Source organism: Cydia splendana, chromosome 11, assembly GCF_910591565.1.
Source record: "Cydia splendana chromosome 11, ilCydSple1.2, whole genome shotgun sequence".
Taxonomy (NCBI): Eukaryota; Metazoa; Arthropoda; class Insecta; order Lepidoptera; family Tortricidae; genus Cydia; species Cydia splendana.
Genome location: NC_085970.1, coordinates 4,034,262 through 4,106,350, shown reverse-complemented (window position 1 = coordinate 4,106,350; position 72,089 = coordinate 4,034,262). Strand labels below are relative to the sequence as shown.

General features: G+C 39.5%; 1 long non-coding RNA gene and 1 pseudogene across 1 annotated transcript; both read right to left on the bottom strand.

Moving 5' to 3' along the window:
* Positions 1–25,294: 25,294 nt before the first annotated feature.
* Positions 25,295–35,689, bottom strand: LOC134795100 (uncharacterized; annotated as a pseudogene).
* Positions 32,105–34,055, bottom strand: LOC134795003 (uncharacterized). The gene is made up of 3 exons (XR_010144752.1): positions 33,658–34,055; positions 32,595–32,811; positions 32,105–32,219 (listed from the first exon to the last, which is right to left on the bottom strand). It is a non-coding gene; the product is annotated as an uncharacterized LOC134795003 (long non-coding RNA).
* Positions 35,690–72,089: the final 36,400 nt, after the last annotated feature.

Here is a 72,089-nt window from a genome sequence, read left to right as displayed (position 1 = left end):
GCTTAGCATTTTTAAAGTATTTGTATATTTCATTTTTTTATTTGATAAAACCTAATCAGTTTACATAGCAGTGGGGCCCCATTTTTTAATTTGCCCCAGGGCCCTTGGTTACCTAGCTACGCCACTGGCTGTTGCCTCGAAATTGCGGGGACAGTGCGCGTCTGTCTTCCAGAAAGAAATGGCTCTCAACATAATGGACCAGGGTGACCTCAAGCCCTCCCACCTGTGGCCCAAAGACGTGCTGCGGAAGGCAAAACAGGAGGGTACTGAGAAACTTAGCATTAAAGGCCCTACCAACCCAGTGCTGAACTTACGCATGATGAATCACGGTAGGTATGCTGGGTTGATTCACGATATAAGCCTGGATAAATTTTACGTGCATTATTTCACTGCGGCTCAAATGTTGGTCTTTAAAAAGTACCTACTGCGCCTCCACGTACACAAAGTTAAGTGTGGACGCTACCAGAGGCGTAGTAAAAAAAAATGATGGTCCAGGTAACCATAGGTCGGGTTACATATTCTTATACGAGGCGGTGTTTACGACAGACTTAAAAAAAAGGAAACCTACCGGCGTGCCAAATGTTGTCTGAAAAGCACGACACTAACACAACTGTGTATTGGTTGAATGAGTGAAGAAGGGCCGGGGCACCCGTGCCTAATGAAGTAGTCATAGATAATTCGGCGGCACTAAAGAGTGCCGTCACAAAAGTATTTGCGGGCACGGACGTTAGTACCTACAGAAACCAGTGTCTTAATTATTTAAAAAGCCCTGGGGGCCCTTTGCCGAAATGTTACATTTGGCTTGATGTCGCGCATTTTATAAGCGCGGCATGCAAGTGGTCCTTCTGGGCTGATAAAACAAAGAAAAGACTAACATATTTCTACATCAAGTGTTTGGGGGCTCTCTTAAACGCAGAGGAGCTCCAGGAATACGAGGAAATACTAGAAAGCGTTTTGGTGGTGGCGCTATCCCCGGCAGAAAAGGATAGCTTCCAAAACGCTCTTCCCATGGAAGAGAAGCTATCCTTTTTAGGAAGGGTAATATCTGGGGATAACGCCATCATCCCAATTGACGATGACGTCGCTGACGAAACAGACCATTTTTTGGAACTTGATCCGGCGGACAATCATGGGGAGGGGTCTGCCTTGCACAGTTGGGTCAATGCTGTAATGTAAGACAAAACGCAATAAAAACGATACAAGACGACCCAGAAGTCTCATCATCATCATCATTTCAGCCCATACACGTCCCACTGCTGGGCACAGGCCTCCTCTCATGCGCGAGAGGGCTTGGGCTATAGTCCCCGCGCTAGCCCAATGCGGATTGGGGATTTCACACCCAGAATTCTAAATACTTAAAAAAAATTCGTACACAAGTTATGCGTCGGATCCTAACGATTTGATATACTGAACTAACGATTATCTATCGATTCTAATTGATAGAAACCATAAAATCGATATTGGGGCGGTAGCGTGAAGTTGACCGCCCCACAAAATTGAAAAAAAAAAAATACTTAGAATCGGATCCTAACGATTTAATATACTGAACTAACGTGAGCTAACGATTGTTTATCGATTCTAATTGATAAAAACTGTATTCGAGCGCCAAACTACCTCGGCAGAAATGAGTGCCTTTCATCCCTTGGTTAACAATCTACTATTATCTGCCCGGCGGCGGGATGCGCGCGGGTCCAAAACTAAAGCTCACGGACTGTGGTATTTGTTATTGGAATAGGATTAACTGGTGGGGAGCGCTTTTGGGTATATAATTATATAAAGTCTGGCTACTGAAATATTACACAAATTTTTGGCGGGAAATTCAAAAAATCTTGGGCTGGTCACACTTTGTGTAGTAGGAATTATAGTTTTGATACTAGAAAACATTTTTGATTTTCTGTGCACACGTAAGGTACCTAAGGAAATAAGTTAAATATACGTTTACGTGCACTCAAAGTCAGTTCACATAATTTCTACCACTATTTAAAGTACAGTCAACGACAAACACATATGTTTACGTTCCAATGTTTACATTTTATTGATATTTTCCAGAACTTCTAGTTTATCCGTTTCTTTACACACTTGTCCTGTTTATGAGATTCAGGCTTAATAAATTGACGAACATAATCATAGTAATAGGCAAATGTTAGAACTAGTACATAAAGTATCAAAATATTAATAGAGCACCAACCTACCAAATTGTTTACGACTTGTAAACATTGCAGTTTTTCGTTATACAACGCTTCACGTCGACTTCGAACATTGTCGTAATTATTTACGAGCTTAAATAATTGTTTGCGGACCTCACTCGGTATATAATAGATAGTGATTATTAATATTAATGAAAATAAACGCCTTATAAACTGCGAATAATTTGAATGAATGACATAAATTGACAGCAGACTTTTAACTTTTTTTTTAAATCATAGACAATTAGTGATACAACAAGGAAATATCTGTCAACAAAATTTGGCTAGCCAGACTCTAGCAGCTGTCATTTTATCGTCAGTCACTTGACGACACGACATCAACACTCGACAGTGCTTAGTACTGTCCATATTACTATTTTAGACCGCAAGTACATGAAGTAGGTACATCAGTGTTCAGTTTAAGTGTTAATTTTAAGTGCATAACCTATAAAACATTGTTCACAGTAATTCGTGTAAGTATAACACATTATACCGAACACTTGTAACGCGTTACTACAACCTATAAGCGTCTAATCATAAATATTTATTTGTGTGTCTAAAAGTGGGTCAACATTTTAGTTAAAGAGGGATAAACCTTATTTCGGCCTTTACAACGGTTTTTTTTTCAAAAGTATTAATTCGCGATTATTTTTTTTTTACAAACATTCAAGTTATTTTTAAAGACCCTTTTAATGATATTGAACACGTTGGTGGTTTCTGTTTTTTTTTGTGACAGTTACGTGTATGGAGTACCCCTCTTAAAATACCTACATTTCTTACTATTTTATAATTTCAAATTTATATGCCCTTTTCAGCACTCTAAAGGCCAAGCAAACCAGCGGAGCGCAGCGCAGATCACCGAGGAGGATTTACGCCGCGCAGCGCACACCGGCGAGGTAAAATCCCCCGCGATACTGCGAGCGCCCACCGGGGAGCACTTCGGCGCAGGCCGGGGGATGCCGCCTCGATGCCGCGGAGTCGGAGTAACAATCCTCCGTGATGCGAGCATTGCATATACTGGTTTCATCTAAATTCTAAGTTATAAATTTGTTCTGGTATATCACTCAGTCCTAGTTGTTAACAGAAAGTGTAGTTTAAGAAAGTTTGTTAACTGTTAACAGAACAACTAGGACTCAGAGATATACCAGAACAAATTTATAACTTAGAATTTAGATGAAACCAGTATATGCAATGATCCCGTCAAGTGGATTTAAATTAACGGAGTCGGAAAAATCTAAATATTGACGTTAAAATTCCTAACGTGTTTTCCACTATGACCCGGGATCTATTATTTTATTATGCCGACATGTCTTATTGATAAAGGCTTCTTTTAAATATGTAGAATGCAATCTTATGAGGACCTGAACTGAAGGCCGAATTGCTGTAGAAGTGGGAAGCCATTCGGGAAGCTAATAAGGTCAATGAAATGTAGTCTATTGTGTGTGAAAAATGCTAGGGCTGCCAATACCAGGTATTAATTTTCGCTGAATAGATTTAGTTTTAATGGAAAACGCATTTTACTTGTTTCCCCTAATTATAGGGCCTATAATTTTGAGTCTTAAATGAGCAAGGTTTTGGTATTTCCGGCAGCATTATGAGCTTTCACTTCACTTGACACCGTTTTAACTCTTCAGCGAGTTTGATAGCACCAAATGAAAGGGCTTTGTGAGAAAATCACAAATACATATATAATAAGATACTGTAACATTTTCAATACTTGGTCTTACAAATTATTAGAAAACGTTCAAAAATTTCACAATCCACAGTTGACTTTCAAGTGCTCTAAATTGAAAATGGCTGAATGGATTAGTCTAAAATACATACAAAGTGACTGAAAATTTTATAGTCAGACCAAGCTAATTTTGCACAGACTTGGTTAGCTAATGCCAAATTTATTTGATACGTGACGTTTATAGTGGCTCTCCACACTTTGTAGCTGTTGATGCAGAGAAGGCATAGCCCGATTCTCTCGATTTAATTGTGACAAGAATGGCATATTTTGGAAACAATTTAAAACAAGCTGTTGTGCTTTTGTTGTACTGTTAAATTTAATGTGATGTGGCTAATGTTAAATAGGCACAACAAAAAATATAGTTACACTCTGGCTGGCACACCCACTTTGTAAGTAAAGCTGGTCAAGCAAATCTTGTCAGTAAAAAAAGGTGCGAAATTCAAATTTTCTATGGGACGATATCCCTTCGCGCCTACATTTTGGCGCCTTTTTCTACTGACAAGATCTGCTTGACCAACTATAGAAAAGGCGCGAGATTCAATTTTCTTATGGGAATTCAACCTTTGGTCTCAACATTTCTTTAAATATCAGTACTCTCGTCTATGACCGCGGTAGTCTATTACCGCTTATAATTCCTCGTACCTATGTATAAAATTTCCTTTGACGGTTGTGCCATAGATTACACTAGTGCCAAGTAGATTTCATACATATTACTTGGCTTAGAGACACAATTCACTAATTATGCTAAAAAATAAGCCAGATGCTAAATGGAAAATTTTGATGCCAAAGAGTGTGAACATATGCCAGATCTGGCATCAATTATGCCAAGTTGACAACACTGGGTAGGTGGGTAAAGTTGGTAACCGAAAATTTTATCTCTAGTCCATTACCAGATTTCTATTGATGATTCACCGTATTTACAGAACATTACAAGGGGAAGTGCCGTCAACGCAGAACCACCCGGCGGTTTGCAGTGACCGTCCACACACACCGTCTGCGCCCATCAGCATACCCAGTTCCAGTGAAAGAGATGGAGAAAGGCGACGCATGGAGTTGGCGGAAGCTGTGTTTGATAGATATATGATTCAACAGTGGTGACGCAAATACGACCTGGCGTATTTGCGTCACCACTGCAGCAGATCTCAGAGCCTCATTCACTCCCCTTGTGGTCTCCTGTGATGGCGCTGTCGGAACGGAATATGAATCCTTCATAAAAAGAACATCCCTTAAGCTCCGTGAAAAATGGTCCAAACCATACTCACAAATAATCAACTGGATCAAAGTCAAAATACAAATATCAATCATCAGAGCGGTCTCTCTAAGAATTAGAGGAACGAGAAGAAGGATAGAAAGATTTGGATCTGAAGACGGCTGTGGAATACCCATCCTTGAAGATTAGATTTCTCTTCTTTCTACCGTACAACTGTTTTTAAATACGTTTAAAATTGTATTATTTAATGTAATAAATGTGTAGATAGATTCAACAGCGGTGATTTTTTTTTACTTATGAATTTGAGGCATATCATGATTTTTGGCCCATCTTTGTAAAAAAAAACACATATTTTACTTAACTGGATGGCATATAGCCGGAGAGCTGGCTACGTCATATATGACAACAATGAGAGCATGGTCTAATAAAACATGGTCTTCCATTCCCAGAGTGACACGCGATTACGTCACAATAACATTGCCACTTTATTTCAACATAACATGTTACATGGGTACATTATACCTATGGTTAATAAGTTAAAATATTTCTTTATAATTTTATAATTTTCATTTAGATGTATTTTAGCTTAAATTTTACAATAACACGTCATTTTTAATTACTCGTTAGCAATATCTTCCGATTCACGAAAGAAATTTCAGACTTTCGGGTAATTCTGTTTATACTACTGGCAACACAGGATAGCGCTGTGGACATTTGACAATTCGGATCTAGATAACTTCATGCCCTGACCGTCATCCTTGTCGAACGCGTGTTAATTGTTATTTCCTTCTCGCTCAGTGTCAGCAGTCGCAGTGTTTTCCAAACTTTTCACGTCGTAAGCTTGGTAATTAATGTGTAACTGTGAATTAGTTTTTTAAACGTTTGTCTTGTATAGATAAATAAAGTTTAATTTAATACATTAGATTTGTTTTATTTTACTATGTTTCTACATGAATAACTTAAAATTAATGCCGTTAAAATAATTTTCACCGTTGGTTAAAATTCTCCCACATTTCAAAGTTTGAGAACCTGTAAACAGCATGATGACGTAGGCGCGTGTCAGTTAGGTCATACGCGAATCTCGGAATGGAGTACCAGGCGGAGTATATTATTATACCATGAATGAGAGCAAGAGAAACCCGTCTAGTTAGTTTGCTATGCTATGCTTATTTCTAGATCAGGCCCCAATTTCACCACGAAAACAGGTGCGACAATTGTAAAATCACTGTTGCTGACGTCACAGGCATCCATGGGCTACGGTTGCCACTTACCATCGGGCAGGCCGTATTCCTGTTTGCCACCATCATTGTATTATTTAAAAAAACTTTATTATATCGGAAAAAAACAGATATTTCTTTTGCGAAGTTTCTGATAATTGTCAAGATTTAGAAGAATTGTAGGTAATTCTTGACAGGTAATGAGGTATATGTCGGAATTTCGTGACAATTGTAGTGTTTCTTGTGACAATTGTCATAAACTTAGCAAGAGAAAAATCTGTTTTTTTCCGATATAATAAAGTTTTTTTTAATAAAACAATGATGGCGGCAAACAGGAATACGGCCCGCCCGATGGTAAGCGGTAACCGTAGCCCATGGATGCCTGTGACGTCAGCAACAGTGATGTTTTACAATTGTCGCACCTGTCACCGTGGTGAAATTGGAGCCAGGACACCTGGCACATTTAAATGGGTGGAGGTCAAAGAATGCAAACCACTTTAAGAATACAAATCCTCGAGGCCTGGGTTTGATGCAGTATTAGAAATTATATAAATAATTAGGTTATTATATTTCCAGAAGTTTCTGTTGGGGGGAAGTAGTGCCAAATGGCTCGCCTCCTGTTTTGGATTCCGCAATAATACGCAATGTTTTTTGTAACAATGTGAAAATATAGGCCCTGTCCTCTATAAATAAGTATTTTTCTCAACTCAAAAAAAAATCTCGTCTGTTATTCTGACCTCCACCCATTAAAAGCTGCCAGGTTCCCGAATCTAGTCTTAAGGACAGTATAGCAATCTAACTAGACGGGTTTGGTTGCTCTCATTAGGTATTGTCATTCCTGACTTAGCCATAGGGATTGCAATCCGGTCCGGCGGACCCGATAATCCGGCCGGATCCGGCAGTTTTTAGGAGCTACCGGATCCGGTTAAAATCACCGGATCCGGACCGGATCCGGGAAAATAGAAAAAAAGACCACACGCAGCACCCACTGCGCGTTTTAGGTGAGATAAAGGCGACTGATAGAAGAAAAAAGTTAAACAGAATAAAGAACGAATGAAAAAATCAAAATTTAGTAAAATAAAAAGATGTTTAATATGACTATGATTGAGAACAGAAGAGGATTTCCTCTTCTTTCATATTGGTGGCACGAATCGGCACGATACGACTATTACTTACTTAAATAATTAGAAGTAAAAATTAAAGGATGGAGATGTCATGGAAGGCATTTGTAACTTCCGGACTGGTCTAGTGGGTAGTGACCTAGTGACCATTCAGTGACCCCGCCTGTGAATCCTGGTCCTGGGTTTGAATACCGGTAAGGGCATTTATTTGTGTGATGAACACAGATATCTGTTCCTGAGTTATTGGTGTTTTCTATGTAGGTATATAAGCATGTACATATATCGTCACCTAGTAGTACTATCTAGAGCTAGCTAGTCCCATATTACAAGCTTTGCTTGGTTTGGGGCTACTAGTAGGTCGATCTGTATAAGATTGTCTGCAAATATTTATTCATGAATTATTTATTTATTTGTGATATAGGCTATAAAACTATTTTCACGGATAAAAAATGAAAGCAAGATAATATTGGAGCGAATTTCATACAATTTTGGTTAAAAGTAAAATATCTTGTTGCTAGAATGGATGTCAATGTCAGCGTTACAAATAATTCCATCAAAGAACAGTTACGAAAACTTGTCCTTTCAAGGAGTTCCATTTCCCATCCCACAATTATCCCATTAACAGGCTTTGGAATCTAATCAAATTTATAATTTGATTGTAAACGTAAATTTGTGCAGAATGGGAATGATTAAATATAATAAAATTAATAAATGACTTAGATTGCAAATTTTAGTTTTAAATTGAGATTGAATATGTGACACTTTTTAATACTTAGTTTTATTTTATTGTTAAAAAGTTATTTCTTATTAACTTCAAATTGTTGTTTTATGAATACATTTGTAAAAATACCCTTTGTTTCTCATATAACGCCTAAAACTTGAAAATATGTCATTTAATTAACTTTAATATCCTTATGCCTAACCGGATCCGGTCCGGCCGGATCCGGCCGGATTGGGGCCAAAATCCGGCCGGATCCAGATTGAAAATCAATCCGGTTTGCAATCCCTACTTAGCCAGCTCTTAGACTGAAACAGTATAAGAGATAAGTTCCCCTTTGTGCATGTTAAATCAGTACAAAATACATATGAATTAAATAATAATATTATTATTTTACCTTTGTTTGTTTTGCCATTATTAACTTTGTTTTACTTAAACATATAAAAATGAATTGAAACCCGAGGACTACAATATACTCGGTGCCAAAATAATATCAGTTTTTCCATGTGAGACTCCAGAAACTTAAAAAGCCATGTGAAAGCCATTCCCACTCATAAGTCGCTTACAGGAAAATACGTTTCTGCAAAAGGAAAGCTAGTTGATAAAGTGCGAAACCTTTTGTTCATTTCTGGACAAAAACGAAGGAGTTCTGCTGCTAAAAATGACATAACTGAAGAATTAAATGAAACTAAAAGTTTAGGTTTGTGATAAATTCTTATTTAATATATTCTACTTAGGTATCTCTCGGAACACTCCAAGACTCCAAAAAAATGCAATGACTACAATATTTGTCGACAAATTGGGCCAGTTCACAGCGATTTTCAATGCTGAAAACTACTCTGAAACTAAAGAAGAGTATTCACATTAAAAAGTATCCAAAGCTAATGGCATTCTTGAAAAAATCATCAGCCGGTCACAAACCTAAGAAAGAGAATAAGTAATGAGTAAATACCCACATACATACCGGTCGAAATCATAGCCCTTCTTTTGCGTTGCCGTAGTCGGGTTAAAACGATGTATTTTTTAAGCAAGTAAGTGCAGCGTTCTTCGTTGTCTAAAATTTTGGTTTGGCACCAACTTCAAAAAATAAGTAATTACCGGATGGTTATTACATATTAATAACTTATTAATTTTCTTATTATTAGGTATTAATTTCTTTTTGGCAGTAATTTGCTTTACTACGATATAGGGACTGGACAAAGATAGGAGTGTGGTATTTAAAAATAATACACACCTTCAACAGCTCTGGTATACCTACTTAACTTATGTATTTTGGTAATTTTGTATATTTAATCCTTTTCCCTAAACTAAGACCATTTCATCCAAATCGATCTTTCCAACATGATTGCGTAACAAACACACAATCTTACATTTGTAATATTATATTGAAGTATATTATTAGTAGGATATTGAAATAATAATAATGGGTGCTGGGCCAAGGGCCAGTGTGTTAAGCAGATGATTTACGGAAACATGTGTAGAAATGTGAAGAATGTGAATGTAGTAGTAATCAACACTGTGTCATGAAGCCATCTTGACATTGAGTGGTGTTGCCAGTCTACTTATAATTACCGGGTTCTTACATCCCCTTTCCTTTCAAGCAACTACAACCATGACAAGTTCTACTGCTAAAAATTACATAACTGGGAGTGTAGAAGAATTAAGTGAAACTGAAAGTTTAAATTTGTGATAAATTCTTATTAAATATATTATTTTATTACTTACATTAGTTAAGAAAAAAAATGCAATGACTACAGTATTTTGTATTATTTGTATTGTATCCATGACAGGATGATTTATAAAATGTGGTGTGTCTTTTCAGATGATGATGACGTTTTATGGTTGAATAATAATAACGAGCCTTGGGAAGATGTCATTAGCAAATGGAAGAACACATTCAGACTGAGAAGGAGTGCACCAATTCATCTACAGTCCATGATTTTCTAGAAAACAAAACATTTATATCAACGCAACGGGCGAACGTAACTTTTTAAAATTATAATTAATTATCACTTATCTATGACGACTATGACCTATTCATTAAGACCTCAATAAGCCCAACTACCTTTATCCAATTCTGTTACCTTTGTCGTGCTTGTTATGTTGCAGATTCTGTAGCATGAGATTAAGATAACAATGATGTTGCTGTATTACTGCAGTCGTTGAACTAACAGACATTTCGAGACGATGAAATTTTTGAAAGTATAATTATTTCTTATATTTATATTATTATTATTACTGAAGACCGTCATAACAGCATATTAAATATTATTTTAAGTACTCTGACATTAACAAACTCCAAATACTTGTTAGTTGAATACCCTGAAATAGATTTGCCGAATCAATGTATCGATCGATTAAGGTTTTGGAATATGTTAACAAAAATAAAACAAGATTTTGGCGGATTTGGTCAAGGGACTATCTTACACAGCTTCAAAATCGCCCTAAATGGCAACATGGTCAGTCTAATGTAAAAGAAGGCGATCATGTAATTTTTAGGACGGACAATATTGCTCCTTTCAAAATGCCTATGGGAAGAGTCGTTAAGACAATCCCTGGACCTGATGCTAGGGTCAGAGTCAGAGTTGAAGATGAATAGTAAAATCTATACTAGATCACTTCAAAAAATCTGTCCATTACGGGCGAAACTGGGAAAATCAATGGAACAGAACAAAACACTTTAAAGCAAGACTCGCCATGGTTTCTAAACTGACAATATTGAGTCACAAAAAATATGATCTGGTCAGGCAACATTTTTACCACCATGCAGTATCGCCAAGCGAAAAATTTATCACAAGGGAGACGATTCAATATCCAAGAAAAAGTGTTGGCTTTGTCGATTTAAGTAAAAAGTCCGAAACGTTACAACTTGTTAATATAAATATTTAGGCTGCCGTCGACAAAATCTTTAAAAAACTTATTATCTGATTAAAAATAATGCCTATCATTAATAATTGAATGTTCAATAATTTAAAAGAAGAAAAATACATGCGAGCAAGCAAACAATGGCGAAAGGAATGCTTAGAAGTAGACGGGCCGCAAATTATACCCCTATATGAGATTCCACATCTTCTTAAGGGTTTGAGAAATAACCTTTTACTATGTGAGTGGCAATAAATCATTATTCTATTCTATTCCAAGTGTCGGGGAAAAGTATGACCTCGCGGATTATGCCCCATTGGTATCACAAGCCATCTGCGCTATAACTATGGGCTTCAGTACATCCATGGACGAGGTCGTTATTGCTCACACGTCGGTACCAAGTCGTTTCAATTACTTCCCACATCGCAATATCATATTATAAAAAAAATCTGCAAAAAGTAGATTGCTTACGAAAAATAATGTGTCAAATAAATCCTAACAATTTTCAAAAAATGAATGTGTGTCTCGCTACAGATTTTTTATAAATTCTGTAGCAGCAGCAATTCATAACAACAACGTGTTGGGAGCTACAGAAAAGGAAGAACTGTGTGCCACAATGAAAACACGCCCATTCTCCATCATTGTTGGAATGGTTGTGTTTCCAAGTGGGAGTGCCTAAAAGGACGGTATTGGCGGCGCGTAGACTCTATTTACGCTGCGTAGCGCAGGCGTACCAACTTAGCGACGCTAAATCTTTGTCATCTTTCATATAAGCCATGTTAGCGGTAGCACGATGTTCCTACGCAGAAGTCGATGGACATATTAATTAACGCCATTGAGAGGACTTCTTACGACATTGGAAAAATGCACGAGAGTAATTCTGATGACAATTTTGTAGTCGATGACGAAATCTCCGGCGATGAAGACTGAACAAGCCACTGATTGGCATTCTTGGTCCTCCAAAATTTATAAATCGGCAGAAGAAACAGGCGCAAAGTCCAAAAACGGTTCCGTTATAAACGGATGTTATAATCCGCAATTTGCGAGCCGATTGAGGAAGCAATTGCTACCATTTCTTCCCATGTGGACGGGAATAATGAGGGAACATTTTGGCCGAGGTTAAATGATTGCGACATCGTCCACGGTGGAAAGCGAGTTTAACCATCTTAAAAATCGAGTATTTTGCAATAAATTACCGATGCGCATAGACAGGTTCGTTCTAGAACATATCGAATACTTGGAAGGTAAAGCTTCATTCAAATGAGACCGAGTTACCGTCAAGCAGCTGCGAACCTCGCCAACCGCGCCCACTTGAACCGTGTCCGGCAATGCCATGTCCCGGTGATAACTTAAAAATAACAGGGCGTCATATTATAAACCCCAACAATTAAAAAAAAATTAATGTGAAGCCAAAAGCCCTTGGAAATTATTCTGTAGACATGACAAAGGATGTGGTATAAGAAGGGAACATTGGCACATCATCTATATTAGTAAATCTAAGCAATGGGGACATAATTCAGAACTTGGATGCATTATTCGAGCCGATCAGCACAAATGCGAGAGCATTACACGCGTGTCTTGCTTGGTGCAGTACCTTCTTCGCGGCGGTGGTCGTACTGTCTTTAAAAACATTCTCAGCCGAGATGATTACGAGAATTGGAAATGCACGTTTCATAGTTTGGAAAGTACAAGTGCACGATTCGGTGAACGGCGAGAGGGTGGCAACAATACTGATGCCCAAAGACGAGTTGAGCATTTTCATCTGATGAAGGCGTACCATCTACCGTGGGGCAGCGAAGAGTGGGAGAAGTCCATCTGTTGAGCAGAAGTCGATGGACATATTAATTAACGCCATTGAGAGGATTTATTACGACATTGTGGAAATGCACGAGAGTCATTCTGATGACGATTTTATAGTCTATGACGAAATCTCCGGCGATGAAGACTGAACTGCACTGATTGGCATTCTTGGTCCTCCAGAATTTATAAATCGGCAGAAGAAATAGGCGCAAAGTCCAAAAACGGTTCCGTTGTCAACGAATGTTATAATCCGCAATTTGTGAGCCGATTGAGGAAGCAATTGCTACCATTTCTTCCCATGTGGACGGGAATAACGAGGGAACATTTTGGCCGAGGTTAAATGATTGCGACATCGTCCACGGTGGAAAGCGAGATTAACCATCTTAAAAAAATCGAGTATTTTGCAATAAATTACCGATGCGCATAGACAGGCTCGTTCTCGAACATATCGAAGGTAAAGCTTCATTCAAATGAGACCAAGTTACCGCCAAGCAGCTGCGAACCTCGTCAACCCCGCCCACTTGGACCGTGTCCGGCACAGCCATGTCCTGGTGATAATTTAAAAATAACAGAGCGTCATATTATATTTATACCCCAACAATTTTCAAAAAATTTTGTTGAGCAGATTTGCTTTTCCTTTATACCTATTGTTGTGTGTGTGAAAATGGTCGGCAAAAGCTGATATTGTGAGATACTTATGCGGCGTGAGATAAATTTTCAGCGGAGGCTTCTTTGCCAAATTTCCCAAGGATGAACTGCGGTAAGTCAACAAGTTCCTAAATACAACTAGGGAATAAATCAAATAACTTTATTAAACATTTCGATTTGTTAGCCGCGTAAGCTGAAGGCCGACTGAGAAGCCGCTTCGAATCCTTCACTCCGTAATGCCGTAAGGGATTCAAATAGGAGGAGCAAGCACGTACTGCTCGCTCATAGAGTTGGTTTAGACTTTCTAGGGTGACATCATAGACCTTAGTGATTATATGCTCTTTGAAATTAATGTGCGTCTAGCTACACACATTTTTTGTAATTCTGTGTCAGAAACCCTTTACATGTATAGACTTAATATAATATAAATTAAATCTACTATTTTGTTGAGCACAAGAAATATTTTATTTCCGACGACATCAATCCTTCGCCGCACTCCTACGCGAGCACTGCGCCTACATCCTGCTCATCATTCTGTAGCAGCAGCAATTAAATTGGCTCAAAGTTCTGGAGAATTAAAAGGTGAAACGGCAACTGCCAACTTTATTCAAATTGTTGACAATGTGTTTTATGGGCTTAATTAATAGCAAAACCAAATTCGACAAAATTCCACACAAGTGTGCCTTAACAAAAAAAGTCCAATCTAAATAGAAATGCAATTAGAGAAGGGCGAAAAATATTCTAAAGTCACATAAATAAACTAAATAAAATAAACTAAAATCACAAAGGATGGGCAAATAACAAAACAGATCCGCAGATAAGTTCTTGATTAAAAATAAATTAAATCAAGATGTTATTGAAATTGTATTGCTCGATTCAGACAAAATGTGGGTCAAATAGAAACTTACTTCTCACTATTTTTAGAAGCAATGTTGTCAATTCTTTTATAAAACTGCCTACAGAAAAAAACTGTGAAGATCACGGGCGTAGCCAGGTTTTAGTATCGGGGGGGGGGGGTTCAAGAAAATGAAACTACTAAAAGTACATAAAATAACCCTTACACAAGAAAAATATTAGAGACTAGCTGTGCCCGCGGTTCCGCCCGCGTGGAATTCTGTCTGTGTCAGTAAGCGGCTAATTTCTAATCCTAATTTCTCTCCCTCTCCCCTGGAGGCGGAACCTGAAGTAAAGTTGACAGATGGATATGCTAGAGGACAGTAGACCAGATAAAATATTTTAGGTACCACTAAATAAAACTACACTCCAAAATCAATAGTTTTTTTCGCCCTTATTATAATTTTACACGTGATTTTAACGACAGAGTAGGTGTATATCGGACGATACAGTAAGGTATACGCACGCGAGCGAAAGCGAAGCGGCCTGCCTGGCTAGAGCGCCACTCACTTCAGACTCCTGAGGAAGAGCGCGTGCCGTTTGTAACCTCAATGCGTTGCGAGACTTTCGCGAATGATTCGATTTTTTTCGGGAAGGCATGGAAATGTGTATAAAATGCGAGTCCCAAATCGTTTGACTCCGCAAACGACCAGTGCCGGATTAAGATATTTTGATACCCTAAGCATTTCTAGACCATGGTGCCCCCTCGCCCTAGGGTCATCAACATTACATTGAATTTTTTTGGTAAATTGAGTGACGTTCATTGCCGCATTACAGCTGAGAATGGAAATCAGTCATATCATTTTATCACGAAAATTGACAGTGCCGTAGCAGTAACATTGCAACAGAGTACCTAATGCTGCTGTAGTCGCCATATCTTAGAATGTAATTGAAAACGCGAGCGGAGCGAGCGCGAAAATTTTTCGATATAAAAACGCAATTTGATAGACAGTTGTACATTTTTACTTTTTAGTATGGAAATCAGTCACATAATTTTATCACGAAAATTGACAGTAGTATTGACGTAGCAACAGTAGGGTGGTTCACGTTTGTATGGGAAAAATTCAAACTCTAGTTAGAAGAAGCGGCACCCCCTCATTTTGTTACACTTGTTATGTTGACAAAATACGCCAAGTTTTGTAATCTTATCTCAACTACAAGGGGGTGCTCAAACACTTTGAAATTTTTCAAAGTTGTATGAAATCCAAAAAAATCAAGTTATTATTTTTTAGATTTTTATGTAAGTAGTGGTTTTCACATTATTTGAAAGTGTGATTTAAAAGTTATTAAGTAAAAAAATATTTTTATTTCTATTTTTTATGATTTTTTTAGGTGAAATTCAAAAAATCTTACTTTTGAAAAATTATAAAAAATAGAAATAAAAATGTTTTTCTACTTAAAAACTTATAAATCACATGTGCAAATAGTGTGAAACCAGATACTTAAATAAAATTCTGAATAATAAATACTTTTTTTTTGGTATTCATACAACTTTGAAAATTTTCAAAGTGGTTGAGCACCCCCTTGTAGTTGAGATAAAATTACGAAACTTGGTGTATTTTATCAGCATAATAAGTGTAACAAAATAAGGGGGTGCCCCGTAGGAAAATAAAAAAAAATGTTTTTTGGGCCACCCTAAGCAACAGAGTAATGCTGCTGCAGTCGCCACCCGAAAGTCACCTTTGTCATATCCTAGAAAGTAATTGGAAACGCGAGCGAAGCGAGCGCGAACATTTTTCGATATAAAAAACGCAATTTGATAGACAGTTGTACATCTTTACTTTTAGTATGGAAATCAGTCACATCATTTTATCACGAAAATTGACAGTGCTGCAGCAGTAACGTAGCAACAGAGTAGTGCTGCTGCAGTCGCCACCCGAATGTCACCTTTGTCATATCTTAGAAAGTAATTGATGCGATCCGATAATCGACGATGGCGGAGAAATCCAAAATCCAAACCACCGTATACTATAGGTAATAGTTAGTAATCAATGAAATATGCCGCACGCCTGTTCTTATTTTAATTCTATGAATGTTAATATTCTGAACTTTTCGGGGGGGGGGTTTGAACGCCCGTGGTGAAGATGATGATGAACAATTTATTGAAACCAATTTAGTAATCACAGATCAACCGTAGTAAGGAATTCATCACCATTAGCTGAGGATATGCCGTCTGTCCTGATCCCAGTGGTATCCAAAATTAAATTTACTATTGGAAATATAAATATTATCTAAGATGCTGTACATTGGCTGTAATACATTTGATCTGTGGTCCACCTCTTTGCCTATGGCTCCCAGCCCACGCAGCTGTGTAATGTAAGATTGTCATCTTCCTCGCATTGTCCCGGCATTTTAGCCACGGCTCGTGGGAGCCTGAGGCCTTTAGTGTTAGCAAACAAAACGAAACTCAGGGAAACAAAGAAAAAGATGGGTTGACGACATCATAGCAATTGCAGGAAAGACTTGGGAGAATAATGGGGAAATATAACATAGAAAAAGTCAATTTTATAAATTTATAACGGATGTGCGAGAAATAAAGCTTAAATAATAATAGCTTATACAAACTTATTTTAAATATTTCCTATCTCATACAAAGAAAAGGATATAGAATCAGTGTTGTGTAGCCGAAGAAAACTGAGCACTTCCATGGAGTGAAGAAACCTGAGGTCTAAGTTGGACAACTCCAGCCAATAGTTATAAGCTTAAGTACTTCTAGCTTACTACAAGGACAGCCTGAAACACCACCAGTGGTATACAACTGCGACCGACTTTTGACAGCACTCTGTATTTTACTTGTTAGCATAGTTTTATTTTAGTATAGCATAGTTTTATTTTAATTTAACACAACATTCTTTCTCAACCCGCCCCTAAATTCCATTCCCTATCGCCCCCTTTATTCGAAGCACAGTCCATTCTCTCGCTATTGAACAAATTGATTTTATAAAAACCAATATTTGGAAACCCCATCAATATGGGCAATATGCAAGACAACTAAAAAATACGAAGAGCTGAAATAATGTCTCTAACAACAGAAACACACAAAATAGATGAAAAAACGAATTATTCCAAAGAACACCACCGTTCTCAAAAAAATACGAAACAACAGAAAACCTTAACCTATACCAATCATAAGTTAACGAGCACTCGATTTACAATTGATAACCTCCAAGATTTTTGTGCCATGGTTTTCAAGATTATTTCCATTCCATGGATTATTTCAATTAAAATTTAACTTCCTCCACAGCGAAATAATATAATCCAAAATTGATTTAAAACAACTTGCTCCAAAATGATCTCTAGTTTGGATGCGACAAATTGACAATGACATTTTAATTTTTTTTGCTTAAATGCTTTTATAGTGTCTACAGACGACTGCACCTATCAAAATATCTCTTTCCCATGAGTAAGAGCGAGAAAGCGATATCTCTTTGTCGCTCTTACTTATCGGTGCGTCGCACAATGACCTTAGTGCGGTGCGATAGTGTGTTACGGCCTTAACGGACGTACGGTGGACCACCTTACTCACGGTCGAACGTGCCCCGGACCGCACCTAAAAAATAACACTTTCAGAGTCTGTGCTGTCAAAATCGCCGCAGAGTTATTTTGGCCAAACTCTAGAATCTTTTTTGTACACTTAATGGCCCCAGTACACAATGGGCCATTGCCGGCCACTCCAAGGGACGCAGCCATGCGGTAGAATGAGATAGCAATATCACTTGCTCCCTCTAACGCATAAATGCGTCCCTTGGAATGGCCGGCGATGGCCCATTGTGTTCTGGGGCCTTTAGAAAGGGTTAGAATCAGAAACCCCACTCATGCCTCTTATTCGGCACGTTTTCCTCTTTCCCCCTTAAGTCCCCTCCAAACTCGTGTGCGAATAGCGGCGCGAAGCCGCGAACGCGAGTGTGGAGTCAAGATCGTAGATCTGCGAAATCGACTCGCTTCGCGCACGAGTGTGGAGGGGACTTTACTTGAATTAAAATAGTGTAGTCTGGCTAATGAAAGTTGAACCTGAATAAACGAGGCAATTTCAAAAAATCTGTAGCAGGCGGTTCTTTAATTACTAGAATTACATAATTTTATACTTTTCATGATTTCTAGAATATGAAAATTAGACTAAAACATTTATTTACATACAATATATATAACAGAACAGAACAGAACAGTGACCGAAGAGCTGGCGGCTACCTCGCACAACGTATCAGCATTGCGATACAGCGAGGAAATGCCGCCAGCATCCTTGGTACAATGCCTCAAGGGCCTATTTTAGATTTAAGCTAGTTATTAATTTCGTTTAGTAGTACCACTGTATATATATTGTATGAAAATTATAAAAAAATGATATTATGCAATATACTTTTAATCATAGAGCCGAGATATAGATTTTTTGAAAGACGCGTTTTTTCAGGTTCAACTTTCACTAGCCAGACTAATCATGATCATAATCATTTGTCAAGCCCCCTCCAGACTATGCGCTTGAATCGCGGGAAAAGCCGCGAACGCGAATGTGGAGCGCCGCTATTCGCACATGAGTGTGGAGGGGGCTTAATGTATAATTAAATTATAGTTGGTCAAGCAGATCCTGTCAGTAGAAAAAGGCGGCAAATTTGAAAAATGTAGGTGCGAAGGCATATTGTCTCATAGAAAATTTGAATTTCGCGCCCTTTTCTACTGACAAGATTTGCTTGACCATCTATAGTTTTTTGGTTGCTCTTTTGAGAGCAAAAGCTCCCCTTGTATAAAATCTTGCATTATCAAGATTAAAGGCCGTAACACACTAGCGGTGCGGTGCGATAGTGTGTTACTACTTTAAATACAGTTCAATATCTCGTTGTGCATGACATTGCTGTACATTAAGTAACTATGAACACGTTTGACGTCATAGTTGTCATGTCACTGTCAGTGATATGGACCTCCGCCGGTTTGTTGTTTGTAGGGTGGATGGATACTCTACCGAACGTGGATATATGGCAAGAGGGTGCTGTCACAGTGACACTTCGTAAGGTTTGACAGCACGTTGTATTTACAAAGGATGTTATGACAGGTGCGTTTATAGAGTATGCTACATCTTTCCCTTTTCGACGAAAATAAGTTTTCAATTACTTAAGTTTTAGAATATTATACAATTAGCAATACAAGTTGTTTACATGATAGTAAACAACTTGGTTTTTCTCTTCCCCTTAAAACGAAGACATTCGCTATCTATTAAGCTAGTGAGACTTAAGATAATATCCTTACAAACTATACTAATTACACGCAACCAGTGGGGAGACACTCCTGACTTCGGTCGAACTCGGCTCCGTTCGGCTCGGCATTGCTCCGAGCAATTATTAGGGTTGGCACCACTTGACTTCCTTGTGCGTGCACGACCACAGATAAGATAATCACTTGAATTTTGACAACCCTAAATAGCCGAAAGGGATAGTGCTATATATTAGAAAGGGATAGCATGATTCGACCCTGAATCGCTGTCAAACTTCGGGTTTGTAGGAAGTGTCCTTTCTGTACGGTAGTACTACTAGCAAAAAGCAGAGCTTTGTAAGGGCTCGCTGAGGTTTTCTACCTTAACGTACCGAACCGGTTGCTGTCCGGTACGCCTGTCTGTTACAGCTTTTACTTTGTCCTTTAAAAACGTGTCCAGACGACAAAATCAAATTACCAATATCATCCACACGTAATATACAATTTCATAAGTGCATTACATCCTACACGGTCGCCCAGTACTTTTTGTAAGGAACCCAACTGGCTTTCCTACATAATGTTGGGTCAGCGAGCCAATGTTCTTGAATTTATTTTTGCGTCCACTCCACACAATTGATCGAAAAACTATCCCGTCTGGACACCTACTGGCGGTAATCACGCTGCTCCGCACATAAACTAACACACACAGTTCCACTAGGTACAGCCAGGGTCCAGCATCAGCTCTATCTTGGGTACTGCTCTTCCAAGTTCTCATTAAGACGTGTCAGATGACCAAAACAGTGTGTGCCTATGTTGCACCAAACCTGAGTTCCACTAGGTACTGCCAGGGTTCAGCATGAGTTCTATCTTGGGTACTGTTCTCCCAAGTGCTCATCATGACGAGTCGGATGTCCAAAATAGCGTGTGTCTATGTTGCATCAAACCTGATCGAGTTCCACTAGGTTCAGCCAGGGTTCAGCATCAGCTCTATCTTGGATACTACTTTCCTAAGTTCTCATCAAGACGAGTTGCATGACCAAAACAGCGTGTGCCTATGTTGTATAAAACCCGAGCTCCATTAGGCACTGTCAGGGTTCAGCATCAGCTATCTTGGGTACTGAAAGTACTGATCTACCCAGTGATCATCATGACGAGTCGGATATCCAAAACAGCGTATGTCTATGTATGTTGCATCAAACCCGAGCTCCACTAGGTACTGCCAGGGTTCGGCATCGGCTCTATCTTGGGTACTACTCTCCTAAGTGCTCATCAAGATGAGTCGGGTGACCAAACCATAATGTGCCTTTGTTACACCAAACCTGAATTCCACTAGGTACTGCCAGGGTACTGGGTCATTTTGCTGAACTGCACGCCGACGTTTCGATTGGCGTGCAGTTCCCATACAAGTTGCAGTCGGGTTGTAGTCCGTCTGTATCGGCCCTAAGTCACTGAAGTTTGTATTAATTATGCTTATCTTTATTTATAATTTTAGCAGTTCCAAGCAATAGTAACACTAAAGGCGCCATTCATTAATTACGTAAGACAATTTTTGCCAGCTTTTGGCCCCCTCCCGCCCCTATGTAAGAAATAATAAGAATAGGCTGACCCCGTCCAGCCACCAATATAATTTATTTTCAAAAAAATATTTTTATGAATGTTTATTTGTACCTGTACAAAGGTACTTGAGCTCGTTTAAGCTAACTCTGCACCGTGTTTGATAGCATAGAGTGTGGAAGTATTATTTTAAACGTCATAATTTCATAGAAATTAAAAAAAATATCGCATCTTTGTGATCTTACTTAAGAACTATGAAAACCCCCTCCCACCCCCTTGTAAGAAAAAATAAGATATGTTCGACCCCCCTCCACCCCAAAATCGTCTTACGTAATAAATGAATGGCGCCAAAACTGTATCTCGAACTGAAAATACCCGATTTAAGTTTGCTAACACAACATGACTGATCATCACATCGTCAGCGTCACAAAACATACGAGTAAATTGACCTCCGCAGTAAATATACAGCAAGATTGATTGTTCTAGTAGGTATTCACAAAAACTTAATTGCTAAAATGGGAATCAAACCAAGTGAAGCGAGGTGGGTTGAATCCAAAATTGTACCCACTTTGGTATTCATCGTTGTTAATGGCGTAAGCGCTATCGACATTATTGAACTTGAAAACACCACATAGGTATCGTATTGTCTGAATACCCACAACACAAGCCTTCTTAAGTATTTATTATTTACTAACGCCATCTGTTAGAGAAAGAAATAATTAACATTAGCACGAATGTTAATTCATCATTTTGCCAACAGATGGCGCTAGTAGTAATACAAAGTGTTATTACTTTATTTTATTTTTTTAGGTTTATAAAATGATATTTTTATGTTTGATAACACATCTAGACATGAATTTAAATTACTATGTTAAATTTCAAACCTAACAGTGCAGTAGTTTTTCCGTAAAGTGTACCACAATAATGCATAGTTCGTCGATTAGTGATAGTAACTAGCAAAAAGCAGAGCTTTGTAAGGGCTCGCAGAGGTTTTCTACCTAAACGTACCGGACCGCGATTTTGATCCAATCCGAGGCTTGTTTCATGTTTGATCGAGTGGGTACGTAATAACGCAGCTTTAAGTGAGAGCAAGAAATAAATATACTAACCGGACCCCGGTTGCTGTCCGGTACGCCTGTCTGTTACAGCTTTTACTTTGTCCTTTAAAAACGTGTCCAGATGACAAAATCAAATTGCCAATATCATCCACACGTAATATACAATTTCATAAGTGCTTATTACATCCTAAACGGCCGTCCAGTACATTTTGTAAGGAACCCAACTGGCTTTCCTACATAATGTTGGGTCAGCGAGCCAATGTTCTTGATTTTATTTTTGCGTCCACTCCACACAATTGATCGAAAAATTATCCCGTCTGGACACCTACTGGCGGTAATCACGCTGCTCCGCACATAAACTAACACACACAGTTCCACTAGGTACAGCCAGGGTCCAGCATCAGCTCTATCTTGGGTACTGCTCTTCCAAGTGCTCATTATCAGATGACCAAAACAGCTTGTGCCTATGTTGCACCAAACCTGAGTTCCACTAGGTACAGCCAGGGTTTAGCATCAGCTCTATCTTGGGTACTAATCTCCTAAGTGCTCATCAAGACGAGTCGGATGACCAAAATAGCGTGTGCCTATGTTGCAACATACCTGAGTTCCACTAGGTACTGCCAGGGTTCAGCATCAGCTCTATCTTGGGTACTGTTCTCCCAAGTTCTCATCAAGACGAGTTGCATGACCAAAACAGCGTGTGCCTATGTTGTATAAAACCCGAGCTCCATTAGGCACTGTCAGGGTTCAGCATCAGCTATCTTGGGTACTGATCTACACAGTGATCATCATGACGAGTCGGATATCCAAAACAGCGTGTGTCTATGTATGTTGCATCAAACCCGAGCTCCCCTAGGTACTGCTAGGGTTCGGCATCGGCTCTATCTTGGGTACTCCTCTCCTAAGTGCTCATCAAGATGAGTCGGATGACCAAACCATAATGTGCCTTTGTTACACCAAACCTGAGTTCCACTAGGTACTGCCAGGGTTCTGGGTCAGTTTGCTGAACTGCACGCCGACGTTTCGATTGGCGTGCAGGTCCCATACAAGTTGCAGTCGGGTTGTAGTCCGTCTGTATCGGCCCTAAGTCACTGAAGTTTGCATTAATTATGCTTATCTTTATTTATAATTTTAGCAGTTCCAAGCAATAGTAACACTAAAGGCGCCATTCATTAATTACGTAAGACAATTTTTGCCAGCTTTTGACTCCCTCCCACCCCTATGTAAGAAATAATAAGAATAGGCTGACCCCGTCCCCCTCCCACCAATATAATTTATTTTCAAAAAAAATTTTTTATTAATGTTTATTTGTACCTGTACAAAGGTACTTGAGAACGTTTAAGCTAACTCTGCACCGTGTTTGATAGCATAGAGTGTGGAAGTATTATTTTAAACGTCATAATTTCATAGAAATTTAAAAAAATATCGCATCTTTGTGATCTTACGTAAGAACTATGAAAACCCCCTCCCCCCTTGCACCCCCTTGTAAGAAAAAATAAGATATGTTCGACCCCCCTCCACCCCAAAATCGTCTTACGTAATAAATTAATGGCGCCAAAACTGTATCTCGAACTGAAAATACCCGATTTAAGTTTGCTAACACAACATGACTGATCATCACATCATCAGCGTCACAAAACATACGAGTAAATTGACCTCCGCAGTAAATATACAGCAAGAATAGCAAGATTGATTGTTCTAGTAGGTATTCACAAAAACTTAATGGCGAAAATGGGAATCAAACCAAGTGAAGCGAGGTGGGTTGAATCCAAAATTGTACCCACTTTGGTATTCATCGTTGTTAATGGCGTAAGCGCCATCGACATTATTGAACTTGAAAACACCACATAGGTATCGTATTGTCTGAATACCCACAACACAAGCCTTCTTGAGCCTACTGTGGCGCTTAGTCAATTTGTATAAGAATCTCCAATATTTATTTATTTATTACTAACGCCATCTGTTAGAGAAAGAAATAATTAACATTAGCACGAATGTTAATTCATCATTTTGCCAACAGATGGCGCTAGTAGTAATACAAAGTGTTATTACTTTATTTTATTTTTTTAGGTTTATTAAATGATATTTTTATGTTTGATAACACATCTAGACATGAATTTAAATTACTATGTTAAATTTCAAACCTAACAGTGCAGTAGTTTTTCCGTAAAGTGTACCACAAGAATGCATAGTTCGTCGAATAGTGATAGGGCTCGCTTCGCTCGCCCTAATAATTATTTCTTCTGTGACGCAACCTAGAACTGCGCATTCGACCGACCCTGTGACTGTTTGGCTGATCTGGTGAAACATCAAGTAATCATGCCGCCCTTATATCGTCGGGTGACAAGCAAAAGTCACTAAGTACCACCACAAGTTCATAGCCTTAGTGAACCATATTAGTACTAAAAGAAGGTAAATGTTTGTTTATTTTTTTTTGTAATTAGTGACTTTTGCTTGTCACCTGACGATATGATACGATGTTCTCGTATATAACATTATTTTTATCTATAATATATTCATTCTAGATTTTTTTTGCGGTAAGTAATTAAGATTTATAGCTGCTGTGTTATACCTGTAGGTGAGTACATTATAAAACACTACTCTCAATCGAAAAAATCGGTTTCCTGTATTAGCAAAAAAGATAACATAATATTACATTTGTCCCGTGTCCAGTTCGTAATGGGGTTGGCAACTGTCAAAGGTTTGCCTAGATGGCGCCATCATAGCTTGCCCCTTTTTCTATGAGATTTGGCTTAAAGAGCTGGCATCCAGGGTATTAAAAAAACAAAAATTTGACACAATTCTAGGGATTGACGGGGCAAGCTATGATGGCGCCATCTGCTAAAAACTTCCACCGGCCAACCCCATTGTAGCATGTGCGGTGTTGCACAATATTGCAATTCAAATGAAAGATGCTCATTTTGAAAATGATCCATATGATGACAGTGCACACATTGAAATAGAACCTGAATATAATGGAAACGTGCACGATAATACTGTAAGAAACAACATAATAAATGATTATTTTCAATCATTGCTAAGGTAATTGTATAATTTCTAATATATATAGAAATTTGTGTTATGTAAAATAAAAAGTAAATAAAAAAAAGTTTTTATTCATTGAATTTTTTTTCTAAGGCCCACATTTCTCTCTTGTACTCCCTTTTCTCTTCTTCAAAGGCCCATTGTTTCTTTTTTATTTTTATACTCTTCTAAAATTTGCATCTTGGCATCGGCCACTTTCTCGAATGGCCTCTTAGGTTTCGGCTTACTAGAACCATCTAGAACAAAAGTAATGTATAAATAGGCAGGGTCGAGGCAACCGACACCCGAAACTTCATTTTCTATGACAGGTGACTGGTGATCACGTGAAGCTTTCTATCGAAAACCAAATGTCAGATGCCTCCGCCAGGTAACGGGCTGTTGTTCTAAAGCCCGCTCCAGACTCGTGCGCGAATCGCTGTGCGAAGCCGCGAACGCGAGTGTGGAGTCAAGATCACAGATCAGCGAAATCGACTACACACTCACGTTCGCGGCTTCGCGCCGCGAATCGCGCACGAGTCTGGAGCGGGCTTAACATGAGTCATCCTTTAGAATAGTATTTAATAACAACAATTTTAAGAAATAAACTAGATACTATATGATATACCTACTTTATTGTGAAACTGCTGACATACGATTGGAATTTAATAATTTTGAATGAGATTTTGATTGTCAGTGTTATTTTTCGTACTCAATTATTCATAATGTAAAAAAACTGACAATCACAATATAAATTCCTAAAAATTTACCATGTGTAATTTTAAGTGACATTGTATATTGTGAGATAAATAAATTATATCATATCATATGCTGTACAACTTACATAAAGCAGCGGGCTTAGCAAGGTTATATCATATTGCGCGTGGAATCTACTGTCGTCTTTTAACGATAGTCGTATTTTTATCGTTTTGCTGAACATGGTTACGGGTTACGATAAGAATACCACGTCGATATCGTATAAAGTTATCCACTATCATTCGTAAGTGACCACGATTGTCTATGCCTAGAGTTTATGAAAAATCCATTTAATGCCTGGCTTTATTAAAATGTCGGACGTGTGTCGGACGATGTTTGAAAACGAATAGTTAGTTTTATTACTACACTTCCAAATTGAAAAATGTTTAAATGAGTGACAGCTTTATACAAATTGACTTACATTATAACATGCACGGATAATCGTGTTTTCTCAACTGACAATTCACTTGACATTGACAAGCATCGCGTACGCGCATGATTCAGTGAATTTAGTGAAAATACAAACCAAGTCGAAGAAAAATACTGATTTGCTGTGTAAACTAAAGGAAATGCCACCCAAAATGTAAGTTTCTCTAATTTATTTATAGAAAAAGTTATAGTTCGTTTGATCATTAACTGGTTTTGTCATGAATATGTTTAATTTCAGTCGATGCTTCGGCGCACAAGAAAATGCTAGCCAAATATATAACTCAGCATCCCCTGTTCGCCTACACCTACAGGGAGATTCATGAGCCTCTCGGAACCCAGAGATACAAAATGCAATGCTGCACAGTGCACACAAGTTCTAAGATCTAGAAGAAAGGATTGAAGACGTAAGTACACCTTTCTTAAACTAAAATCATGAAAAGTTTCTGGTGCCTTTTAATATTATTGACACTTAATATCTATTTCTTCTCATTCTATCTATTATGTTCTACTAAGTGACAAAAGTTTGTTAAAAACCTGTTCTATCACTACTATAATTGCAGGAAGTTGATTTGGCAACAAGGATGTGTAAAAGTTACACTACAACAGTACCTATGCATAAGTACATTTATTCACACTGCATAAAAAGTGCATACTTAAGGGTTCTAACAAATATTAAAATCTTTGAAACCCGTAGACCTCACTTTAAAAACTTATATATTTTTTTACTCTGTTTGTATATTCTAGAAGCTGGTTTTGTAGCAAGAATAAAAGTTTATTGAAAAAGAAAAAGACACACTTTATGCCATAAATCTAAGACATAAAGATAAAATATTATTAATAAGTATTTAGTTTTTATGCCTGTTCCGGATGTCCCGCTCACTTAAACTTTAAGTCCTTCCTCTTCATAACCGTTTTATGTATGATTGTTTTGCCGTTCAGGCAACCTATCTATGGAATGCACTCCCTCTACCTGTAAGACAAGCCCCAAGAAAATTTGTTTTTTGAGTAGTCATGCTCGGTAGTTATCTGCTAAATGTCTCGTCTAGTGTCTATCATCCCATAAACATATTAGTACATTTATTTTTATAACATATATGTATGTTTATGTTAGTATGTATATCTAAGATATACCTACTGCATTTGCTTTTTGATTGGTTTTTGCACCAACCTTTAGTGTTTATATGTGACGTCCCACGGGTAAAGGTACCTTATAGCGGTTGGCGCTTACGCTATTAACTATTAACGCCGCTCCAATATTATTGCGGCGCTATGCGACGTAAGCGCCAGCCGCCATAAGGTACCTTTTGCCGTGGAACGTCACATATTTGTTTCTATGGTTGACTAGTAGGTGATAGATAATGCCTTTTGGCATTAAGTTCGCCATTTTTACGTAATTCTATATTTTTGTGCAATAAAGTTTATAAATTAAATAAATAAAGTAGCCATACCCACAAGTAACTTACAAATTCCCTGCAAGAGTTAGGCCGGCGCCCCACTGCTGCCCACGCTATGTACACGACCCACGTTCCTATACAAAATTTCGTGGGCTTGCCCACGGTTTGTATTAAAACGTGGGCCGTGGATGTAGCGTGCGCAGCAGTGGGGCGCCGGCCTTATTCAATACAAATAAATTGTATTAGTACCTATTCTACTAAGATTATAAAAAATATAATACCTACTCGTACAATATTCTTACTTATAACATGTAGGTAATATAGGAATACTAGGAACAGTTATGTTAGCACTAAAGCTGGCCATATACATTTGACAGCTAAGTTTGACCCACTTCCCGATTTCCGATTGAGCTGAAATTTTGCACACATAACAATATGTAAATCGGATGACAATTGCAATATTATGATGACATGGAGCTGATCTGATGATGGAGACATGAGGTGGCCATGGGAACACTGTGATAAAACAACGCAAACTAATTGTGCTTGGTGTTGTTAGAATGGACTCATGGAGTATTAGTTGCCTGTTGAAAGAAAAGTACAGTCAGCGATAAAAGCTTGTACCAAAAATTATATTTTTGCCAAAAACTTATTTATATTGTTAGGGCTTGGGAGTAGAAGCTGGTTTCTTTACTGCTGGCAGCTGGAATATTTTTTTTGTGTTTGGTAAAGTGGTCTATTGTACCTATACCTGACTATGGGAATGATTTTAGCAGCCTATGTATGTGTGTGGGTATGTTTGTGTCGTATATTACCCTAGCATAGAATATCTGAGATACATTTTGATAAATAAGGTGTTGGTTGGTTTGTTTTTATGACGCAAGTGGTACAGAACTACACTTGATACATAATACAACTTTAATAACGGATAAATAATTACTAGAACAAAATTCAATTTATTTTCAATCGATAATTTGGACAACTGTAACAAAAAAATCCCCCTGGCTTAAAAACGAGAGCTTTCTAAAAGTGACATTAATTTCACATAATTTGCCAATGAACCGCTGTAAGTACTAGCCTGCGCCTGACCTCATCTAATATAATTTGTTTCTGTTTCAGTCATAACATATTGGAGGCTTGAAAGTGCACATACCCATAGATTGGACGTTAAGCTCAACGAGACCATGCGATGCATCTCAGGCACTATCCGATCTACAACCGCCACTGGCTGCCGGCATTGAGTCACATTGCCCCTCCTCACATCCGACGACTCAAGGCGTTGAAGAGGGAGGCTGAGAATATCACGAATAACCCCACAATGCCTGTCCACGAGGAATTCTGCCGCCCGACTGCCCGCCGACCCTGTGCTACAGCTGGGAGCCTGAGCAGCTTTAATATTTCGGATAGGTGGATAGCGGAATGGTCAGCTTCGGCAGCTCGGAGTTGCTGTATATCTGACCCAACTAAAAAACCAAAAGGGTTTGACCTTCCTCGGAAAATCTGGTGCCGCCTGAGAACCGGACATGGCCGCTGCAATTCAGCCACACAAATGGAGGTAGACGGCTTTCCCACTTTGCGAATGCAGAATGCAGACCACTTAGCATATCTTCCAACGCTGCCTACTCCACTCCTCCTCCACTCCTGGGCCTGTTGAGGACCTGAAGACCGTGACACCTGACTTGGTTGCTTGGCTTGGCAACCTCAAGGCTACACTCTGAATGCCCTCATCAGTTTATGATATGAAATGAAATCACTTTATTGGAGCATTCCACGAGCTGTCCCGTACAAACGCATTTTATTTCCTGTGTTGCGACTTTTTTTTTCGCCATTTAAAGCAAGCGATTAATTTTCCGTGCATGTTTGACCATTTGTCATAGAAAAGGAAACTCTTATACCTGCAAATCTCCAGAAAATCTGCATTTCTACGGGACAAACGGTAGACAATTGCATGGAATGCTCCATTGCCAAAACATGATAAGTTGATGGTAGAAAAAATATTAGGAATACAAACCATATACCTACATATAAATTCTATGATAAGTATGTACTAAGTTATTCTAGGTTAAGTACTAACTTATTGTCTACTCTATACATAGGTAATTACACTTAGCAAGACATGTTGGCCGTGGGTACCAAGCTCAGCATGTGCTAGACTGGCGTCCAGCGCTGGTTTTCAGTTTGGCCCCTTTTTGTTGGAGGTCTGAGAGGAATGTTGATCTTTTCTGCGCCGTTAAGCATTCTATTTATATTGGAAACGAAACTTATAGATGAGCAGTTATGAAATAGCAATACTACAATAATATGGATATCAAATAAAAGCTAGTGAGAAGACCATTCCAAAAATATATATATGTGTCATACCTATCCACAAATAAAACAACAAACAACCTTTTCAGTTCATTAGTATTATCATTAAGCGTTTTACAACGTAAGTTAGGCCGTCGAATCAGACAGAATGGTAAGGGCCCCCGCTCAGTGGCGAAACTGAGGCAGCAGGGAAACTTTTGTCAGTCGTATTTACCACCACTGTGAAGTGTGAAATGCGGATGGTAATCTGGCCCACAGCGCAAAAGAGAAAGACGATCTTTTAGGAACTCTTTTTGCATCGAACTCGACCTTGAAAGACGACGGTAGCGCCCTACCGCCCACCATCCCGTAGTGTGAATACTCTATGCCAGAAACTTCTATCAAGCAGAGGGATATTCGGCGGGAGTTGCTATGCTTTCGTTTTATAAGGCGAGCGGGCCAAGTGCTTCAGAGTTGTGTCCAGTGTTAGCGCGTCTTACGTTAGGGGTCTCCTGTCGAAGTTACCATCTTATGGACTGTCCAATAGACTACCTATTATGCAAGTGGATCGCTAGCCCTTTGTCCGGCAGGCGCATATGAGCCGTAGTTGACGGAACCTGCTTCAATAGCTGCTGCTGCATATCTGTGACATGTTGTCTATCGACGACATTCATCGATATGTGGACTACTGAGGCTTCCTATACACTATACAGGATGGCTAAAAAATAACTACATTCCCGTTGCCAGGGAGGTTTTGGGATTATACTGAGTAACTTTTGCTACGGGACCAACCTCGAAATCGCGAAAAAAATAGTTTACCCTCCCATAGAAATTGGACCAGCCAAAATGTATGAAACAGCCAAATTTTTTTTCGCGACTTAGGGGTTGGTCCCATTTCGTTTCGGAGAGGGGGGGGGGGAGGCGCAAATTTGGTGCCTGCCCCGGGCGCCATATGACGTTCCTGGTACAAAAGCTGTTCATACTTCATAGTAATCCAGCGATAAAGCTGCTGGCATGATGGGCACTTTCACACCGGGTACGGCAGCCAATGATTTGTTTGTACACCTACATTTAATGTGTAAATAAACTTTGTTTAATTTTTTGGCAATAGTTGTTTTATTTACCCATTTATAATATTCTCTCTAGCACAGAGCCGAAATTGTTAACTTATCTATAGAGTTTAGTAAACAAAAAAGACTTGACAACACCACAAGTGACGAGAATTGTCATTCTTGTATCTACCTAAATGGAATTTAACATAGTTTTTAATATTCAACATTAGTTATTGGCGTATTGAGTCTGACCGCAGTTATAGTCACTAAAGTAGACTTATTAGCATAATAGAGCATTTAGGAATATTCTTATTTGACCTTTTCACCGCCAGACTCACTAGACGCGTCCTTAAGACGCGTCTTTTCATACAAACGTAGTCCACATTTTTCTCTCTGGATAATAACATTAAATATTTTGATACAATTTGTTGTATATCATATCAACATCAACTACAGCCATGCCCCTACGGTTGTTCTTTTTTTTTAATTTTTAATTATTATAAGAGTTAGAAGAATTTAAAAATTTGTATGTAATCTGTCTTCCGCTCCTAATTTTTACAATAATCAAAAATTCGAACGTAGGGGCATAGCTATATGGTTAATATACATTAAATTATGTAAAAATATTTTCCATAATGTCAATATCCAGAGAGGAAAATGAGGACTACGTTTGTATGGAGAAGCGGAAGCGGCCATCTCCCTTTCCTCTTAAGTAAGAACGTGCCTAAAATGTTTTTATTACCTATGCTTTCATTGTACTATACTGCATATGAGTCGGATTTTACATTTAGAAGCTATAATATCACAAATTTTGTACGCATAAGGCTAAAATGAAAAATAAGAATAAGTGACACCTACATTGAAGCATGCCCGGGAATGGTGTTCTGTGTGAAGATTATCCGTCTTGAATGTTTACTAGTCTCTACTTGTATAGAAATATAGGTAAATTAGGTAGGTATTTGTGTGATAGTAAAACATAGTAATAGGCGAAATATGTATTTATTAAGCTTATTAAGAGCCGGTTTTGTGCATGCTTGCATGCTTAGGAAGTTTTTTAGGAGCGTCTTCTCTAATTTTTCCCTTGATCCACGAGAAGTTTTCTGGAAGAAAAAGAAGGAAATAAGTAAAAGTAGGTTCATGTGGCAGCGATGGAGTAAGTATTTTCACATGAGTGCAGTCTAGTGCACTCAAGATATATACTAAACAATCGCCAGGAATAATATCCATTAAACAAGGCAGCACATTAGAACTAGGTGCCTTAGTTAAACCTAATAAGTATTGCATTCCCAGATTATATATCCCAGAGATAACTACTTATCATACATAACTATCAAACAATGGGTAGGTACATATCTCAATGCATAATACAGCCGCACTCATACTTATTCAAAAAAGGAAAAGTTACTAAGACAGTCCTTGTGGAAAGTCACAGTTTTTTATGTCTAATACTTAATTCAGTGCTCAAAAGAACTTACCTTCTGTTTACAGCATCTACAAACTGCTCGAGGTTCAGGCTTACAGTAGTGTGGCCAATCCAGTCAGTAGTGCTCCAATGGACAAGCCATGATCTTGACTAGTCCCACGTTGGTAGTTAATTGCCATCAGCTAGCAGGTGTAACTGTTACACACCAGCAGCTGCTGCTGCTGCTGCTGGTGTAGGTGTGCTGCTGGTGTGGTGTATACTGTTAGAACCTAAAACAAATAAGTACCTAATTACAGTACCGGCCAATAATATATCACCTCCATGCTTTTACGGTATAACTTTTTTTTATATTTGTGAGTGACTTCCACAGCTTTAGGTAGTTTAGTAGTATTCCTTGTCCAGCGATGAGAAAAATTGGTCTATGTAATGATTTTTTCATAGAGGTTTTTTGTTTTAATGTATGGTCAACTTCATTATTTTTAAAGAGCTTTTTTAGTAATATGCTGAGTCTCTTATTGTAGTTCACAGTATTTCAGTATTCATAATATCTTATACCTTTAAACGAGCAATTCTTGTATATTTATTTATTTATATGTATATATATTTCGGGGATATCGGAAACGGCTCCAACGATTTCGATGAAATTTGCTATATGGGGGTTTTCGGGGGCGAAAAATCAATCTAGCTAGGTCTCATCTCTGGAAAAACATGCATATTTATATAAAATGACTAGTAAAATATGAAATCTACAAACTAACCTACTACAAGTTCATACAAAAACACACAAAGGTGATATGTTATTGACCGGTACTGTAAATCTAATTTTGTCAAGTAGATTTTCCCCCTGGAGGTTAGGATATGAATGTTGAAGTAAATAGTAGCTTAAGTAACCTCTGTTAGTAGGTTAGTAGCATAAGTAAGAGATTGTACAACAGATATCTTAACATACTAACTTTTACATATAATAATGAGGACGGTACCTAGTATTGAAGAGTTTAGTAGCATTGTCATTAAGACGTCTGTTTTACATAGAATCAATGATTTCAAATATAATAGGGTCTATGCATAGAATACATATTAACTTTATAAGAAACACTGCAATTTTATAGCTTTACCTTTGAGATGTTTTGGTAGGTAACCCATCACCGTTTTGAAGCTCGGCGTTAAATTCGGCACATAAGTAAATGCACTGCACACTCCTTACGCACTCTGTAAATATGCCGAAACTCTTCGTCCGTCATATCAAATGGGCTGCAAGTGTTTCTTAAAGCTGTTTACGATATTTTTCTTCAACAGCAGCCGCGAGTAGGAATAATAAAATTTGACTTCCCTGCGAAGAAAATATTGACAATATTATATACAGCGGAACATTGTAACTAATAACTCTCAATATAATCATAGAAAAACTGATATTTACCTGTAATTTATACCTTAAAATATGATTATTCACTACTTTTGCTTTCACGACAAGGCTTATCGTCATCTAAGAAGCACGTAGTTAAAATTAACTAAGTTGAACTGTCAAAATGGGACAATCTGTCAAATTATCCACATCTTATCCAACGACCATGTTATGCAAATTGTCTTCTATCATCTACCGCTGTCAAATGTGGATAACTCCATATATCGTCTGCAACCATAGTATGGATGATAAAACCGCCGATAACGGCCGTTTTATCCACACCTATTGCGTGATAACTACCTTGTCGTACAACCTTGCTAAGCCCGCAGGATGTTTTCTTGATATCAATGAGGCAGGCTTCCACCGAGACCATTTTGTAATCGTCTCGGAACTTGCTTCCCCCAAATCAGCTGCATCCTGACCGCGAGCCCTAAATAAAACGCATGTCATAGTAACAATAGAAGCCGTGACATCACACAATTGCATAGGTTTTTTAAAAACTCTGAATTTACTGGCCATTATGCCGACAGTATTTTCATTTACTACTCGGGAGCGAGAAAGTTCTTGATTGAACAATCTTTGTGGAGTACCGAGTGCATGGTATCCAGGAAAAGGTTTCATTAAATTTGTACTTAGAGGGAATGCACCATCACCCAAGAATACATAAGGTAGTTCAATATTACAGCCTGGAAGTGGGGTAGGTGTAATTCTTTCCAATAACACGCTGCTATTAAATAAACCCCCCCCCAATCACTAATCCGTCCTTTTGCGCCTACTTTTGCAAACATGAAACGTGCATGAAACAGTAATCGTAGTCTACTAATGCTAGTAAAACAATACTGAAATAACCCTTGTAATTGATATATATAGTCTGATGCACTGTAAGGTGGTGGTAGTATATTTATGTGTTTTCCATCCAAAGCCCCTAGGCAGTGAGGGAAAGGGAATTTTTGTGCCTTTTCAAGCCATTCTTCCGTAGTACTGGGTAATTGGTAATCTGAAAATAAATATTCCAAATCAATAATATTAATGCAATTTTATTTATTTTAGGTAAAAGAAGATGCTGATGGAATTGCGGACACGCAGCCATCACCACGGCCGCAACAATCAATAAATTCATCAATTCAAGTACCTATCTATCCCAGTTCAAAAGCGGCGCTCTAATAATCCACCAGAACTCGCAGAAACTAGTGCGCAGATGAAATCAGCACTATATACACTTAATGATGCGTTAACAGCAAAAAAGAACAGAGTTGAGAAAGTTTGTTGAGGACGATGATTGCGACCTGTATGGTAGGCTTCTTGCTAAAGTCCTGAGAGAATTTAACGAGATCGATATATTAGAACTTAGACATGAAATCGACGGCTTAATTATAAAGAAAAAGCGCTCATTAATTAGCCGCCGCTATGTAGCATCACCATCGCAAATTATTTTGAGCACTAATCGTCCTTCAATTTCGCACAGCACTTATTCCGAGAAAATGACGGATGATTATCCATCATCCCCATATGTCATCATCGACCTTCTTCATCGAGGAGTATGTACAGTTACAGTTCTCCTTCACCATGTCCCAAAATATTACAGAATCAACAAAACATACACATGTTTATACAGTCGCTTCACCTCCTGACTTTCAGACTATGAAGAGTCAGCAAAGCATGTCTCCACATGTTTATGGAGTCGCTTCACCTCCTGACTGTCAGGCTACGGATGAGTGTTGTATTACACCTAGTAAGGATGCAATGTTCTATTCTGGCTCAGCTAAAACTAACCTAGCCAAGACGCGAGTTGTTGAGTTACATCATCAACAGTGGTATATTTTACCTGTGCCTATGTGAATAGTAAACCCCCTTCCCCCCCTCCCCTTCCCCTTTCTTCTCTTTGCAGGTACTGATTGCGCTGATTTTTTTTGCCACAGGGTCCTACCAAACACCCGTGGGACAACACTTGTTAAGAAAAGTATCGCAATCAGCTGTCTCAAACTCTATGTCAGAAGTGGTTGCAGCTCTAAATCATAGAGATATATTTGGACAGTTTGTAATGTTTCCAGCTTTTTTAAATTGTTATATTATTATATATACCCAAACACCTATTTAGTTACCTAAATCAATATTTTGACTATCCCTTAACTATTTTTGAACTGCATATCTAATCAATAAACAGTTGTTTAAAGCATTTATTCCGTCAATTTGTCATTTCAGTATTGATCATAAACATGCAGTTGGTTATTAAAACTTATTTCTATTTTATTCTATTCTAAAGTATAAAAACAAATAATGTTAGACCGTCAAAAGTCTGCAGCGATTTTGATAGCCCACGCAGTGCAAGTGTCATTTTAAACGTCAAACTTCTATGAAATTATGACGTATAAATAACACTTACACTGCGTGGGCTATCAAATCCGCTGAAGACTTTTCTTGGTGCAACTATAATCGAAGCGACGGCATGTAAGCCGTGCCGGACAGCGAGGTGCCATTGTTTACGCTCACTGCCCTTTTTTGTCCCTTTCATCTGCATACAAAAGTGCAAGAAAGAGAACGCTATACTAGCTCGTTAACGTGGATTATAGTAAAAGTCCAAAAATGTGCCGGGGTTTACGGATAGAAATCGTGTGCGAATTTCAGGGGGAGGAAATACCGGGCAAATCATTTTTTGAAATCGAGTCTCGGGCGGAGAACTCCATCGGGGCAATAGTTAGGACGCTGGTCCAAAGCTATTGCCTCTTTGAAATTGGGAACACCTAGTCCTTCCTATCTCAATCGGCTGGAAGCGGCGGTGTCGTTTCCTAGGCCATTGTTACACAGAAACGAGGTGAAAATGGTATATTTAGTGGACAATATCCTTTGCTGGGTGTAACACAACCTCCAGAGATACGACGCCGAATTTGTCCTGCCATTCTTGACGGGGGCCGAGGAGGGCGACCTGACCAAATTGATCAGTCACGTCGATGCCGCTCGATTTTGAACTCCCCCTTGTCAAATTTCAGCGGCTAAGTCTGCCCCCAAATTACGCCGAATACTTGCGATTTATGTACACCCAGACGAAACACCACAGTAGGTTCAGGGGAAATACTGTTCCGAGTTCTCGGCGCCGCCCGTGACTCGCTGGTTGAAGTTTAGAATGACCCCGTACAAAGCGGGGCTAATAAAAAAAACAGGTCGCAGTGTCGGAGGTGGTGGTGGTGGATACACTCACCGCCTTGCTAACGTCACCACCACCGCCACCGCTGCCGCCACCGAAACGAAGAACGCAGGCCATCGACGACGTGATTGAAGAATTGAATATGACACATGCGGAATCTTTACCGATCTTCAAAAGCGACCACCGGCCCGCCGGCATCAAAAGTATTCGCATCAAGTTGAATAAGATTCCGAAAAAGTCTACGCATTTTTGCCAATTTTCATACAAGATGCCCATTCGTCTGCACGGCTAGCACATGATTACACGCGGGATAACTCGCGCCGCGGGAGACAGCAGTCGCACGTCACAAATTTATATCTCGATGTATCAATTTCTCGATTTTGGCAGCATGAGTTCGCACATCGAGAAAAAAGTTCCACGAGAGAGAGCCATCTCGCGCGCGAATTCGCCAATGTGGCCATTTATACATGGTACAAACTTTTCATTCGTGGCAACACTGAATCGGTAAAAAATAATCGGATAAGTAACGAATAGTCAGCCTTAGAAACGGATCGTCCCTAGTCACGATAACTTTGTCTCTTTCTCGCAGTATTAAAATTAAAGAGATAGAAAATATATTTTTTTAGCGTTGGAAATGTCAGTGTCAAATTTTAATCAGTCATTTGACGGCGGACGGCGGGGTGTTTTAAATATATATATATATATATATATATTTTTAAATTGTTACAATGTCGAGTTCTAGGTGGAACCAAGCGAAAAGTGTAAGTCTAATCTTAAACTTAATATTTTAGTCGTAATATTGTAGTTAAGTAGAAAAACGTGACGTCAGGTTTGTAACAAATCGCTCCGTTACGTATAGGCTGACCGACAATGTTACAAAATTGACGTTATTAGGGTGGTATTACATGGGCGTTCCATTCGAAATCTCGATATCGTCAGTAATATGAAAAAAAAAATACAGAAAGTAAATGTGTAACATAAATATTACAATCTTTAAGATAAATACATAAAAAAAAATATATATAAAGAAATTTAGTTATTGATAAGAACGCCCTCTCTGTGTGCTTCACAAAACGATTAGGCTCACCTATGAACCCAACTCGTGCGCAAGCGAATTTAGCGAATTAGATAAGTAATTAGTTCAGGTGTAATCCGCAACCGTGATAGGGGCGCATCACAGAGGATGCTGCCTTTTTCGATACGAACGGCGAGGTGACTGGAAGGACATTGTAAGAGTTAAATTCAAAATGAAGCCAAAATATATTTGTAGGCCGCATTCCTGGCATTCAAAGTTACCTCAACGTTAGTTAGTATGTAAAAAATAAATTATAAAACTGGAGGAGTCGTCGCATTCATGAACACTTAAAATCCCAAAACTGTAAGTACTGTTATATAACCTCAAATGTCTAGCACGTTGGCTTTGCAAGATTTCTTTGGTTCTACAGCTGGGTTTTGCCTTGTTGTAGGGGTCCTTAGGTTGACCTGACAACGATTTCGAGGGATGAGCTCCGGCCGGCATCTGGTGTCCGAGCTGGTCATCCACGTCACCACTTAACCCTGGACCTGCTTCCTGGAGGCATCGGCGTCTACGTAGTGGATTCGGTATGTGTAATAAATAAAGAGTGTTCGCAAGTGCTTTAGGAACAATCCAGGTTAGTTAAAAACTTAATTTGAACTTTAACTCAACGTCAGTGGACAATAAAAGTATAGCTGTGTGACCCAGTGTGAATAAAGACTTTCTCCAGAATTTCTACTTCTTTTCATTTACATTACAACCCAGTAAAGGCGCCCTGAGGTTAAATATTAACAGTTTCATGCCTACGTTGTTGCGACCCGGTGAAGTACCAGTGGAGCTGATTTCGACTGTTACAAATGTAGTATTTAGTTGCATATATCGAGTATAATAGCAGTATTAGTAGTTACTTACTAGTTATCAACAGAACGATAAAATATAACAGATAATTATCAGATGTTTCTTTGTTTCAGGTTTTAATACCTCGTACTAAATCAAATATCGACGATTGTCCATACAATACAACATGGTAATCTTTTATGACGTGGACAAAATTCTAACTATGACCGACTTAGAGGAGATATATATATATTAATGACATAAAATGGCCTTGGCCCATTACTCACTTCACACTTGCTGAGAAGTGTTTCGGATGTCGAAGATAATTAATGAACACTGTATGGCCCAGACATTTCACTTTGTATATGAACCAAGCGGACATTGTGTATTTATTACTGAGCTCATATTTTTGGTGCCATTTCTGTAATTATTGTGTTTATGACCATTTTCCAAGCGATCAATGTAAGGTTTGTAATGAATATTTTTTTGTGTGTTTTTTAATAATTGAGACATAATAATGATTATTTTAATTCTCATAAGTAACTAATTTATATACAAGACATAGTTTGACTGATCTGTATTAGTGTTTTGACTAAGTATATATTAATGGCGTTATTCATATCATAAACGTTTGTCAAAGTTAGCATGTTCATGGTCGTCTTCTATATCAAAACGAAAGATGGGGGCAAACGATGATCATCAACGTGTTAACTTTGACAGACGTTTATGAATAACGTCATAAGAGTTTAAATAACGTTTAATGTTCTTTAGATTGTATGAAGAAAGTTTATAGCATTGTATAACAATGTTCTATGTTAATAGGTAGTTGTTGTTAGAGTTTATTTACGGTAGTAGGTACGACAGGGTCCGTTTCAAAAGAGCTTCGTATACTATTCATGCTTTATTCTTCGTATAAGTACTATTCATGCTTTATCATTCTTTTCGATTGGTTATTTTACGTAAACAATTACTAGCTTCCATCGTAAACACTGTTAACGGACCATTTGCATACCTTACTGCAACGAGATAAGGTTTACCAATGGCCATTGAAGGTTGTTGCTAGTTGGCAAACAAGTGCTAGTTATTGATATTGTTGCATTAACACATTCAATACCACTAAGTGCTACGGGTTACGCTCGTAGCGCGTAGCCACGGTTTCGTCGTATGTAGCGCGTAGTCGCTACGAACAGTGTACCCGACAGTCGGGTTCTTGGTGTTGAATGTGTTAAGAAGAAGAAGAAGAAGGTTCTCCTGTCGATTTTGAACGGACTGTTTTTAGGTTTCAAGTGGGTCTACTCATACCCATCCCACACTATACTCGTACTCATACCTAAACAATACTGCCTGTGACGTCTAGATTCTGTTGTATTACAAGGTGATAAATAAAACTCAGTTGGTCAGTCAGGTGTGCTCCGCGACCCGCCTGTACGCCGTGACAGTTGACAACAGAATGTCGACTTGCAGGTAGTTCGCATTGCACTTTTATTGTATAAACGTCACATCTCTTCCTTTTTATAATGATTTATTTATTTTATTTTATGCGTTAGCCATGCAACAATAGTTCAGTCATCGCACATCTGTTTATCTTATAACTGCTAGGTTAATTTAGATTCTAATTCCGACATACTACCACCGGTTCGGAAAACAGCGTTAACCTCAGACCCGAGAAGAACCGGCGGAAGAAACTCGGCGAGGTGTGGATATATTCATTTCTCAACAGTTCAACAATAAACATTTTTTAACAATATAACCTTGGAATATTTACACTATTCCTAGTATCTCTCTCAGTTGCTTAGCGGTCAGCTGGAAGAGATCCTTTAACGGGATGAGTTCGCCTTTGTACACATTTATTCTATTCTCTTATTGTTATGTACTTGTTTAGCGTAATAAAGTGTTTTAATACAATTATGGTTTTACTTTTACAATATCAGTCTCTTTCCTTCTCCTTTTTTCAGTTTGGAATTTTGAGTCTGCTTTCTTTTATTCAAATTGATAATAACTCGAGGTTTAAATATTTTACGAGTTTAACCTTAATTGATACATATTTTCTTTGGATGCTTACACTTTTCTAGGTATTTTCATTAGCGTTCAAGCTATGTACACGTTTCACACAATTAATACCTATTTCGTGAATTTCCAATAAAATTGTAACATACAGGTAACATATTCCAATAACATCTCGTACATGTACATTATTTATTGGCAACAACTGATTTCCTCAGTTTTACTTGGCTGTTTGATAGGTAATATAGTATAATATATAGATATAATGCAATTCATAATATACGTAAATGGTCCAATGTTAAGTAAGGTAAAAAGTCATACCAGATATCACAACCTATTTAGTTTTACTTGTGTACTGGTATGTTATTTACGCAAACCATGATCTATACAAATAGATTTCTATTACTCGGGTAAAATGATGTAGGTACCTACATATTTGACCGTTATTATTATAAATTGCATTGGATACATTATTTTATTACCGTTTTTTAATTATAATACTTGCTGAATACAGTATTGACCTCAATTATATTCAAGTATGGTATATCGACTGTACTGTTAATCTAGCAACTTAATGTTACTTATACAATGAATGATATTATTTATGTTATGAAAACAACTTTAATCCCTGCTTACAATTGGAAGTTGATTTTAGCCTTGACTATAGTCTACAGTAGCCCTTGACTACAATATACACAGCCTTAATTTGACCATGGTTACAGTCACATTAATATTTTTTTATAGACATTTTGCTTCCCTTAGGTTCAATTACTTACAGATATATTATAGAGCAAAACTAGCACCTGTGTATGTTCATTTTGATGGTGGCATATATTGTTTAACTCTAATTATGTATATTTTACAAGGAACCAATGGAATTTCATTACCATGAACACGGTTTCACCGAGTTCATTGTTCGAAGATTTACTTTATTATTATTCCGTTGCTTTAATAAAACCCTAGGCCATTTTGGGTTTTAGTTCATACTTGGTACTTAGTACCTGTACGATAATTAAACAACGACTTAAGTAAATAACTCTTTGATAATATACTCTTGCAAATATAGAGGCTCGATCTGCAACCTCAATTTACAAGGTTTGTTTGATTTTGTTAGTTTCAACCTCAACTAGGCAACTGCAATTTGGTGCAATCAAGATCACGTCTGGTCCTTACGTTTTTATACGTACACAGTATAAATTTCCCACTAACGTGCCTTTTTATTACACTTAATTAAAACTCATCTCTATCTGGGTAACTGTCCGATATTGACGCCATCGCTTGGCCGTCCATTTTACGGATTTGGTTACTATGTTCGTATGTGTATGTTTTCACTATTAGGAACAAGTCATATATAAAGTAGCGCAGTGGGAGTGCAAGGTTTCACGCATCGTCACTGATTGGTACTTTGTATTTTTTCAGCATTTACTTTAGATACCTACACAATGTGTGGCATTGTGACGGACCCAGCGTCTATTTATTTACCTTAAATTGACCTTTGACCTGATTGTAAATTTATAGAATTACTATTGTGTCCTTTTGGCACTAAAATTAGTTGATTGGCTTTAGGTAATTTATTTATTTTTGGACTTTAATTTAGTCGGCCCGTCGACTTTTATCGGTACTCATTTAGTCCTAGTGCAGCTTTGCATTTTGAATTGGCCTTTGTAGGCACATTTATCACATGCCGGCACATTTTATCTTTTAGGGGGAAGGCGGCGCCATTATCGCAATCCTGTCTACCTGTTTGTTATGTTTGCCCAAAAACTCTTTCAGTTGCCTCGTAACATTTTATCAAATTTGTTCCCATAATCACTTGTTTATTGTAACTGAAACCCCTAGATTCAATATTTTCCTTTAGATCGGCGGAGGCTCAATTTTCCGCATTGAAATCACATTTAGAATCATTAGGAATAGATTCGATTAGAAATTTCCAAAGTACAATTCTTGTTGCATCAGTCGAAACACGAATCGTTCATACAAACTCTGTTTTTGCGAAAAGTATTCTTATAATTTGTCGACAGCAACTTTAAAAATGTCCATTACGCTAGCTTCTGAAACGTGCGTACTTGGAAGAGTGCTCGCAGATAGCAGGCACACGACACTCAGGCACATTCTAAAGCTTTCTAAAGGACAATTCAGACATCATTGTAATACTATCCGTAAGTAAGCACGGAACATGTGCGTTAGGTAAGTACCTTCTAACTACCGAGTTTCTGTACTTAAGGAGTTATCGAAGTAACCTAACGTGTAACAAACAGAACAGGTAGACACATATACATAGGATTGGACCCCAAGACATACATTAAAGTTCAACGAGTCTTTGTGACAATAACCTGAGTTTCACTCCTTAACGTTAATTATAGTCACATATTACTAACAATTTAAATTTTATGGAATTTTTCCTGAGCTATATTTATTTTTAATTCTGAAGAACTTATCATTTGCACTACATGGGCCGATATCCCATGCAGCACTCGCGGAGTTTTCACTCCAATGGTATTTCCTTATTCGGACTTAGGTTTCACTCACGGAGTCTTCACTCCAATTGTAGGTATTTATTTATACGGAACTCGTATCTTGCATAAACTATACATTAATACCATTGTCTTTTCAGCCTATGAAACTCGACTTTTCTAGTTTTCATATTTATAGGCAAGGTTGTGTCAATGTCTAGTTAGTTATTTTAAATACACCATAGTCGGCATCAGCAACCCCGCCCCACCACCATAACCGCGGTACTTGCATTTGAAAACTCGTTTAAATAATTAAATAAAGAACTTATTTAAGGAGGACAAGGTAAGCATTTCATGAGTTTCCAAATGTAATCGATCACCGCGCAATCATTGCTGGCGCGGCAGAATTATTAAGCATAGCCATACCTTCCCAAGGCCCACGGTCCTACCAGCTGTAGTAGGTACTTTCTAAGTTCGGTGGAAGAATTTTTTACATTTATTCGGAAAATGGTTTTTTTTATTATAATTATTTTCAACAAAATCTATTTACTGCACACATGTACGACTCTAGATTCTTCAGACTCTGAAGACCCTTAGACCCTTTAGACTTCCTTAGACTATTTAAACTCTTACAATCTTTAGACTCTAACTTAGATTCTGTAGTCTCCTTAGACTCTTTAGACTATTAAGACTATTTAGACTCTTTACTTTTTAGACTATTTAGACTCTTTACTCTTTAATCTCTTGAGACTCTTTAGACTATTTAGACTTTTTAGACTATTTAGACTCTTTAAACGCTTTAGACTCTTTAGACTATTTAGACTCTTTAGACTCTTTAGACTCTTTAGACTCTTTAGACTCTTTAGACTATTTAGACTCTTTAGACTCTAGACTATTTAGTCTCTTTAGGCTCTTTAGACCATTTACTCTTTAGACTCTTTAGACTGACTCTTTAGACTCTTTAGACTCTTTACTCTTTTAACTCTTTAGACTTTTCAGACTCTTTTCACTCTTTAAACTCTTAAGACTCTAGGTTTAAACTCTTAAGACTTTAGGTTCTTTAATCTAACTTATTTTTATTTTTTATTTCCTTATATATTATGTGATGTGAAAAGCAGTATGGGTCACATGGTAGCAAAATTATTTTCACTTTGGGCGTTAACACTTGAATCCCTTACTACGCTCAGTATTCCATTTTACTACCTCGCTTCGTTTAGGATTCAATGTTCGCCGTCGCCGTAACCATGACATTTTGCTCCTTAGCGACACAACCTAATGTTTAATTGAAGCAGAGTTGCATCTGTTTTGCTTCGTTCCATTTTAAACAAAACAAAATCAACCCCGAATCCTACACTATAGATTCAAATTTCAATAGCAAATTTCAGACTTTTTCCTTGTATGGCTGGGCCCCAGGAGGGTGAGTGCAATATTAACACAACAACATTTACAACCATAAAAGTATTCCATTTTTGGAGAATACTCGTATTAAGCTTAAGCTTTACGACAAATTTCACCGACAGTATCAGTTTGTTTACTTATTTTTCCTTTTGCATTATAGAAACAAGACCCAGAGAATATTATGCTGATTTGGTTAAATAATTTAAATGCATATCTAACTAGCACACGTAAGCTAAGTAGCACCATGTTGTATAGCAGATGATCTGTTGATTTTTATTGAGTCTGACGCTAAATAAAGCGTACACTTATTATTTATTTAGGTAGATAACTTCTGGTTAAAAGTGTTAACCCTATTATGTGAACTATTATTAAGCATTTGTCGTTAATTTGATACATTTGTGAGCTAATAATAAACTACAGCGCACCCAGATATTGTTTCAACAACCGTTAACGCAGACAGCACCACGTTGGTATACTTAGTTACCTGTAGTAAATTACCGGTGAACAGACATATTCAGCACTACACAGCAATATGCGCGACAGTTTATTTATTATACGTATAACTTAATTATAGCACAGTCGCTATAAAAGTTTTATTTCTATTTTATAATAACTTATTTTACTGTATTTGGCTTAATTTCTGTTCACCGACCCGTTTTTTGGAAAGATAAAAGCATTTAATAGTATTTAAACTGAATAAGATGTTGAAATGTGCCCTATAGTAATAATATTAGCGTAAAAATAGTTCTTTTCTCGATCAAAATATAGTTTAAATACCAGAAGTGTACCTTATAAAGATGTTTATGTGCTCAGAGCTATAAATTAAGTCCACAATGGGTCCATCATACCTGTGCTATTTGGGTCATTCGTCTCCCTCCCTTTTATTGAAAAAATAATTTCAAACTGATAACTTTTTGTCGGTTATTTAGCAACTACATCGATTTTTTTGTTTTTTCTTACGTTCTTTATCCTCGTCGCCATTGTGACGTCTAGATTCTGTTGTATTACAAGGTGATAAATAAAACTCAGTTGGTCAGTCAGGTGTGCTCCGCGACCCGCCTGTACGCCGTGACAGTTGACAACAGAATGTCGACTTGCAGGTAGTTCGCATTGCACTTTTATTGTATAAACGTCACACTGCCCATACCAAACTATACTTGTACTCATACCCGTGATACCCGCTACTAATATACCCGCACCTTCGCACCTATACCATATTCATATTCATACCATACTCGTAACCATACCATACTCATACTATATACATCTTCGTACTCACGTCGTACATCTTTGCGTGTACCTTTACCTACTACATATTTGTCGGAACTGATAACGGAAAAAATAACTGTAATCTGCCGTGCCCCCAGATTTATCATATAACTTAAATATTATATTATAATATTAGTAGGAAGTAGGATTGAATATTGCCCGTGTTACATACCTATAATATTTCTCATCAAACTAGTGAGGATCTATGTGGTTTTTACCATTTGTGTATAGAACCCTAATAGGCTTTAAGATTGAGAAAACAATTACTATTATACTGATGTTATTCAAAACTTGTTGTTCTAAAACCATTATTATCTAACATGTAGCTTAGTAACGCGAATAATGTGAATGCCTATTCAGAAATTTAGCACATAATAGCTGTGGCAGAAGCTTATATTCAGCACAGTCGGACGCCATTACGGTTGCTCATATTCTAACCTCTACAATTAAATAGGAATTTAAAACGAACTGAAAAACCCATTTATATTCATTTATAAACTAGTTTTAAAGTAGCATAACTTGTTAAAGTACATTTTCTATCACTAAAACATCTAAACACCGCAAAAAAATTACAAATTTAAAAGTGGAGTACTAAATTTTCTATATTTACTTTCTAAACAGTGCATTATTCACGCGGCGCTTTAAAATTTTAAATAAAATGTATATATATATATTTACAGTAAAGTCGCATGCGCAATGAAATTGATGTTATGTAAACATCAAATCAATATATGGGTAATGTCCTCCTTATTTTGTATTCACTTCAGAAACTACACTTTGACACGAGTTCACAAATTAAAATGGAAGACAAATCATACTTACACAAATAGCTGAATATATTTTCTGTAACAATGCACTTTTGAACCAAAAGCTGCATAACGTGTGACTAACTGAGTCATTCTATACAAAGCTGGATAACTTTGGTTTAAAAGCGGTATAGAAGCTTTTGACAGCCTGCAATATACAAGTGTTATTCAGCGATCCAATGTGTGGGCACACACTAATACAGCTATTACTGTTATTCAGTTTTAAGCGGCGTGGGCATGCCCACTTTGCGCCCAAACCTTCTGTATAACGTCTGTATTAGCGCTTATACAGAAGATATACAGCTACCTTATTCAGCATTCAGTACGGCATGCTCTATTATTCAAACAATATTCAGCTACTTTTGTGTTACTTGGGTAGTGACCTACGTTCACGGATGGGAAGCCAGTTCAGTTTGCGACGGAAGGCCGATACGTGTAGTATGTAATATGGTAGGTACTAGGTATTAGAACACTACTAGGTTTGTACGTTTTAGTTTTTATAATATGATTATTAATAAAATAAATTTATTACTATACTGGGTGAAGCAGATCTTGTCAGTAGAAAAAGGCGGCAAATTTGAAAAATGTAGGCGCGAAAGGCTTACCTAATGTCCGTCCTCCCGAATACTGTTGTGCGCGATATGATAATTGTATTAATTATAATTAAGGCAATCATGACCTGCAAATGGTACACTTATTATTGGAATAAAAGCTCCGTATTTGTGGAACATGAAGTGAAGTTTTTTTGAAAAGATTCCCCCAGACCAGCCCAAGTGTGCAGTACACCAACCTCCACGCCGATGCTGCGCCGGTCCACCGTGACCTTTACAATAGCTTCTAATGTTTCTTCAAAATCATAACGTATAACCCTAGTTTTCTAGCACCAGTACGGTTACCATCAGTTTGTCACTGACATAAACGCCGTCGAGAACGTAATTTACTTTCTATACATCCCGTTTGCACTAATATGCGAGTGCGAGCGAGATGTATAGAAAGTAAATTACGTTCTCGACGGCGTTTATGTCAGTGTCAAATAGGGAATGCAAATCGGTTATTTTTTGTATGGAAATAACCGCGGTTTCGGTTAATAACCGATAATTTCCATACAAAAAATAACCGAAAATAACCGATTTGCATTCCCTAGTGTCAAACTGATGGTAACCGTACTGAGGTGGCGGATAAGATTAAGTTAGGTAAACTTTTGTAAAATTTAGCTTTTAAATTGTATTTAAGAGCCATTTAACGTGTCCATATGCACTATTAAAAAAGGGGGCCACTATGTACCTTATTTTGTATGGTTTATACGTTGCTGGATTCGTCAATCTAGCGGTCCAAAGTTAAAACGGCAGTTTTATTTTTGAGCTCATCGATTGATGAGCAACGTTATTATTTGTTTTACAAGGGGGCAAAGTTGTTGTTTAACCGCTCGTATCTTGATACCCGAGCAAGCGAAAGATTCCAAATTCGAAAAATGGAATCTTGACCGTTGCGAGGGTTTCAAGGCACGAGGGTAACAAAATTTGCCCCCGAGTGAAACACAAAATTTTTCACCACACGTTGGTGTGCTTCGGGTTGCCGAAGCAAATATTAAATGTAAAATATCAAACAAAATCAAACCAAATCAAATCCAAATGAATGTTATTAAATATTTATCATCCAAAATCATCATTTAAAAGTCAATTATACCGGCAAACATAAGAAAACAACTCAAAATTTGCATTTGATTACTTTGCCTCATATGTGAATAAAATGCAACTTTGCTATCAGTTTTTGAAGTGCAAAGTAAGCCTTTCCGAGCTGGTGTGGTGAAAACTATTTTGATGTATTCAAAGGGTACTTAAATACAAAATACAGTACATAGTGGCCCCCCTTTTTATTTAAATATCTATCGTTAAATTTAAATAATCACGATTTATTTAAGAGTGGGCGCTAGTGGACACATTAAAGGGCTCTTAATAGAAGTTTTAGAATTGTATACCATTTACAACTACAACATTGTGATAATAAACTACAATAAAATAATTTAGGATAAACTTATTTATACGACAACGGTTTCATTTTTAGTCACTATTGGCGACATGTTTCGGGCCCGTCGGGGGTCCTTCCTCAGGCTCGAGTGCTCGCGGCGGCTGCAACTCGTGCACTGTTGTGCAGCCGCCGCAGTTGTCGTATAAACAATTTAAAATACGTCTCACGAAAGTTTAATATCGATTTAGGATAAACATTTATTTCATTAAAATAAATTTCATACAAAATAACACATTTTGTAACAATTTGAAACATTCGATATTCGTTATATTACTATAAAATTTATTATTATAATCTACTATAATTCGAAAAGTTCTCAATTTACAGAATCCTTAAATCATGAACCCAACCCTGGTCCATATACCTAGTGCTGGCTCTAGCGATTATGTCGCACTTGAATAAAGTGTTTTTAGTTAATTAACCAAAAGGAAAAAAAAATATTCGTATTCCGATTGATCGGACTAATCAATCGGACCATGCGACCTAAGGGCTATTTCATTCGCTTGTGCGCAACACGTACAACTTTCAGATTTATTTAAATACTGTAAACAAATCGTGAATTATTAATTAAAATGGGCTATAACCAAAGTAAAGAAGAAGCACCACGCAACAACATAGCAATAGCTGAAGTCCACAGTGTCACTGGTCAAGTGGACACGAAACTGAATTATTTCGGAATGGTGCTCATAGTAATCGCTATCATACTGACGTTATTTCTTTTATACTTCGTGCAAGCGAAGTGCAGGCAATGACCTTTTATTTATGTAGACGTGTGACGTTCATAGTTGACAAAACTAAAATTTGATCCAACGATTTTGACAACTTGACAGGTTGGCGTCACCCATACGACTAACTAAATATAGGTTCCGGAACCTATATTTAATGGCTCACGATCGTGCGCCTGGTACCATATCTACCTCAATTTACTTACATTTATGAGTGCAGGCCTGGTTGCAAAAACCACAAATCACAGGTGGAGAAACCGATGAGTACTGCACTGGGAGCAGCGACTCCAGCACAGCTGATTCACCAGGTGTCGGCGGCCCACAACCAGTGAGCCTTCCCCCCGTGGCAGCTGAAAGTGATGGAGCGTCTCGTCCTGTGGCCGACGCTACACCACAACGCTCGTCTCGCTCCACGCGTAATGTACTCCCTGCGAGGTATTTAGACTATGATTTATCCTTACTCGCTCATGGTCCCTCTCCATCGACTGATGAACCCATTACCTACGCCTACTCTAATAGCCAGCAATGGCTAGATGCCATGAAAAGTGAGTATGATGCTCTAGTTAAAAACAATGTCTGGGAATTGGTAGATAGGCCCGTTGGTAAAAATGTAATAAAATGTAAATGGGTTTATAAAACTAAATATGATGCTTCTGGTAATTTTGATCGTTTTAAAGCAAGATTAGTCGCCAGGGGCTTTACCCAACGGGAAGGCATTGATTATAACGAAACGTTCGCTCCTGTTGTCCGTCACTCGACAATGCGAATTTTATTTTGTATAGCTAATCAGTTAGACTTGAACATTGACCATCTAGATGTGGCAACAGCTTTTCTCAATGCTGACCTTAATGAGACTGTATATGTCGCAGTCGGATCGTATAATCCGCCGTATTACATTACGGCTAGCCGTTTTCAAAAACAGGGGCGTTTTGAAATGCGGCGGTTTAACGATTAGCCGGATTGAATGCGGCTGAATGAGAATCCGCCGGAATGTATTCGGCGCCATACGTTCTTCAACACGGCTAGCCGTAATGTAATACAGCGAGTCATTAACAGCCGCTTTGACAGTTTTTAGTTCCCATTTTTAACACCCGTGGCGCTGCCTGACAAACGCTGGGGTGTCCATCAAATCTGGAGTTCGTCGGACTGTTTCTTTTCAAAAAACATTTCTTTCGCAACTTAACTAGACGGAGCCCCGCTTCGCGGGGCTCCTATTTCTGAGCGGTTTGCCCTTCGGGCATCTGAAGCTACCTAACGAACCTAACCTATCTACCTATTGATTTAGTGAGACGTCCGTGAAAACATTACACTTTGGGGAAAAAAGCGTAGGTAGGTAAGTAGGTTAGGTTCGTTAGGTAGCTTCAGATGCCCGAAGGGCAAACCGCCCAGAAATAGGAGCCCCGCTTGCGGGGCTCCGTCTATTTAAGTTGCGAAGGAAATGTTTTGGAAAATAAACACATGTAGTGCGGTGGGACCATGGTAAAAATAAATTAAATTGCAAACATTGTCAAACTCCGGTTACGTAGGCGACCGAAAGAACTGGTCACTCTACAATCTAAAATAGTAGTACGATGCGGCTAAACGTTGGCCGCCTTATTGAAGAACGTATCGCAATGACAATCCGGCTAATCGTCGAACCGCCGCATTTCAAAACGCCCCTGTTTTTGATAACGGCTAGCCGTAATGTAATACGGCGGATTATACGATCTGACTACGACATATATATGGAACAGCCTATTGGTTTCAGTGATAATAATAAAAATAAATGTAAGGATCATTATTTATTAATATCTTATATTTTGATCATTCTTACTTTTATTTATGATTAGCTTATAAAAGAGTATCAATTGACTCATACTTGTCACTGGTTCCCGCCATTTTGAATTGTTATAAAAAGGCCGGTATAGCAGTGACAAGTGGCCAGTTCGAGTACGGACAAGTTAGAGTGAAGACGTCTTGAATAATTGATTGTAAATTGGTTGTTATAATGTTTGTAACAAATGAATAAAGTTAAAATATTGGTACAAGTAAGTTTTCATCATCAACCCGGTAATAACCCAACAACTCATACCCCCCCACCCACCCACATTCTCATAGGCAAAACAAAAGTTGCGCCTTTGAAACGGCTCACTATCCCGAGATTGGAGCTATGTGGTGCTCATCTATTATCAAAATTGATCAAAAAGGTCCTCACTGCTTACAGCAGTAGATTATCTTTCGACCAAGTCTACGCTTGGTCCGATTCCACTATAACTCTTGCCTGGTTACGTTCGTCTCCAGACAAGTGGCGGACATACGTGTCTAACCGCATAGCGGCGACAACAAGCAACGTGCCTGCCTCGCAGTGGCACCACGTTCAATCCGCGGACAACCCCGCAGACCCAGCGTCGCGTGGTGTTCTCCCATCTCAGTTGAACCATCAACTATGGTTCACGGGACCTGCTTGGCTCAGTAAAACTGAGTCTGAGTGGCCTAAGGCTAACGTCATATGCCACACCGACGAAGAACGTCGCAAGCATGTTCTTCTCACACAAACCAATGAACCTAAAAGCTTAGAGTTCATTGAGCGATTCTCATCGCTTCCAAGGATGCTACGCGTCATTTCGTATATGTTACGATTCATAAACAAATGTCGTAAAGCCAATAGTCCTACGACTAAACATGTCACAGTTCCTGAGACGAAACAAGCTTTCAGTCGAATTATATCACTTGTCCAAAGTGAATGCTTTTCTGAAGACATCTCGCGTCTCAAAGACGACGACAGATGTACAAAACGTCTTCAGAAACTGAAACCTTTCTTGGACGAGGCCGGACTCCTCAGGGTCGGCGGCAGAATAAATCGGGCCAACGTGCCGTATGATGCCAAGCATCAAATTCTGTTACCCAAGAAACATCATTTCACGAATCTTCTGATAGATTTCTATCATAAAACACATTTACATGTGGGACCTCAAACTTTACAGTTTGCCCTCGCACAGACCTACTGGATCCTGTGTGCTCGCGATGCTGTGCGTATGCGTACACGACGCTGCGTATCTTGTGTTCGTGCGCGACCTGTCGCACCACAGCCATCAATGGCTCAATTACCTACTACTAGGGTTCGATCACTTCGTCCCTTTTTAAATACTTCCGTTGATTTTGCGGGACATTTCTTTCTTAAATCAAGTAAACTTCGTAACGCGAAAGTTTATAAATCATATGTATGCGTGTTCGTTTGCCAATCAACGAAAGCAATCCATTTGGAATTAGTTCCCGATCTCTCAACCGAATCTTTTCTGAACGCATTACGTAGGTTCATATCCCGACGCGGGTATTGCAAAACAATCCGTTCCGATTGCGGACGGAACTTTGTAGGTTGCGACAGGTATCTTTCCGAACTTTTCACGTTTCTGCGAAACGAATCAAATCAGACTGCTATAAACAGCCAGCTGACAAACATGCAAATCACCTGGCAGTTTAATCCTCCATATGCTTCGCATTTTGCCGGTCTCGTCGAACGAGCCGTAGGTAGTCTGAAACGACACTTACATCGTGTCATAGGTACACTAAAACTAACTCAGGACGAATTTAATACTTTAATCTGTCAAATTGAAGCGGTCTGTAATTCAAGACCCCTCTGTCAACTCAGTAATGATCCGACTGATCCATTACCCCTTACTCCTGGACATTTCCTCATCGGGGAACCATTAACGTCTTTACCTGAATTCGACTTGTCTAACGACAATCCAAACCGCCTCGCTAGATGGCAGGTTATTCAACAAGCTGTTCAACATTTTTGGAAACGCTGGAGCGTAGAATATTTACACCAGCTTCAACCAAGAGGTAAATGGTTCCACGACAATACTAACACACCCCTTCGGGAGGGTTCTGTAGTAGTGTTGATAGATAACACACTGCCACCATTGCAATGGCGTCTCGCGCGCGTGCGTCAACTGCATCCCGGCGCCGACGGTATTACCAGAGTCGTAACTGTACGCATCGGTAATACTCTGACAAAGCGACCTGTAGTTAAGGTCTGCCCACTGCCTGTTGAATAGGCATCTCTTAGGTATAGCATTACATGTTTTTAGTCCTAAGTTAGATAGCATTCTGTATGATAGTTCTTAAATAAAATAAGCATTATTTTATGGCCGGCGGCATGTTCGGTACTTTTGTATATGTACGCACAAATACTACGTATTTTCTTTTCATTATTTTTAAATCGGTGAATACTAGCATATTCCAAAACGGGATACGCCTGCAACGGAACGCTTTTTTGAAAGCGCGCAACACTGGAAGCTCGAGTGTTGCCATATACATTCCTAACGATATCAAAATCGAAAACGCCGCCGCTGACTGCTCGCTCCGTAAGCTTGAGCCATATAAAAACCAAAATCAAAGATCAAAGTGTTCAGCACAAATAGAAGAAGTCTAGCGACGCCAGCCTATGAGATTACTACATTCATCATCGAAGGACAGGGGCCCCTGGGTAGCGGTATCCACGTCACACACCAGGTTAGTCCCAAATTCTGGATTATGCTAGTCTAGATATCAAATTATTCAACACGTGTAACTCAAATTTTATACACACGCCACGGACATGACATTTGTTTGACAAAACGGTCAACACAATATTACGGTAAAACGTATATATAACGTATGAAAACAATGATTACGAGGAGTCAAAGACGTGCAGCGGAGTCGACTAACAACGCACGACCACCACCCCCGCCCGCCCCGTCCAGTTCCTCGTCCACATCGTCGTCAGGCGACGAGTTCGCAACGCCGCCTGACACAGACGGGTTCAGTGACGAGGGCGGGCCGCCGCCGCCGCCGCCACGACCACCTGCGCGACGAGGGCGGCCACCGCTGCCGGCACGCTTGGGGCCTGCGGGACATCCTGCCCCGCCCACGGCTCCCGCTACCGGTGGTATAGTGCGACGTATGCGATGGACTCGAACCATGAACGAGAATGTCATGCGCGCCTATTATGGGGCTACAGAGGGGGGAACACAGCTATCCGCCTATCGTTCAAGAATACTGCCTCTGTTTCAGGCTCTTGAACCCACCATCACCGTGTCGGAGCAGCGATTATCGGATCAGGTGCGTGACAGAAGGGGTGAGATAATTAATATGATTTAGGTATATATTTAACTATATAGGCACTAGGTATTTTATAAATGAAACGTCAGAGCTTTTGGGCGGTCAAATACGAACTGGTTTATTCATCGAGCTGTAAGTAGAGTGAACCTGTTTGTTTACATTATGGGGTCGTGACGTCACACAACCACAGGGCGGCTATCACGGCCTTCCTGCAAAATACTTCGCTCTCGAAGTATCATGTAATAAATTGACACATACAGCATCCACCAATTAAACAGTAATATTACAATCTCAAACCAGTGTATAGCAAACAGTTAAGTAGCCAAACCGACTTGTATTGACCAAACCTGATTATATTATTTTCAAACTATCGCTCATTCGGAATGCTGATTCCCCCGAGAAGAATGAACAAGAAACTCTGTATAAGGGGTTGCTCTTTTTCATTTTTAACTTAGTAATAACATACATTAATTGACATTAATCTAGATAACATCTTAGAACATTCATATTATCTACGGACAACACAATATAAATTTACATTAGGTACTAAAGTACTGTTACATATATCAACAGAATACATATTATAAACCAAGTATTTTATAAATTTATGATACAATTAATAATAACATTGTTAATGGCCATTTTAATTTAACCTTTTTTTTTATAGCGCTTTGTTTCTTTGGAAGTACTTCCTACAATAATTAAAATATCATAACTAAGTACTTAAACAACTAAATACCTATTATCTTAAAATAACTAGTTTTAAAGTTTCCGTTGCAGCAAACTTAGTGTACCTGAAAGCAAACAAACATTAAAATCACAAGTATAAAACATCATTGTTTGTCAGTTGCCACTTTTAATCGCAAGAGGACTCTAACCCTCAATTTTTAAACTCAGTCAGGGCATCGTCCCGTTAAGTACTTTAAGTCATTGACCCATATTTTTTGTGTCACCAGCTGTTATTTTATTAGTTTTTCAGCGGTGTAGTGGCAACATGATGTATGTGATGGACTTAAGGTCGCACTTAGAATGAATTCGAGTAGGTACTAATGAATTGCTACTCGTTCATTCACAAAAGTGAATAGCTAAACCCAGCTGATCTATACAAATCAGTATAATTGGCGATTACAACATACTTATAACAAAGTAGCAACGCCTAATGTGCGGTCATTGCGCTTTCAAGCAACTGCCACAGTCCGCTATCCAGCCGCTCGCGCAACATAATTTTTAAAAGCAGCTGCCTCAGCGCTTTATCTTTTTACAGCGCTGCCACATCGCATCGACATATTTTTTTTACTTTAGCGCTGCCACAGCGCAATATGTCATTATTTTTAAACGCTGCCACAGCGTACCATTTTTTTTATCAACTTTGCCACAGCGTATAACCATTATTTTTCTAACGCTGCCTCAGCGTTTATTTATACTAGGCTATCATGGCCTGTGCATTATTTCGAAGTCTCTCTTCAGCAGGATTTCATAACTGATGTAAGTCAATTAGTGACTCAACTTCAGGAAGGTCTACATTTATACGTCGTATCGCAGGCACTTCTGACCTGATTCCTGTCCGTAATTCGATAGGTGTACAACCTATATATTTTTGTTCAGTAGTATTAAGTTCTAACTGAATTTTCCAAATAACGCTCGACCATTCTGACCCTCACTTAAATTAGCAAGCAAGTAAGTTCAAGACGGTTGACATATCTTTCTTCCATTGGCTCTACTTGCTTCTCAAGTAATAGTATATATTATATCCATACTTGTCGTTCACTGTACCGAAAGGTCCAGTACAGTCCGCATGTATTATGTGGAACGGAATCGTTTTTCGTGATGGTGTCCATCTGTAGTCACAAATGCAGATTTTTCAATTGATTGCTCTTCAATGGGTATACCATGAAAACCCGAAGGCATATCTAATGTTGTAAAATATCGTGCTTGGCCCAATTTATCTAATTGATCATCTATAAGCTGTAAAGGATATCTCTCTTTTACTGTTGTTAAAGGCACGGTAATCAATGCACTATCTGTCACTTGAGTCTTTTTATTCTTCACTAATATGACTGGCGACGCGTAGGGCGAGGTAGATTCTCGGATTATATTGTTTTGCAAGAGTTCTTTAATAATACTCTGAACCTTAAGTCGTTCTGAAGACGACATACGATATGGATGGTAAACAATCGGTTCTTGTGTTGTAGTTCTAATGTTCATGGCGGCAGTTTTTATTTCACAAATGTTATTGTTACTCGCAATAAGACCAGAGTGCTTATTTAAAAGTTCTCGTAGCTTTGACTGTGCTTTGTTCGGCACTTGACTCACGGTGTTATTTACCACGTCGTCGATATTATAAACATTTTCATCAGTCGGGCATTGTTGTCGCCTTATAATACGAGTATCTTTACGAAGTTATGGCGTTTCTTCCAACTATTGCGTCATACCGGATTTCTGAGTCTTTGACAATATGAAAATCAATTTCTAAAGCAATGTGTTCAGATTCTAAGATTGTAGTAATCTTTTCAGTAACTGTTAAAATATAATCGGACAGACCATTCAAATAAACTACTGAAGGCTAACGATGAACTTCATTTCCCATTAATTATCACTGCAGTTGTAGTACATACCTTTCTTTTATCAGTAGAGCAGTTAATCTACTTCGACTTCTTATTTTGCTCTAATCTATTTTTGGTCCAACACTTGTCATATGTATGGCCGATTTTATGACAAAATGAGCACTTCATATTTTTTTCTTCGCTCGTTGAAGGACTGCTCTCATGTTTTTTTGAATGGCACGTTCCGTACTCTTACATGACAATCACGTTTTAAGTGCCCAAGACGGTTGCACTGGTGACATCGTATTGGTTCCGGGGATGACAACTTTTTTTTCTTCGCCGTCTCGGTATCGTCATCGGTATCATCATCGGTAGTTGAAGTGGTAGATGTACTCGCCGTACTATTTATTGGCACATACCGTGCGAGTCTTTCAAATAGTTTACTTAATGTATCAGCACTGCTGGCTATTGACTTAGCATGAGGATCTGTTATACCTCCGGTGATGAGCTCCACGAGTTCATGTTCACTGAAGTTTATTCTTAACTGTTTGAGGATGCGATGTTTTTTTGCGGCATACATTGATACTGTTAAAAAATTTTTGCTTAACATATTTGCAGCTATTCTGAAATCTCTATGTAAATCTCTACATTTTGGGAAAGTAATCTGTAGGTCTTCTCTTAACGTAGGCCAATTTCGCACAGCTGGTGTCCATTCAGTGTAGAGGTCTTTTGCTGGTCCGCTTAAAAACGGCACGCACCTCGCTATGGTCTCAACATCATCCCATTTATATTTTGAGGCTAAGGCGTTGACCTCAGTACACCACTCGGCTGCTTCAATAGCCCCAACAGATGGATCAAATGTTGGCAAAGCTATAGCCTTACTGGTACTTTTATCACTGTTAAATGTGTCTATTTCACTCTCACTTATCACAGAAGTCACAGATTGAATTTGATCACTATTAAGTCTTTTTCTACTTCTCCGTTTACTGTTCATTTTCACTTTTATTGTAGGTGTGGGTGTTTTGATTAATTAAATAATTCGCGAATCCCACTTCTGATGACAGAAGGGGTGAGATAATTAATATGATTTAGGTATATATTTATTTTACTATATAGGCACTAGGTATTTTATAAATGAAACGTCAGAGCTTTTGGGCGGTCAAATACGAACTGGTTTATTCATCGAGCTGTAAGTAGAGTGAACCTGTTTGTTTACATTATGGGGTCGTGACGTCACACAACCACAGGGCGGCTATCATGCGCGTCATTCAGCGGCTAAAGCGCTTGGATGACGCGACACTTGATCGGCTTCGCCAGGAGGCTCTCTCTGCTCGCGCGGACTCCACCTCGGTGCGAGATCTACCCGCCACGTCGCCGGATCCGGTGCCCGCACCCGACCTGGCACCGGCGGCGCCACGGGTTGATTTCTGTACCGACGAGGGGGACTTCGCGAGTCAGAATGTGAGTACGACTGCTAATGAGCAACTGAGGAGGACTTTGGAAGAGGCGATTACGCAGTATCGCGCCACAACCAACTCTAGGCCACGATTACCACGTCTGCCTATGAATAGACGCAATCTAGCGCTAATGGGAGCCCTAAACGCTTTACTAGAGCCATATTTACGGACTAGTAAAGATTTAGATGATACGCACTCGATCATGTACTGCGGAGCCATCGCGGCGTGCCGTGTTGCTCGCGTCAAGTTTCCGGACGCTGAACGTGCACCTAGGATCGTCGGAGGTGTCCCTGCATGGCAAGCGCGGATCGAGCGACGTATCAGCTCGTTTAGGACTCTCATCGCAAAGCTGATCTGCTTCAGGGGGGGCAACAATCGCCCCCGAGTAATGCGCTTTGTGAACCAGGCGTTCGCGGGGACGGATATCAGGCCCCGCGACTACATGGCCAATGTCACAGAGCGCATCGACTTTCTAAAGCAGAAAGTCTATGCATGGGCAAACCGTATTCGCCGCTACAGAGAGCGTGTGGAGCGATTCCAGCAGAATCGCCTTTTTCAAAGTGACCAAAGGAAGGTGTACCGAAAGTGGGAGGAAACCAACCTTCGTACGCCCGACACGCGGCCGCCGGATGCTACTGCCATGACTGACTTCTGGCGTAGCATCTGGTCGGTGCCTGTCGGACACACCGAGGGGAGTTGGATGAGTGTTGTCGAGCGTGAGTGCGAGTCCATCGAACCTATGGGGGCAGTCACCATCAGCCCCGATGACGTGAGTTGTGCCATCCGCACGGCCCAGAACTGGAAAAGTCCTGGGCCGGATGGATTGCACAACTTCTGGCTAAAGTGGTTCCGATGCTCGCACTCGCGCTTGGCAGCACAATTTCAACAAGCCCTCGAGCTTGGTTCTCTCCCACCTTCCTTAACAACTGGTGTCACCTTCCTGCTCTATAAGTCCGGTAGTACCACGGAAGCGAAGAACTACAGACCCATCACATGCTTGCCTACACTATACAAGCTCCTTACATCCATCTTGAGAGCAAAAATCAACGCGCACATTGTTGCAAACAATATTCTGGCTTCCGCTCAAAATGGATGTAGGGTTGGGTTGGGTCCCGTGGTACTAAAGAGCTCCTCCTCATAGACATGACCATCTGCCAACAAATCCGGCGGAACAAGGGGGCCATCTCAGCCGCTTGGATTGACTACAAGAAGGCCTATGATTCGGTGCCTCATTCATGGTTGGGGAGGGTCTTAGAGTTGTATAAAGTTGATGCAGCTTTGAGAGCCTTCCTAAGCACGTGTATGGGGCAGTGGACCACAGTCCTTCGTCAACCAGGAGGCGGGGATGACCGCCTTGGCCCGCAGGATTTTATAAGGATTGAGCGAGGAATCTTTCAGGGCGACAGTCTGAGTCCCCTGTGGTTCTGCCTAGCTCTGAATCCCCTCAGCACCCTGCTGAAGGATTTGGGACTAGGTTGCCGGCTTCAGAGAGAGGGTGAAGTCATTTCTCACCTCCTGTACATGGATGACCTCAAATTATTTGCACCAAATAGCCAAGACTTGTTGGAGCTACTGAAAACCACCGAAGTCTTCAGTAGTGCCATCAACATGGAATTTGGTGTCGATAAATGTGCGGTTATGCATGTACAGCGGGGGAGGGTTGTAAATTCAAGAAATTTACAACTCTCTGAGACAATGTCTTTCAGATCTATCTCTGAATCAGAAACCTATAAATACCTTGGTATGTCACAGTCGTTGGGTATTGAGGACGAGGGTATTAGACGGTCGGTGAAGGAGCGCTTTTTCAGTCGGCTCACAAAAGTCCTTAACAGTCTTTTGTCAGGAGGCAACAAAGTGCGCGCCTTCAACGCCTGGGTAATGCCCCTACTCACATACTCCTTTGGCATACTAAGGTGGACTCAGACCGAGCTGGACGCCCTGGATCGGAGGGTCCGATCACTGCTCACCACACATCGCATGCTACACCCACGCTCGTCAGTTATGAGATTGTACATCCCTCGGAAGTGTGGAGGCCGAGGCTTCCTAAATGCCAAGGATCTCCACAACCGCGAGGTGTACAATCTCAGGAATTATTTCCTTAACAACGAGTGTGGGATGCATCGTGATGTGGTGGCAGTAGACAGGAACCTAACGCCGCTCTCCTTGGCAAACGAGAACTGGCGCAAACCTGTGGTACTAAGTACTGCGGATCGCAAGGCGGCATGGGAGAGTAAGGTGCTACACGGGCGGTTCTACAAGGCCCTCACGGGACCCGACGTGGACCTGCTCGCGTCGGTGAACTGGTTACGATTCGGGGACCTCTTCGGAGAAACCGAGGGTTTTGCCTGTGCAATTGCGGACGAAGTGATGATGACGAACAACTATCGGAAATATATCCTGAAGGACGGTACGGTCGACATTTGTCGGGCATGCCGCCGTCCCGGAGAGTCACTCAGGCATATCATTTCTGGTTGTTCTCATCTTGCTAACGGCGAGTACTTGCACAGACATAATCTCGTAGCCAGGATTATTCACCAGCAACTTGCTCTTCTATACGGCCTTGTGGACCGCGAAGTACCGTACTACAAGTACTTACCTGCGCCTGTTCTCGAGAATGGTCGTGCCACGCTCTATTGGGATCGATCTATCATCACTGACAGAACTATTGTAGCCAATAAGCCTGACATCGTGATAATAGATCGATCGCAACGTCGGGCCGTGCTCGTTGACATCACCATCCCCCATGATGAGAATCTCGTGAAAGCCGAGAAGGACAAGTCCAGTAAGTACCTAGACTTGGCTCACGAGATAACCGCCATGTGGGATGTTGATTCGACGATCATTGTCCCGATAGTCGTTTCAGTGAACGGTCTAATAGCGAAGAGTCTCGACCAACATCTTGAGAGACTCTCGCTAGGTGGTTGGATCAAGGGTCAGATGCAGAAGGCGGTGATCTTGGACACGGCGCGTATAGTACGTCGATTCCTCACTCTGCGGCCCTGACCACCGGCAGCTTGGACCCTGCCCCGCTGCCGGCGGCACCCTAGGTTAGGTTTTTTATAATGTGTTTATATATTTTTGTTATGTTTTGTAAGTGTTTTTATATTTTACTTTTATACTCACATTGTAAAACCCTAACCTAAGACCCTAATTGAATAAAGAAAATAATAAATAAATTTATTAATTTATTGAAGAAATTGTCTATATTCGTTTGGAATTTTTTTTTCTTCAAACTGATGTAAAAAATCGGCCAAATAAATTGATTGTTGTATGGGAAAACATTATTTTCAGGCTTGAGGTGGCAAACCCATGGGAGGAAGGTTGTCGTGACGAAGTTCAACAAAACGAACCGAACAATGAGGATCTGCGACTGGCACAATGTTTTATATGCGAAAGACCACGGAAACGTTTTCATGGACGCGAGGTTCCGCTGGCCGTAACGAAATCTGGCACTGTCGAATAAATAAAAAGCGCGGCCACGGAATTTTTTGATCTAAAAATGTTGGAAAAAATCAGTTCCTTCGCTAACGAATCCGATATTCGTTATCATAAGTGCTGTAAAGATCAGTACTTGCGCGACATTTCAAGGAACGAGGATCGAGCATTTTTCATTAAAAGGAAGGCATCAAACAGTGCCTACATGATTTTGTGCCAAACGTTGGAGCAACGCATAGTAAAAGAAAAAGAATGCTTGTTTTTTAACACTGTGAAGAAAGAGTATGACGAGTTACTAATAGAAGAAACGAAATCGCTATCACATTCTATCAAGACCACCGCACTCTCCGATCGTCACTTGGAAAACAAACTGATGGAAACTTTCCATCGCAGGATTAAGATTATTTATGCCGAAAAGAAAAAATTTCTTGCTCCGTTTGACGTCGACATTGTAACCTACCAGGATTTATTCAAAAGTATGTCGATGAAAGAAAATATTCGGTCCATTGCAAAAGACATAAGAGAGGAAATTGTGAACTACACCACGACAAAATTACCCCATGACCTTTCTGCAGAAGATTTACTGAAAGGAGAATGCAATTCCGTACCAGAGCTTTTGACTTGCTTCCTGGAGGCATTAATTTTAGGCGATGTGTCACGTATATCGAAGAAAAAGCGTGAAACTCAAAAAAGTCGCAACGAACTCACGATTTTTTCTCTCGGACAAGTTCTGATGTACGCTACGTACAGTCGCAGAGTTTTAACATCGAAACACGTTTCTTTGGGGTTGGCGGTGAAGAGCATGTGCAACAGCAAAAAAATTGTCGAGTTACTATCCAAGTTTGGGCATTGCTGCTCTTATACGACACTCGAAGAATTGGAGACTGAATTGACATATTCAACGATAAATTCGACATACGCATGTCCGGAGGATATTGCACGCCGCCCTGATTTGAATACTGGAGTCACGTTTGATAATTTTGATCGCTTTGTTGACACACTCGATGGCAAAGACACACTGCACGACACGGTGGGGATCATTTTTCAAGATATCATTCCTAATAAAGAGGCAATCATATCACCAGCTGTTTTCCGTGAAGACAATTCCACCACCAATGAATCTGCTCACGCAAGTACTGCAGAAACATCGCTGAGTTCTGTACGCAGGAGGAAAAGACGCAGGACGTTCGAAGAGGTCACATTTGAGTTACGACCATTTACAAAAAAAATGAAGATTTCAGGATGGAATGAGCTTGATGTTTCACAACTTAATTACCCACCTGATAATTTGACGAAATCTATCCAACTGGATACTGCGTGGATGCTGTTACACAAGCTCAACGTTAACGATGTTCCCATGTGGGTCGGCTATCAAAGCATGATTACGATTGACATTTCACCAGTCCAGAAAGTCTCGTATCTCACACCGATCAATTTATCTCCAACCAATCATTCGACAGTACTGAAAACTCTGGAAATCAGTCAAGAAATTGCAGCTGAATGCGAAGCCTCCTACATTCAAATCACGTATGATTTGGCCATCGCTCGAACGAGTTATTGTATCCAAGCTCAAGAATCCCCCCAATTCGACAACATTTTTATTCATTTGGGGGCTTTCCATATTGAGATGGCTTTCTTTAAAGCGCTTGGGACCTTCATTGAAGAGAGTGGATTGACTAATATAATGGTTGAGACTAATCTGATTGCGAGTGGATCTGTCGGTGGGTTCATTTCCGGGAAAAATTACAATAGGTGTAAACGATTACATCCAATTATGGCTTTGGCGTTGGAGCAATTACATTTCGAGTCATTCCTTGATCGCAAACATTCGACGATTTCAAAATCGGTGATAGATTATCTCGCCGAGTTCATGCAACATAAAGGTGTCTCTCCGCAACTCGACCACGCCGAAACTCAGCAGTTGATCCAATGGTACGAAGAATATAGAGCAGAATCTCTTCAAGGTAAACACGGAAAAACGTGCCAATTTTACGCGATGTACAGCGATTTTGTCAATCTCTATCACTTCTTCGTTCGCAGTGTTAGAACAGGAGATTTGAATTTGTTCATTTACGCTCTTGGAAGAATCGTAATTTTATTCTTTCATTATAATCAACAAAACTATAGTCGATGGCTGACATACTACATAAATCAACTGCTGCACATCGATCAAACACATCCAGGCCTCCGATCTGAATTGGCTCGGGGATCTTTTGGGATTCGAAGGACTCCGAAAGCTTTCTCTCGAATTCCGGTTGACCTAACGCTGGAACAAACCATCAATGGAGACGCAGTACGCCGACTTACCGGAATAACAAATCTGACAAATTCAATTGGTGCTAGACAGCGCTGGGCGAAAAATCACGGAGCTCGAACGCGAATAATATCGCACGTACTAACTCAAGCAGGACTGAACAAGAACCATGATATCTCCGCTGAGCAAAATCCACAGCGTATGGAGAAAGATAAGAAGCAACTTCAAGATTTTGTGGAAGGTATTCGTCAGACAATAAATCCATTTTCTTTCTCAATCGATGCTGATAAATTGTTTAACATCTCGAGTGGACAAGCTGCAACTCCTGAAGTAGCGAATAGCTTGTTGAACGCAGTATCAAAGGGAACGGAGTTACGAGACAAATTTATTGCTGAATGCAATGACAACTCTGAGAGATTTCACGCAAGAATACCAAAAAATGCAGTACTGACTTTCGCGAGCATGAAGAAGAAGAAAAAAATTCAGATCGGCCGAAAAGTACTTGAAGTTCGTCTCCAGCGTGACTTATTTGGCCGATTGTTGTCTTTATCTTTGGACGCGCAAATTGATCTTGATAAGATGCTTCGTTTTCCAATAACGCCAATTCCACTGTCTTTGTGTCACATAGATGGTTCTATAAACAAAACTGTTAAATCGGTGCTGGTGAAAGTATTGGAACAGCAAAGTGAAGACATGGAACAACCGCCCTCTAACGTGGACATGGTAATCATCGATGGCTTCTTTCTGTTAAATACCATGACAGACATGCCTCGAACGTTTGGAGATGTATCAAAAAAACTCTTGGCAGTTTTAGTAAAAAATCAAGGAAATGAAATTGCCATAGTTTTTGATCGGTACTTTACACCTTCCATTAAAGATTATGAGCATACTCTCCGCAACAGTGTGAATGACGATAAGGACTACCACATCAGCGGTCCTCAGCAAATCCGATTAGTAGACTTTGCGAAGGACTTGAAAAATATCAAGTTCAACGAAGCTCTAGTCAAGTTTTTCATTGATCATTGGAATAGTCAAGAAATGGCCGTTATTATTCGCAACAAAACAATCTATTTGAACCACGACTTGTGCTACGTCTTCAAAGTCGTCGATGGAACAGTGCAGAGAACAATCGATGATAAGCTCTCATGCTCAAGTCACGAAGAAGCCGACACGAAGACAGTTTTCCTTGCCTGTCAATTGCCACAAGGTTCTACAACAATCATTCGAACATCAGACACAGATATTCTGGTCATTATGTTGGCCAATGTGGAGCATTTGAACGAATCGGTTAGAGTGTGGATGGATCTCGGAGTCGGTAATGCACGTCGCTATATAGATGTTTCGGCACTGTCAGTTCAGTTAGGCTCAATGCTTTCACGCGCACTGCCTGCTTTCCACGCTTTAACAGGATGCGATTTTAATCCAGCATTGTATAAACGAGGCAAAAAGAGACCTTTTGATATTTTGAGAAAATCTGAGATCTTTCAAAAAGCGCTCGCTGATGTAGGGTCCGATCATTGTGATATCCAAACAATTTTCCCCACGCTTCAATCTTTTATATGTATTGTACGGACTGAAGAAACTCGCTGATGTCAACGAAGCTCGATTCGACATTTTTAATAAAACATACAAGGTGCACGACACATCGAAGCCGTTCTCGTTGGACGTACGCAACTACGACGCTTGCAATTTACCCCCATGCCAGTCAGAGCTATACCAACATTGCCTCAGAACTCGGTACATCGCCAATTTGTGGAGGAATGCTTACAAATCCGACATCACTGACCTTGCACCAACCGATCATGGGTGGAATGAAAATAATAATAAATTCGAGTTCACGTGGTTTATCGGGAATCAATTGCCCGATGCGTATGAAAATGTTGTTGTATCGCCGGATATTCTGGGCAACGAGAATGACACTCAGGACAGCAATGACGAGACGCTTGATTCAGGCAAATTTTTGTACTTCTATAATATTCTTTCAACAAAATTACTGAATAGAAATAATTGTTACGGATGTTGCAGGCACTCAGCAGGAAAGAATTGTGGATGAGGAGCCACAATATGAAAGTTCCAGTGAAGAAGAAGAAGAAGATGAATTGTATTGAGCAAAAATGTAAAGATCATACATAACAATACAATTATAATCCAATTTTTATATCATTTCATTTTTTTATACAATAAATAATACACTTCCTACTACATTTCATCTACATTTACGTTGGTTGTATCTATCGCTTTATTGTCATTCTTAAATTCCCCGTTTTATCAAGGAGAAAGAAAGGAAAAAAAGAAACCAAAAAACCTTTTTCGGTCAGATTAAGAGAACCCACCAAAATTTTTGTCAGATTAAAAAAATATGCTTTCAGGATACCGAGATAAACCTCCCCTATGAAAATCTGACGCGCTCGAGTATTTCAAAAATACTTTTTTTTTTGCATTTTCAAAAATTCATCGTAACTTATCGTCACGCCGAAATCGTCAGTTTTTTTAAAGGAAGCTTCCTTGGGGCCTACTTAACACCCCTTCCGAAAATCTGACGCGCTCGAGTAATTTTTTTTTTTTTGCATTTTTGACTACTTTATATGCCTACCCCCACCACGCAAACCGGCAGATTAGTATACCGTTGTTATCAGAGGCACTCGGGGCATACGTAGTATGAATATCTGACGCGCTCGAGAATGCCCAAGTAACTGTTTTTTTTAACATTTTTGAAAAACCGTACACGCCAAACCCACCGCTAAAATGGTTTTTGCCATACGAGCTTTTCTTTTCGAAATTATTTTATCTTTCGATTTTGATAGGTCTCGACGGCGCCGTTGAATTACGCCATTTAGCTACCTCGCAGTGGCGTAGCTAGGGGGGGGCGGCGGGGGCGGCCCGCCCCGGGTGTCACCCATTTGGGGGGTGACACCCGACCGTGAACATCAGTAGTGCCATCTATAAAAATTCGTAAAACTGTGGCAGATTGCACAACCGCCATTCAGGAAATAATATACAACATGCCCACGAGGAACCCGAGAGATTTTGACAGAATATTCCTGATCATATTTAAAGACTAAAATGTCCTATAAACTGTTTTGGAATTCGCCTAGTTTCATAGTCCAGTACCACCAGCATAGCAATGTACAAATTGCAGAACATTCCCAAAAAGCGGAAACGTTCTCGAGAATGTTCTCAGAACATGAAAATTATTGTTCCGCCATCTTGGATTTTTTCCAAAAAAAATTTTTTGTCATAGGTATCTAGAGGCCTCTATCTCCCGCCATGCCAAATCTCAGCGCGCTCGCATCAATATGATTTTTTTTTTAAAACTCGGCCATTTTGTTTTTTTTTAATGCAGTTTGTTTTGTCTCGGGGCCCTCTATGACATTTGGTCGAGCATCCCCCACCTATCACGCACCGTTTAAAAGTTGCCATACAAAATAAAAGTGGCCAGTTTTCCCGCAAGTGTAGTATTTTTCCAAAAAAACAATTTTTCATAGGTATTTAGGGGACCCCGAGATTCCGTGGCCAAAATTTCAGCGCGCTAGTGCAAAATTGAAAAAATTAAAAAAAAAAGTCGGCCATATTAAAAAAAAAAAAAACATGGCGGCGTCAAAAACTACCAGGGTCCCTCTATGACATTTGGTCGAGCACCCCCCACCTAGGTCTGACCGTTTGGCCGGGCCGTCATACATTTTTCTGACCGGAAGCGGTAGACCAAAAGTCGGAATTTTCTTGGGGGTAAGGATACTACACCTAAACTATCGTGAATATTCATGGTATAAACTACGATAAATAAATAAATTCTCGTTCTCGAGAACATTCTCAGAAGTTACCGAGAAATTCTCATGTGGAAAGTTTCGCAACTTTGGAAAGTTTTTTTTAAATTATGTGATTATTTCTGTAATTGACAAAAAAAAGTTAAAATTATTTTTGGGTGACAGTTTTACAAATTATAGCATTTACATTTTATGTACAAAAAATCGAAAAACGAGAAATTCTCATGTGGAAAGTTTCGCAAATTTGGAAAGTTTTTTTTTTAATTGTGTGATTATTTCTGTAATTGACAAAAAAAAGTAAAAATTATTTTTGGGTGTCACTTTTACAAATTATAGCATTTACATATTATGTACAAAAAATCGAAAAACAATTTTATTTTGGCGAAATTTACGTAAACTTTTAGTATTTTTTCCTTATTTTGGCCTCAGAAATGCATGGTTAAAATCTCTCGGGGTTCCTGGTATGTAACAATAATATGTTGGTGCCTCGTAGGTTTTTTTATTCAGAAAGTTTTTTTTATTATGTGATTATTTCTGTAATTGAGAAGCTATGTCACTTTCTAATTGGGTGACACTGGACTATTTGAAATTCATTGTGAAATGGGATTTTACAGAATCTCTTTGAAATCGCGCACTTGGCAAAAAAAAGTTTATAATTTTTTTTTAACGTAAATTATTTGTATATCTTTCACGGGACAATGATGACTCGGACCTTTGGGAGGCGTGCGCGGAGCCCAGGCCAACATGTAGACCCTTATGACACTTATGAAATGTGGGTTACACCGAGCGGATGCTGTCCTTGCCCGTGTCATAGAACGCGCGCAGAGGCAACACCCGCCAGGGTGTGGACTATTGAGAGTTCATGGAATCTAAAATGAAAGCGATGGAGTAAATTGTGAGCTATGGAATATTAAACGTAATTTTATAATTGTAAAATATTAAACATATTTTACAATTTTGATTGAATTTTGGGGTGACACCCACAATTTCCGCCCCGGGTGCCACCCATGCTAGCTACGCCACTGCTACCTCGCCTCCCTAACTAGAGTGTGTAACACATACTTCACAGGTATGTGTCACAAATACGAAGGAAGTCAAAGGTGTACAATGTAAGCCAAACAACATCTGACCCGGGGCAGGCTTTCTCATGCAAGCTTGTCTCCGAGTTGCGATTGGAACCTTAAACAACATATCACCAACACCAACCAGGAAAGTGCGCTTGTCCTCATCATTGTAGTTTCTGCTTTCGCCTTAAACACTCCACAAACATAAGATATCATTCACTGAGCATAGTAACCCCTCCACGTAATCCCGACGTTCGTAGGTTTGACACTTGTCAAAGTCACCGAGGTAGGGATGCGCTTTTCTGTCTTAACATTTACGATTAGAACCGATATTATAATGGAGGCCTCACACGCAGATACCATTGTCGAGAACGCTTCGAAAATGTTTAAGATATAAATTAATGTATTCTCGATAATTATTGATTCATCATTTATGCAACAAAACCTTACATTGGTCTATGACCGCCCGTTCCAGACCGACCATAGACACAGTGATGGAAATCGAGTAAAAACGGAACGACCGGCAATAGACGAATGAAGGAGTGAAGTGTCAAAAAGTGAAAAAAAAGGACTTCGCCCCCGATGATCGGATCGAGTGGCAGACGGTCCGCGGTGGAAAAGATAATCGGGTAAAATCGTGGGAAAGTGCGGTTCTTATGGACGGGGCGATGCAGCCCGCGACGGCGACGGGCGCAGCCTAAGAGAGGCAACCCGGATTTCGTCGGCCAGCAAGAGATCGCAGACCGGGGCGTCGGAGCTACGGCCGACAACGTGCGTCATCGCCTGCCCCCACGGGCCAGAAGGGGCCCATCTACATCAACGCGCTTCTCGCGGGACACGGCGCGGGTCCAGGTAGCGGTCCGACACCACCCCCTCCGCGCCGCGAAGCTTCCACCTTGCCGTCCGTGCCTGAGTGCACGAAACGCATAACGGCCGCCATGACACCCCCGCCGGCGTGCACCACACCAGACGCGTAGGGCCGCAAGACGCGGGCCCTGCGACTGCGCCATCGCCTTCCCTGCGCGAGGCATCGTCGGCGTGGAGCGCCGATCTTCGGGACACTCGTGAGTCGTTCTCATTATCTTTCATGGCCATGATTGCGCGCGTATCCAACGTCCGAACGTTCATTAGTAATTAGTTATAGGGGGCCCCGTAAATTTAGTAATATAAAAACAACTACTTAGTTTATACAAAGCGGTATCGAAGGCTGCCATGTGCGCGGGTCCGCAATACAAGTATTAATTGACCATCTTGTTTTCACTTCTGCCAAAAGCATCCTTTCCAGTTATATCCAGCGCAGCATAGGACGGTCCTTGAACCAAAGGTCCGTTGCTCTCCAGAGATTTGTCCGGCTTAATTTAGTAAGTATCTGTAAGTATTTAGTGTAACGTATCTTCCAAATTTACAATCTTATCTTCACAACAATATCCATCATTCATTTATTTTATATACGTTACAAGTGTAAGATGCCGTCGGCGCGGCCGTTGAAGGTGTATTTGAAGAGGTTGTTGAAGTGGTAGTTAAAGGAGCGGTTGAAGGGGTCGTAGGAGCTGGAGGGTTATTAATGTTTGATTGTGAGATGGTGTTAGTGTTGGTATGGTAATGGTGGCGTGGTAACACAATTCAGGAGTAAAACATTAATTCTCCTTATTATTGCAAGTATGAATTTAATTAAAATTAATTGTATACATATTTTTGATTAATGCTCATGTTGTTGTTGTTGTTTAGCTGTAATTACTTTAATTTACCTTTAGTAATCACGTTCGCAATTAAAATATTGGCTAGCTATAATGTTTTGTTAACGTCAACTGTTATTATTAGAAATAATGGTGTAAATGCTGCCGAATGTGAACAGATAAATAAGAATGCAGAATAATCACAGTGTACTATTATCATTGTACTTGCGATGGACGTGGTTGTTTTAATTATCTTTTGAAAATGTTTATTACGAATTTACTACCGTTGTCAGTGATTTTGAGTATTGAGTCATCTATTAGTGGTGTTGAGAATAGAAATGTAACGTTAACACCATCGATGCGAGATTATTATTTTCCTTCGTGTACAGTCGCAAACGAGTGTTTCGTGTCAGAAGCGTATGTATTAGACAAAACGGATAACGTCTTACAAGGCCAATGGTTTATAAAACTTCTATTGGGGCCTAAAGGTGCTGTTGAACCAAACAGATACGTGTGGTTGAAACAGACTGAACTAACAAGAGTACCACTCTGTTCTAACGATGAAGATGTGAGTATATTACGAATGGAGATATCGCGTGAAGATAATCAATTACGTAATAAACGTGAGTATCGGTGGCTCAGTCATTATCCCCTACTCACTACCGCGCCACTCGCATATCAAAGGACTATTTAAAGCTCTATCTTCAGTCGTTGTTTCATTGTGACACAATGTGGACTTCGCCAACGCCACCTCCATCGCCGGTAGGACTTGGTCATGGGACGGGGATACGGTTACCTCGTCCCATGCCTATAAATAGTCTTGGGAGGGGGAGGGTGGTATTACCCAGAGATCACCCACAACAACCGAGGGTGATGTACGCCCCACTAACACCACCTCCATCGCCCCCTCCATCGTCACCACCATCGTCACCTCCATCCTCTCCGTCACCACCACCGTCTTCGCCACTACCACCGACTTAGACTTCGTCTCTCACGTCTTCGTCTGCCACCGTCACCTCAACACCAACAAGCCTGTGGCTGTGGTTAGATCTAACCAACTGGAACCTGATCGATGTCCTAGGATCCAAAGGTTGTTGGACCTATTTCACCGCCAGCAGCTGAACTTAGAGCGGTTGAAGCGGCGGGATTAAGTACTACCACCCATCAACCTCGTCGATCAGATAGACGAGGAG